The 72089-nt window shown below is 37.8% G+C and overlaps 1 protein-coding gene across 1 annotated transcript; it reads left to right on the top strand.

Moving 5' to 3' along the window:
* The first annotated feature begins 18058 nt into the window (after positions 1 to 18058).
* On the top strand, positions 18059 to 59204 carry GRXCR1 (glutaredoxin and cysteine rich domain containing 1). Its single transcript, XM_009963852.2, has 5 exons — positions 18059 to 18454; positions 24073 to 24075; positions 47946 to 48185; positions 55849 to 55914; positions 59025 to 59204. Exons 1-5 carry the CDS (start codon positions 18059 to 18061, stop codon positions 59202 to 59204), a joined length of 885 nt encoding a protein of 294 aa, XP_009962154.1.
* The last annotated feature ends 12885 nt before the right edge of the window (positions 59205 to 72089 follow it).

Here is a 72089-nt window from a genome sequence, read left to right as displayed (position 1 = left end):
CATTAATTAGATTCCTGCAATTCTTAATCAATTAAATCATGTACCAACTTCCCCTTGATTTTATCCAGGACTGATGTCACGCAAAATTATACTCTTCTTGAATCTTTTTCTTTTTTTGTTTTGCAAACATTTCTTATCAAGAAACCCATAATAGACAGTGCATTTATATAAAGCAGCTGGGCAGCTGAGAACACATTAATTAGTGTATTACAGCAGTGGCACTTATTATTTATTATGCCATCATCAAAGAACATAATTAAGTTATTGTAGAGTTGCTATGGTTTCCAAAAGGAGGTACAGTGCAGACTAATTACTTCAAGATGCCAGATGGTGCTGAATAATTCCTGAGCAAATGCCCCATCACCTCTGCTTCTCCTACATTTGTATAGTAAACAAAACATTGATAAAATGCAGGATGAGAATGTAGTGATTTCCCTTTATAGGTCTCCACAGGTTTCTGTTTGCCCTGAGCATATTTACATTCTTCAGACTTTATTGTTTAATTTTCTCCCATCTGTGCAATGATCCTAATGAACGAACTGCAAACAAGCACGCAAGAAAACTCTGCTGCTGGACATCTCTACTGCAAATGCTTCATCTGCACTATACCAGCAATTTTTGTATCATCTGTCATGGGTATCCCAAGGATATGTTGGACAGAAAGATGCCTGATCCTGTCCACAGGGCAAGTAAGCTATAAGAGACACTTTAAGCACTGTCTTACACCCAAGATTTCCCTTTAGCCTAAAAAATCACCATTTTCAGATCATGAAGACATCCTACAGTTCAACAATGTAGATGAACTTCTGTTTGGACTTTAAGCATAACCTGTAGGATGCTCCACATAGCAGTGTACATGTTGTCATTGGGATTTTTAAAAATCGTAAATTTGAGGCCACTCAGTCTTAGAAACAAGGCTTTTCTGTAGATCTGCCTGATCTCATGGCTGATTTCTCTTTCTTCTCTTTCAGTGATCAATATGTTAGTTTGGTGTCTGCAAAATCTTCCATTATACAGCCCAAGAGGCAAAGAAATAGATGAACTCCAAGTCTGCACATATAGTAAGTCCCAAACTATAACTTTATCATCAGGGGTTATGACAAAATATGAGGCCACAAAGAAAAGTCCTTGGGATAGTGTGTCACAGAGACACATGCCATAGTCCAAAATTCTGGCTGTCCTGAGTGCCAGTCCACAACCAGATAACCTGCAGCATCAGGTCAATACAAGTAGGTCAGGCTTTGGGCAAGAGCTTTTGTGATCTAATTCTGCTATCAGTATCATAGGATTGCCAACATGCTTCCCTAAGAAACAGCCTTTTAGTTTAGTATATCCCCCACTAAGAGCTTAAATTCAGATTTGCAATGTGGTTGGTCTAGGAAAACAGCCATGAAAAAACAGAACAGCAAGTGTTTCTCCTCCAAATTCAGAGCTTGCCTGTACAGAGCTTGCTAAGGCTTTTCCAGATATTGTGGGTTATCTAACTGATATCTCTTCTACATAACTTCATGGGGCTTGCTTATCTCTGAGCTGGTTCAAGCTGGTGACAGTCCAGGTTTTTTTAGCTTCTCTGTGGAGTTTCAGTAATTCCTGTTATGGGGACTCTCACGAGCACAGCTAAGAGAGGCAGGCACAGCCACAGCAGTTTGTGTGTCGCTCTCTGGGTTCTGCTTCAGGAGCTTCTGGACGTTCTGGGGACAAGGGAAACCTCTGAGAAACCTAAGGGTGCCTGCTACTGCTGGGTAAGGACAAGGTAAGGGGAGATAGAAGGGTGCAATCCCAAGGAAGCTCTAGCAGCTTCCCACAAGCAGGACCAGCTGCCTTTTGACCCAGAGTGACTGAAGCCTTTGCTCCAGCTGCCACCAGTTAGGTGCACCTTTTAGCTGCTGTTTGAAACAGGCCTATATAAGAGCTAGGTGACATGTAAGAGCAGTGACATGATAGAGCAGTTTCTTCAGGAGGTGTTTAGGCAGCTGTCCCTGCTAGGGCAGGGATTCAAATGGCAGATGGAGTCTCCCAGGCTGCAAGAAGTGCTTCAGGACTCTCTCTGAAACCAAGAGAGATGGTCTTCTCTCCTGCAGGAGCTGTGCCACCAAGTGGAAGAGTTACAGAAGGAAGAGAGCAGGCTGTGCAGCGTTGGAGAAGATGGGATCTTCTCTGAGATGCATCAGCTTGAATAGCCCTGGACCCTAAGTGCGGTAGAGAAGCAGGCAGTCTCCTCACCTAGTCTTAAGGTAAGTGCAGCCTCTGGAGAAGGGGAAGGATGGAAGCTGGTGACTTTTAACACCAAGAGGAAGGATCCTGCCCCATCTACAGGATTACAAGTACAAAATAGGTTCACTACACTCGAAGGTGAAGAGGAGCCAGATGTGCCTTCAAGCAAAGGATCTGGTCCACCTCTGGTCCATATGGAAGAGTTTGGTTAGAGGAAAAAAGGTACAAAAATTACGAGAAAGGTGACTTAGGAAATAGAGTAAATTGGAAATAAGATGTAAAGTCAGGTAAGGAACATGGGAGAGGTTGAATCTTCTGATTCTAGGAGCATATATGTCCACAAGCACAAATGAAACTGACCTGTGGGCAGGGATGATGGCCCATCTTCTTGGGTGCTGGAGGGAGCTCTCAGACAACCCACTGAACTTTCCATCAGGTCTATTTTCAAAAGACTAGGTGTGACGTACGGTAAAAACAGGTGGACTTGCAGCCAAGTACTAATTGGTGAGGGGAGGAAAGGGTGATAGAGTTGTAATTCAATAGTAGCTGTGTGTGTTTCATAATACTTGACTGTTAATAGCTTTATAACTGTATGCAATTATTATGCAAAATTATACAACTTAATCAGTAGCAGTGATATGCTTATTATTTAATTATAGTATTAGGCAATTATTTTCTTAGTAGTGTATTACTTAATCAGTAAATGCTTAATCATTGCAGTCTCCTACATCAGTAATATTTCAAGATTGCTAATTAGAGGGTGTTAGACCCATGAAGAAACAATGTCTGAAGGAAAAAATACTTAAACTAGCAAAGATGTAAATATCAACTCTTATTTTACAGTGTTGGATTTTAGGTACAAAAATGGCTGTCTACCTTGTCAATTTGTTTAAATATTTAAACAAGAGATTTGTTTATTCAATAGGAATTGCAGCCATTGCCTCAGTTCAAGCTCAATTTGAAAAGATCATTTAATTTCTTATTCTGCATAAATTTTGGTTCTTCCTTGATTTCAGCAAGAGGAAATAACATTTGAAATGCTCAAATCAAATTAAATACTACACTCTTTCCCTTAAAGTACTAGCTTCTTAGAAACACTGAAGACAGATTGCTTTCTCTGGTCAACAAGTTGGAAAAGAAAGTACTGTTAAAGCACCAGCCAGTTCACTTTAGGAATATGTATGTTTCCCAAGATAACACATTCAGTTGTACAGTGTACAGTTACTTTGAGGATAATGCGTATGATTCTGGTATAATAAAATTATTTCATTACAGGAGCCAGAGAGGTATGAAATCACTTCTTGCATGACACCATCTATTGATCATGAATCAGCAGATTGCATAGTTTGATAATTTGTTGGGAAACGACTTGGCTGTAATCTATCTTGTTCCAGTCAGAGGCATTATATATTTCTTGTATATAGCTAACAAACTGGCACTTTACTGGACACAAATACTTATAATGCTGAAAGTTTACAAGCTAGAATTTATAAATAATAATTTTATTTTACTATAAAACATAGTGTAGAGATTCAAGTCCTCCAAGGAAGGATCCAAGAAGGAGGTGAGACATAGAAAGCAGGTGAAGCAGTGAGGCTGAGTGGTGGGGGAAGCAGGTCAAGCAGGGGATCAAAGCAATGGAGAAAATCAAAACCAGGACGGTGGAGGCTTTGCTTGATATGCAAGCTTTTATGCTCTGAATACTCTATTTGCCATGAATTTTGAATTTGATTAAAAGGCTTTTATAAAATTAGTCATAACAAAATATTTGATCCTAATTAAATCATTGCATATGAAACTAAAGGAAATTATTGTACAAATTGATATCTTTCTCAATTATACAAATTAATATGTTTCTCACTCTGCTTTATTTTCTAGTTAACGGTGCCTGAAAGTCGGAGGAAAATTCAAACTGGGAGAAGTTTGGACAGAGAAAGGGAGGTACAAGGACAGCAAATATGACACTGAAACAGGAGCACTAGCATATGTACAAATAGTTTGTCAAACTGAACAACATGTGCTGAAAACGTTGTGATATACACACAAAATACATTAATTTGTGTTTTTAAAAAATAAAGATCACCAACGTTTTTAATTTCCTTGAAGGTAAAGTGAGACTCTTCTGACTCCAGCTGATGACACCAAATTCAGTTATTGTGCACCAAGGAAACCTACCAGCTCTTGCAATCTGTCATCTCATGTATGCTGGCTGGTGCAGTCTTATGAAGTGCAGGTTACAACTGTGCACCAACATGGAGGAAATAATTTTCCTTTTCTTCCAAAAGCAAATAACAAGACACAATTAGGCATTTCATTCCAGTGAGTGTGCCTGTGTGTACATATCCTCCAGCTGTAGTCACGAACAACCAAAACTTGGACTTAAACTTCGTTTGTTCCAGTCAAGTATAAAGTAATAATTTTACATCACATATGAGTTTTCAGTAATACAATCATGGTATCCTTGTAAGCTATATCATTACACTATGTGCTTACTTTTATACCACAAGGAACATTTTTTCAGGCCTATGAACCATATTACATGATAACTAATGTCCTAAATAACAGAAATATATGTAATCAAAGGTGTAAAACTTCTAAGTTTTTCAGCTACAATGTTTGCTTAAAGTATTCTCTGTGTAATTGTGGGCATCATTTACATGAAAATTGACATCTTTAGGTCTCAGAAAAACAATCAATCTGTATTACATGGACAAATAATTGTAATACAGAACTGGTGAAAACATAGAAAGACATTCTGTGAGAATGTCTTAATTTTTGCTCCAAATTTAACAAATTAATGATTTTTAAGAAGTGGTATTTTAATGTTATCTCTAATCAAATACAGAGTTAAAGCTGTAGTTGAGATTCTAAAGCCAAAAAATTCCTGCCCTTAGTGTTCCTGACATGAACTTTATCCTAAATAGGATATTTATAATATCAATGTGAATAACTCAGTTCCCTGCTGCACTCTGAGTTGCCCTTCACTGTCAAGCTGCCTGAGGGAGAGAGCAAAAAAAGCCCCCACTTCACCACTTGACCCTCTCTTGTCTCAGTGTGGCTTTAACCTTGTGGCTTACTGTGTGCTTCTGATATTTTTAAAGGAAAAAAGGACCGAAACAACAAAAATAAAATTTGACAGGTGGTCTAGAGTTCAATCTTTTCATCGGAAAAGACTGGGACAGCCATTTGAGCGCTAACAGTGGGCCAGTTCAGGTCAGTGCCATACATTACCACACTTGCTGTGTAGTCTGTCTTTAAGCTGCTCAGAAACTCCAGCTCCTATTGCAAGACTTAGGTCTGTCTCATAGGAGTGAAGTGCCTAAATATTACTGAAGGTCTGCATAATGGCACTAGATGATGTTTAAGGTCCCTTCCAACCCAAACCATTCTATGATTCTATATATGGTTATTTCGAAGATCAGAATGCTTCTGCCATGAGCTGCTGGCATCCATATTGTGTTTACACCAACCTTCACAAAGCTCATCTGCCCTTGTAGCAACATGGGCATCCCTCTGAGAAAGGTCTGTATTGACCTGGCCTGTGATGAAATAACAAAATGCTATCACTAAAATGCCGGGTAGGACAATTAAGGGCAGGTAAAACAATTAAGTCCATGTGAACTACAGGTGGTGCTGTATCCAGCTTATGTAAAGAAGTTCACCCTTGAGGTCACTCCAAATTGCAAGTCCTCCCGCAGTGAGGGGTGATGACTTGCTTCCCAGCTGTTCCTGGGTTAAGCAAGGCAGATAACTGATGAATGCTTTTGCATCTTATTGTGAAGGTATTCTACAAAAAGATTAGATGTTTACATACTGTAGTGGTAGGGAGCCTATAAGAACCACCTGTAAGCAGGTGGCTGATGGATTAGCAGATGCCAGGTTTTGAGGTATCTTCTCACTGAAGAGAATAACTTTTGATGTGTGAGCTAATGACTAAATCTTTTGCTAATCTATACCTTACATGATAGACTGTGCTGAGAATGTTCAAGAGAGATGCAAGCTGCTCTATGTACCCTGCTGCACCTCACCCTAAGAGAATAAATTCAGCAATCCTTATGATTTTGCTGTGAGTATCATGATCTTTAGCAACAGAGTGAAAAATGTGGGGGTACTTGAAACCTGACTGGACATGGTCCTGGGCAAATGCATAACTACTGAAGTAAGAGGACTGCATGAAGATCTCAGCTTCTATTAAAAATATGATTGCTCTCTATGTTGCTGCTGGGGAAGATGTGAAAAAATCAAAGGAGTGCAATGACAGGATAAAGATCAAAGTGAAAAGAAATATGAACATTTTAAAATTATACAATATTTACTTTGTCTGAATATTTTAGAGGACCTGACTCATGATTTGTGAACATTTAGGAAATATCATTGGTGACTAAGATTCATTCAGGTTACTCACTGGGACATCCTTAAATAATCTAGTATCTGTGCTAGAGCTAAACCACCAAAATGTTTCACTTATTTAAAAGGAACCTTCACCTGCCCAGATGATTTAGCTTTCACCTGGGTTTTTGTGGCTGAAAATAAACAAAGCCTGCTGCAAAAATATTAGAATCTGACCCACTAAGAGTAAGATGAAGCACAATTTGTGAGGGAAACCTCACAAATTACTTGGCCTGGAACTGAAGTGCCAGCAGAAGGGAAATTTTGAGTCCAATAAATGCAAGTCTTTGGAGACCACAGTATAATAGGATTCTAGTGACAGTGCATGTCTGTGAAAATTCACTGCAGTATCAGACATCCCAGGTGCCTATTTTATCAGGAATTGTTATGCTGCTCAGTGTTCCAGGAACAGTTCTGGACAATGAAATAGCTTTTTCATTCAAAGAGGTGACATTTAGTCACCAGGCATTTAGCTGCCAGGCATAAAGGCCACTGCTTGTGAAAGGGGTTTGTTTGAAAGAAGAGACTGCATGTATGTGTTATTAAGTGAAGACTAACGGTAAACTTTTAAATTAAATGTGCTGCAGCTCAGTCAGCATCTTGGATTCAACATCATTGATGGGGAGCGATGGGGAGGTCTGAGTTCCTGTAGAGCTTACTTAGAGTTAGGATTGCCACTGAGCCTCATCACAGATTTGGTTTGAAATCTTGCCTTTGTGAATACATATTTCAAATGTAAGAATCTAATAAAATGAGAGTGTGCATATGAATTTGCCTCTTATGAATATGCACCACAGAGGAAATAGTAATTTATATACGAGTGTTCAGCTGAAGGCTACATCCTTTGGGAACTGATGTAATTCAGCAGTCTCCTCAGCTCTGGGGAGCAAAGAAATAAGAGATAGTAAGTGGTTACAGTAAAACTAATCAAAACAAATCAATACAAAACAAAAAGCCCATCCAAAAGGTGTTCTGAACAGAAAACCTTTTTGTATATTAAGGAATCTCACATTCATGGGAAGAATCTTGTAACTAAGAGATGGAACTAGCACGTGTTCAGTAATAATGTTTTGGGGCTGGGTGCACTGAAAAGCTCTGACAGGCAGGCTCAGGACACAGCCCTCAGCCATGACTGTTGGAAACAGTATTGAATATTGTCACTGTCCCTCAGCTGTGACAAATAGAGGTAGAGCTCGAAAGATAGAGATACAGAGAGAAAAAGAAATATTTATTTTGATTTGAAACAGCTGTAGAGATGAATCAGAAAAAAAAATGTGATTTAGCATAAAAGCCTATTGACGAGGCAGTCATTATTTGTAAAGATTTGACCAGGAAGCCTATAAAGAAGCTTGCATGCAAAAAAAAATAAAAACAAAACAATTTTCCTTTCCGTGTCTTTTCCACTTTCTTTACCTGTTGGATCCTATTTTGGATCACAGCTATGGGAAAACAGACTGATGCTGCACCAGGAGCTCCTGAGGTTTTAAAATCCAGGGACTGTTCTGACATTGAGGATTCCTGTGGAGACACACTGTCTTCCCCTTTCATTTGCAGTCTGGTTAATGAGCCTGTAAATTGAATTAGTTCAGTCTAAGTGCTCAAAATCCAAGCTGAAATGAAAACAAGATTAGAATAGTGTATAGAGGCTATACTTGTTCTGGTGCCTTTGATTTCCTGAGAAATACAGTAAGATTGAAGCAACAACAACAACAACAGAATATGTGACTGAAGACATATGATTCATTATAATGTATGAACCAACCTATTAAACTGTGTTCAAATATCAGTGCTGGGTACTCGGTGAGTCAGGGTTTCCCAGTTCTAAAGAGATTAAAGTTAGCTAGAGGAGAAGGCATCATATTTTTCTTTTCTCCCCAATACCATGGTATGTGCATATTTTTTTGAACAATGTTTGGCATCTCTTTTTTTTAAATAAAACATGAATGGCCTAGGAAAGTGACTGCAAATTAGAGTGATGAATAACTGGATTTACGATAACAACAGTGCACTGAAGTGTGGGGGAAAAGCTGGACAACACTGCATCGTTTGTTCCCAATGATTTTGAAGCAATCAGTGCTAAAAGAAGAAAACATAATCTGTCCTCCCAGGCTTTTCCTTTCTCTATAGATCAAAAAGTGCGCATTTTTCTGTTAGCAAACAGAAAAGCAAGGCGTATCCTCTGTTGGCAGTGCCTCTCTAGTCCCTTCTGCTCCTGCCTGGGGCTGCTGTGTGCCAGCCTTACCCAGAGACTGGCTCCAACAGGACCTGACACCCCTGCGCCAACGGGTGAATCACCAGGCCACGCTCCTCCATTTGCACTGACTAAGCTCTGAAATTCTGTTGGTATAAGGCAACATTTTCATCCACCGACACTGTGGTTTCATCAGTCAGTCCAGACAAGCATTTGCTGACATTATTTCTCTGATCATAGTAAGGGTTTGTCTGAATCAAACTGAGTGAGGTGATCCCCAGTTCGGTGGCTAAGATCCACAGAGCCTAAATGACTTAGTGATTCATTGCTCTTGCAATTAGCTCAGCCATTAAACAGGCCAGTACCCTTATCCTCTGCCCTCCGCCTGGTCATTCTCTGTTCACCTCTAGACTCAGTTACGGGTTCCTGTCATGTAGAAAAATCAAACCAGTCTCCTCTCTTCTGTGTCCATGGTTGGCTTTTCTGCCTCCAGGTCTCATAAAGATTTATCTTTGGGAAGTCGTAGCTATTAAACTCTCCTCAGGGGCACACAAGACAAAGCTGATATGTTCCTGTTATCCTGAAGGCTGTATGAAATGCTATCTTTTCCTTTCCATCTAGGATTTAATACATTTGTACATACATAAATATTTTCTTCACCAAAACCGATAGCCATCCTATCTTAAATTAAAAATAGCACTGCAGTCCAGGGACTAGATGACTTTTCTTGTCAGCTAGTGGCCGTATGGGAAATCACAGCGTATGCAGATCATCTTCCTTATACAGGAGAGTCAATCTGCTGTTATGTACCTGAACAGCAGTTGGAAAAAACCCAACTTCACAAGAGGTTGGAGTCCTTCTTCTCTTAGCAATGATCTGAAGAAACGGAGAACAAACAACAGATATGGATTTATCACGTGTTGAATAAAAGACACCCACAGAAAGAATACTAGCAGTAACATTAGCTAGAAACATCAGAAATAAATGAAAGTCCTTTATCTTATTTTCATCACTCTTATTCCCAAATGTGAAATGAGAGCTAAGCTGCATTATTATATGTTATTATCTCTAGAGTATCTACTGTCTACAATCACAATAACAGTGTGGTTTTCTAAGGAGGAAAAAAATGGTAGGAAGAAAACACTGAATATGATTTTCTCCTGTGAAAGCCAGAGACGCAAAAAAAAAATATTCTGAATCACTAGTAGTCATATTTTTGGCTCAAAAATATGTCAAAAATACTACATAGTGGAAAGTTTGAGAGAGGCATGCAAGATCTGTGCTTCAAGTCAGATATAGGTTATCGGTAGACATTTGCATGTTCATCAGCAGAATTTCCATAGAGTCTGCAAGCGGTAACTTGTATATACTCCCACAGAAGAGTAAATCTGACCAAGAAAGGGCTGCTTACATGTTGTTAGCATTGATGCCCTCACGGTTGAAGTCCCAGAATAAATATTACTCATCCAAAACCCCAGGTTGGATATAAAACAACCTGAAAAACATTTTCATAATCTGAGAATAAAATTTCAAAAGCATAAGTCTACTCACAATACTTATAAATCCTTTTCATTTCTTTATAAGAGTCTCAGACTAAGTCCAGTAAAACTATATAATTAAATCTTTCTTGTCTCTGAGGAACATTTAAGAGATGTGTTTAAATAAGGTCACTCACTAATGAAGTGTTGACAGCTTGGCAGTAGGGCTCAACAGCTGTTTAACAGAGCATAGCAACGGAAGGGGAAGACCACCGTACCCAAAATTTAACAATGCATCATTCAATGATGCAGTTGGAATTTGTCCAAAATATTGAAAGCATGTGGGCCTAGCATACCCACCTTATAAAAAGGGTTATAAGGATTTTGTATCTCATAGAGATATGAATATATGTATTTATGAGTCAAAAGATGATGGAAGTTTGATAGAATTTGATTTAAATTTTATTTAGCTGATATTACCTGAAGATGTTATCCATGAACATGGATAGCCTGGAAAGTGTACTTGGGATACTTATCAAATGGTAATGAATCACATGAGGAAGAGCTGTACTAAATTGAATTTCACTAGAGTGTTAGCTCTTTCCACCCATTTTATTCCAGTGTAACTGAATGCCACATCCTTTTAATCCCTATACTTCTGTTATTTTCCTTTTTTCAACAACAAGCCCAACACAGAAAGATGGCCTGTGTCTCTAGTGAGAGCTAAGAGAAGTATGATGAATCTCAGGACAAGTTTCAGGTATCTCTGCTGCTGCTGGGGTTGTTTCATGTGAACCTCTAAGAATAAAAATGACTCTCTGAAGCTTTCATGTTGATTTTTTCATCTTTGTTCACAATGAAGAGGTACTGTGCAATTCCTGAAAATTAGCCTTGAGAGTTATCACGAGTCTAAGCATCTTTTTTCTTTCCAAGCAAAGAATAAATCTCTTTTAAAAGTTTGTGGTTGTTCCTTTGTCATTGAAACACTGATAAATACAGCATGGGTACAGAAGAGGATATTCTTCCTAGTGAATCATTGCTTCTTGTAGCACATTCTTCCAAATCTTCGGTACTATTTGTTTTGTGACATTTGATGGAGAAGGACTATCAGATTTAGGTCAGATTTCAAACAAAGGTGTTATAAACCACACCAAAAAAATATTGGAACATATTTTCACACTTAGGAAGATTAAGCAGAACTTACAAGAAATGTGTGTAAGTATTTTGTTCTACTATTAATGTCTTCTAATTTTTAGATTTTAATTTTTCAACACAGCTTCACCTATGATTTCCAGTATTAATGACAGTAAACTCAATCTGAGATGGGCTCAAGCAGAGCCATTGTGAAATCATCAGACAGAAAAAAACATTTTTGTCATATTTCTTTTTATTGTTGCTCCTCAGCTTAGCAACCCTTTAGTTGTCAGTGACCCTCAGATGTGTTCTATTCTAGATTCTGGCATCCAGACCTCCTTCTCTGGGACTTGCTTGTTGTGCTCAGCTGGGAGATGGCTTGGTGGAAAGGTGCACACTCTGTTCTTAATCCTACTCTGAGCAGGACATGTCTGGACTGCATATGTGGACCTATAAACTGGTAGGTTCACAATTCACTGTAGTATTACCTGGGTAGACAGGACTTAATATTTAGCTTCATATCTAGCCAGCACATTATACGAGGGAACAGTCTGGCTGAGTAATTACCTCTTATGACATGCTTTTTGTTCTCTGCTGAATTGGAGATTTTTTTTTCCTGATGCAATTTATCTATAATTTTTTTTTTTTGTAACACATTTGTTCTTTTCTCTGCAATTTGCTGCTATAACAGAAAAAATTTTCTCTCGCTATTTTATTGGTTCAACTAGAACATAGGAGAAAATATACTAAAGATCTTAATGGAGATCAGCATATAAATACAGTCCTATTCTAGACTCTAATATTTGTGGCCACCAAAAATTTTGGTGGCCAACTACCAGCTAAAGCTTCTGGAGAGACAGTTAACACTTACACACTTCCTATGATGGCTTCTTACATGACTAGAAAAAATGGAGCTACAAGGAATTTTGAGACTGGCTGTGTAAGATAAGTATTTATGCCTGCAATCTGCCATCTGACATGGATCAAGGTTTCCAGCCATTATTCTTTCTACTCTAGTTAGTAGACTAGAAGTATTTGACAGGCTCTCCTGAAGAAAAACAGGTCTGTGACTCGTATAACTCAGATATTTAACACATTTAAGAGCTGACCATTTACTTTGTTCAGAATAAACAAACAAAATAAGTTTTCAGCAGAAGTTGAATTACCGCATAAAGACAGATGCTCTTCATGAACCGCTCGCTGCTTCTGCGTTTAGCTCAGAAGCTTGGTGCCTATGGAAACCTACTGTGGAAAAAGTAGAAATGAAAGAACTATGCTGAAATGGCTGTGAATTTCAAGTTAAAGATAGTTGTTAACTACCTTTCAAGATACAATTTAGAGCATTTCTCCCTTAAGAGTCTGGAAATGGAGGATTTCTGCTACCCCTGGCAAAAAAGGCTAGCACAGCTTCCATATGTCCTCTTACTTCACTGTGCACTTGTGTGCATGGACTAGGTACCTGTGTTGATTTCCTCATTCATTTAACTCTTTCATTATATAAATTGAAAAAACAATGCATCCAATTCACTGATGTAAACAGAAAAATAGGCACAGAAACCCTGCAATTCTGTCTAACAATTGTTTAACAGAAGTTAAACAAAATCTACAAATAAAATGAAATGGCAGTGTAAAGCACTTGTCATGTGAATAATTAGACATTATAATAGCAACAGTATGCTCGGTCTGTTCTCATCTGCAGTATTTCTGCTTAGCAGCTGCTATGCCTGACAAACAACTGCCAGATGCAAGAGTTCCCTGATGGGTACCTGAACATTCTCTGTGTGTTCTCCTGAACTTTCCTACAGTTATGCTGGACCTGCAGAAAAGTAGACAGATGTTTTGCCAGCTTAGCAAATGGGAATATTCCTTCTCTGAGCAAGTGGGAAATGCACTAAATCTGTCTTGGCTAGAAACAATTTTAGCGTTTGCTGTTCAAATCATGTTTTTGTAATCTCTAAAGCATAGAGCATGTTGTTCACAAACTTCACTTACTTGTAATGGAATAAACAAACTCACATGGTGCTTTTACAAATCAAAATACCTGCTTCACAACAACAGATGGAAAATCTAAGGCTCTTGAATATCTGGGTCCCGATGATTGTTCTGCTAATTGTATTATAGAATACAGATTACAGAATATGCTTCTTATTACTACCAGTTTAATAAAGTCAAAGATGGTTGCAAACAGACTTTGTAGAGTGAAGAAAAATTAGTATCACAAGACATGTCACTGTGAATTCATGCCATCTGTCTAATGATGAATGACACCCGTGTGAATGGTATCAAGTCAGCCTACAGGTTTGCTATATATACTTATTAACCTGCAAATACATAAGGCAAAATGACCCCACTTACACTGTGCATCAAAAGAGAGAGTATAATGCTTTGTCATAGGGTAAACCTCTCTATTAAAATTATCACATGCACAGAAATGAAGAAGGCATTTATTGCTTTCAACCTAGTTCATGTCTTTTTTGGATACCTATTTTCCTCCAAAAGTCTAATTTTCATAATTCAGGATTAATTTTTGCTATTATTTTAGTACTACCAATTCTAACTGCTCTTTATACCTTTTATTCTCTGATTAATGGGAACGTCATGAGGTCTATTTTTACAGTAATTTCAGATAACACACTCTACATTTATTCAGAAAAATGCAAGCAGTCTTTGCTGCTTAATATACATGGCTAGATACTCTTTCAAGCATTTTGCTATGGTTTAATTTTATTGACTTGTGGTCCTTACCTAGCTGGTAGTACTCTAAACTTACAGAAACTGAGTACCTAGGACAGATTCTCCAATTGTATAAGCTGATGAAATTGAAGTATATATATGTGCATATATATATATACATATATGATGAACTCTGACAACCAGATCTCACCTACATATTAAAGAAATTATGTCAGGGTTATAAATGAGACTAGAGTTTCCTTGTATTCTCTTCTGGTCTTTTTTCCCCCTTCCTGATACAGCTATAAAGGTCTCACTTGGAATAATATGATTTCCACTTTAGCTTAGTTAAAACATTTAATCTTAAACATATTAAGTAATTTGGCTCACCTGACCTAATCTCTGTCATTTAAAAGGTAAATATTCAGACTAAGCATATTAGTTAGACTTTCTTTGCTTTCTCTATCATGGAAGAAAGATGTGATGAATTTCCCTGTGCAGGCACCATCTTGCATGGACTGTGGAAGATTCTCAGATGTCTATGTCAGAGCAGATGTTTTGTCTTTCAGGCTACAGTGTACAGCATCTGTCCCCTGGGCTTCACCTAGTACTGTAATCTTGACTTTGTGACAAGAAGAAAGAAGCATTAGAAGTCAGCAACTAGCAGAAACATCATCTTTGTTCCTTTCAAATTGGTGATAAATTTGAATGTGATAAAATATGAGGATTTTACTGGAAACCATATTATATTGCAAAACATCAAGGTAATGTGTTGGTCCAGTTCCTTGTGAGATGAGACAGAGGCAATGAATGCAATATCCTCTTTCCAGGTGTTTTTTTACAGACTGCTTCTCTATTAAGGAGCGATCTCTGTAGTGACAACTTTTTTCTCTGTGTGCTTTGACTTTATGCTGGCTGGACACCCTGGCCTCGAATAAATCGATGGGAGAACATTAGAACCAAACTAAGCAGCAACAAAAACTAACAGTAGCCAAATGATTCAGGAAGAGTCATAGTCACAGATAAGAAAAATTTCATTACTGCAAAAATCTGCCACATTAGTTTTTAATGGATACTGCTCATTAAATGAAGTAACACTTTGAATGAAAAGAAGTTTGTCTAGAGAATCTAGAAAATGATAAACACAAATATAACAGCTGACAGGGTGCAGCATCAGACTGGGTAAGTGGAGGTAGTCTTGACATTTACCACAGAAGTTTTTCTACAGGAGGGACAGAGGTGCTTAGTCAAGTTCCATCCTTTCTGCCTTTGTTGAGAACATGCATCCAGCAGATGGTACAAATATGTGCATTTCAAGTCTTCGAGCTCTCAAATGTCTTATGTCATGAATACAACCAGTTTAGAGTCTGTAATCTTTTTCCTGATAGCTAGGTGCACTTACCACCAAAATTTGTTCAGAGAAGGTCCACAGCTGGAACATCAAGATGAAATCTTATGCCTGTAAATGTCTTTGTCAAGGTGCACACTCCTCTTGTTATTAGTTAAGGGGTGCTTAACTATTTTTCTGCTGAGAAAACCATGCATATGCTTATTTCTCATAACCAGACATAAAAATATTTCTTAATGAATAATGACCTTGTCATGAAGCTAAATGATGAGGTAATTTCCTACGAACAGAGAACAAGATGCTAACAGTATTTGGAGATTTTTTAAAGTGGAGTACTGATTAATTCTGTATTTACTCAATGCTACGTTAACTTTTTAAACCACCCAGGTAGCATCAAATCCTTTGCATTACAGACAGTAGAGGTTTTCCCATTGCCTGCAATAGGAGTAAAATGGTTTCAGTATTAAAGAATGTATAGCATCAATTGAAGCAGATAAAAATATTATAGAAGTGTTGTACAAAATATTTCTGTTATAGAAGTTCATATTTTCTAAACTGTAGCAATTAATTGCAAATCACTTGGATTTTATTATTTATTTTTAAAAAGAATATGAACAAAGTTAATTACTTCAGGTTTCTAAGAGACAATCACTCAGGTAATCATAGAAACACGATACAGTTAACTTTGGGGTAAGTAACAAGCTAAGTGATTTCTCCAGTTATCTTGCAGCCCTGTTTGGATAATTCCATGACAGACATTTTGAAATATTCATTCTGCTATAAAGTGTTCTTAGTTCTAAGTCAGTTTTCAGTAATAACTAACTGCATTTGTTGTCAAAGCTCCCACGGGTAAGTGGCTATATCACAATCAGTGTGACTCAACCCCTTACCCAAACAAATTTCACAAGAGGCATTATAACTGTATTCAGTATTACTACAGACTTGGATACAAGCTTTTTTTCTTCTCTGGAAGAAGAGCAGCAATGCATTTTAACTCTTACAACTTATTATTTTTACCTATATTTTTTTTTCTGTGTGAATAATAGTCGTTGATAATACAGTGAATCATCACATTTTAGAAGGAAGTGTGTCAGGCACTAGCACTATGAAATGCCACTAATCATTTATGTTTCTGTTTTCTAGATGGAAAATAAATATTTGAAAGTTTAGTCACAAGGACTGTGATTTTACTTGGGCTGAAGAGCAGTATTTTCATGCCTCTTATTCAAAAGAATGTCACAGTAACCCCCACCTAGTTGCTGAAAGATTTGAGCCTGCATCTCCAAAATCTTTGTCAGAAAGCATCTTCAGATGTTTGAAGCTCTGTAGCTGCTCGTGACCATTCTGTGTTGGCTGAGCATCTAGGGAATCATTTCATGCTTACAGCTTCCAGGGGGTCACAGGGTTCAGGAAGAAATTCAGTATTCATGAGTCTAGAGAGAAAAATGAAGCTGTAGAGAGTGTGTAGAGAATGTTTTCCAGGACAGTGAGAGGGGGATGGAGTTCTTGATGCTGCTCTAATGAATGCTTTGCATTTTACTTTAAATGAAAAAATGCAGAAATAACACTCTAAATAGGGATCATCATGCAAACTCAGAAACAGCTTGGGAGTCTAGGGTGCTACTACATGATATTGAGAGGACATAGCCAGAAGCCTCAAGTGTGGGTTTGTTATTTTTGCATCTAGATCCGGGTGCCTAGCACTGCACCAACCTCTACTAGTGATTTGCTGGGATAGGGGAATTTCCTTCGGTTTTGGTTGAACCTACCTTACCCTACATTTCTTTGATCCTTTTTGCCCCAATTAACTAGGTTTCTCCTATTCCTTGTTCAGATTCCCTTGGCCCAGTCCCTTGAATAATTGAGAAAACAGATCAGAGGCTGTGGTTACTATGTGTTACTAGCTGTGGCTCAGTTTTATTTAACAACACCGTGTTACTCTGTGCAATAAAATGTGACTAATTGCTTCTCCACTGCTCTGCCAGTCCATGAAAAGGTCAGCATCACAGAACACCAAGTGAGAGCTCCCTGCTGAATCTCTGTAAACTTATATATAGAGCAAGCTTTGGTGAATGAAGTCTGACTGGTAGGGGAACGAAATGTTCTGATGAAAGAAACGTGCCCATCATTGAGTCCTCTTCAGTGCTGAAATTCATGATTTCCCCCTCAGGTGTAATGTACATAAACAGTTTTCACTCTGCAGATCTTGTGAAAAACTCTCCCTCTTTGTTTTTCTCAGCAAGCAAAAACTTCATTCATACAAACTTGTGTAATTTCTGTTATTTAGTTTATCATGTGTGGGTTTGAATTTTTACTTTAATTTTAATCAATTAATATAATTTCTGCCTTTCTTGCTTTCTTCCTTAGTGCTAAAAAGTACACAATGACTTTTTAATATTTAATTGACAAGATCGTTTTACAGGTTTTAGTTTAAAGGTAACCATAGCACAAATGCATCCATTATTAACTGCAGAACGGCAGTGTAGCTTCTTGGGAACCCTCTTTAGTTTAATATGAGAACCTCTGTCAAGAGAAAACAGCACTGATATTGTTGTTAAGTGTGACAAACTGGCAAATGCAATGGGCACCACGCTGGAACAATGCAAACTGCTTATATCAGTGGAAGAGGCGATGTTTAAAACTGAGATGAAGACGGACAGCGAGAGGCTGTCGAGGAAGGTTCGATTCCGCGTTGCGTCCTCGCACAGCGGGAGGGTGCTGAAGGAGGTGTACGCCGATGGGGAGGCTGCCGACTCTCTGGACTCCGAGTACGCCAGTAGCTCAGAGACTGACCAAACCAGCCGGCTGAGCGAAGTGGACGGGCAGCAGAATGGACACGTAGGGTCCGAGTGCGATGAAAACGAGAACGAGCAGGATGACTTGCTCATTTTAGTCAGAGCCGCTAAAGAGAAGGGGTTTGGTACAAAGCGAGTCAACATCCTCAGCAAAAATGGCACAGTCAGGGGAGTCAAGCACAAAGTCAGCGCTGGTCAAGCCCTCTTTGACAATTTGGCAAAAGTATTTCAGGTAGGTGATGCGGCTCTGTTGGCTGTAATCCCTGTGTCTGTCCCTTTTAACTCCCCACATTATTCTTCCCTTTGTCCAAACCTCATTCATTTATTATGATTCCTCAGCATTCTGCCTCATTCCCATTGCTATCCACTTGCTGTTGTTGCACAGGTGGAGCTCATTGCTCTTTCTGGTATACAACTCCACACTCCAAATTGACTGTGAACTTTTTCTTTCAGAATTGACCTAAAGTTTGCTGAGTAGAAATGTGTATGTTGTGCTTCCCATGTATGGACCATTAAAGAAATGTAACAGAGGAATCAGCTGGGGCTTTATTGGATATCTGTACAGATCCACTGTACAGGGACGTGTCATGTTTCCACTCCTATTATATTAGTTCTAATGACTTTACGATGTTATCTGCTGTCTCCTACATGTAAATATGTATACTTGCAAATTCCACTGTATTTAATCTGCAAAGTAGGTCAAATTAGGTGCAGGATGGCAGCAATGACGGTTTTCCCACATGAAAATTTCAAAGGAATGAAATCTTAGTCAGAGGTCTCTTTTATTAATGTCTGTTTTCCATTTATTTTGTAGAAGGAGCAGAATATCTGTATTTGAAACATTATATGCCACACTGATGCCTTAGGCAGAGAAACACAGGCCTCAGAAAAATCAAGATAAACATTCTAAAAAATTTAGCTCATATATATAATTTATCTATATATGTTATTCAACCCCTTAAATCATTAATATGCAAACAAAAGAGCAATAAGTATGCAACCAAACTCTCTCTAAAGGTTGTTATAATCTAGAATTATCATGGTCATGTAAATTAACCTATAATTGGCTTCAGAGCATTGTTTTAAAAGCATTTATGCACTTTTAAAGCATGGTGAATTTGATATTAGTAATGACTGTTGTGTATTGAAATGAAATCTTCTAAAGTTCTTTCTTAATTTGAAACTGTCATTTCATAATACATTTAGAAATGGCTATAGATTAACATTCCCTTGCTTCTGAGTATTATTTTAGCCTCTATGTTGTACCTAAATTATAAGTCTTTTTGCTAATACTGATATTCCCATGGAAGTTAGATATTTCAAAGATGAATTAGCTGTTCATTTTTGTTCTTTACATCACACAGCACTCAAGTACCTTGCTTTCTTTCAAGCCACTCACTGAAGAATTTGTCTTTGAGTTCCCCACTGATGAAATTTGTAGCAAACTCACTTTTTCTAATTAGATGTGAGTTAGGAAGTGTTAACTAGGGCATGTCCGCATTCTTCTCCAACCTTGATTTCAAATACTGTACAACATTTCACCTCACTAACCTCATTCCCTCCTAAAAACATGCTTCTGCTACATCAGTGACACCAAGCTAAGAAATCTGAATTAGCTAAATAGATGGACCCATTTGAAGACATATATACCTTATTTAGTGTGTCTGTCATCTTGCTTTTTCTACCTCCAGTGTTAGGTTGGAAGTTCTTCAGGGAAGGTTCATGGACTGAAATCAATGTACTTTGATTGCAATGAAGCTTCTTTTATTTCTAGCGGAGTTACAGCTATGACCAGCAGTATTTCCCTGAGGTGTTTTCCTGGAAGAAAGTAATGCTTGAGAGGAGGCATACCCATCAGATAACTTCAGAAAATGATATGTAGCCAAGTCTACCACAGAAGTCCATTGTTTAAACCTGTAAAATGATGCATGGTTTAAAAGGTGGTAAGGACCTTATATTGACAGTATTTTTCAGCAGAAGAAAGTGGAAAAATTAAATTATTAGGTGAAACCAAACTAAACAGTTTTTCATACAACACATAATTAAATTTAAAGAACTCTCTGCTACAGACATTATAAAGGTCAAAAGAATAGACAGGTTTTGGAAGCAGTTGAAGAAAATATATGGATAACTGAGCAGCTTCTGCTTAGGCAGGTCTAGATGACTGATTTCTAGAAATAATTGTATATTCTTACCTTAAGAATCTACTGAATCAAAGAAGTATATTCAATAATAGAGAGCATCATGATCTGAAGTTTCGACACAAACAAGATCCTGTTTCCCCAAAGAAAAAGTTTAAAGTCTAGTGAAAAGAATGATGGTTTGCATATTTTTTATGTCATACTGTGAGCCGATTTTCTGTGCCACATGGTCAACACAGAGATCAAAGCACAAGTGTTGGCTTTGAGACTGATTTGGAACTGCTTGATCCCAATGAGAAATACAGTTGAAATCCATCCAAATACAAATGAAATAATGACCTTTAGGATGAGATTACAGGATGATTTCAAGTCTTCTGTAAGTATGTTCCAGACAAATAATTGCACAGAAATGTCACAGAACAACAAGAGTTCTTCATTCAAAAAGAAGATAAGATAGAATCACGTCTCTATTAGAAGATACAACTCAAAATCTCTTGATCTGGTCATTTTTGTATGTTAATTTCCCCCTTGATTATGTGAGGTCATCTGCAGTGACATGTTTCACTTCTCTTAGATAAGCAACAACAGAATGTATAACAATAGTTAAGATGTACACAAAGTTCCTTATCCCTGAGGAGACCCAATCTCTTCCCCTTTGATTATTCAGCATTAGATGACCCTATTATACATTTCTCAGAGTCAGTGTCAAAACAGGTATTTGTAATTTCAGAGTTTGCCCATGAACTCATGATAGTCCTAAATCCTGAACACTGATAAATTCTTAACTGTAAGCAATTCTTATTTAGTATTTGTTATATCACTTATTAACTAAAATGTGTATGCAAAAAGCCAAATACTGAGTGTATATGAATGTCCTGTGACACAGAAACTAGAGTTTTTTGGAGACTTTTTGCAGTGTCAACATTCTGATTCTTTGGACTGTATCTGCAAAATCCTCTGCTATGCTATTATCCAAAATCCCCAGATGCTCCCTGTGATAGAGGAGCATTTTCTTTCCTTTAAAGAAAATCTCTTTGTTCAGATATTTCAGGGACATGCAGGGATTAATTAACTGGGCCTCATTAAATTGTGCAGTCAAGACCTCTGATGTTTTCAGTGCAAATACCTGTGCTAAAAGCACTCCTACGTATTTTAACATTCCATGGAATATTTGGGGTTTTGAATATATTTGCCACATTTTCTAACTGCAGCCTTTCCACAGAACTGGTTCAGACAGTTCCTTCCCACAGTAGACTCATCTGAAAAGAAATGATACCTTCAGGAATTTTTTGGAATTTTAAAAAAAGTGATGTAGTACAGGAAGTATTTCTAGAGGAAAAGATGTTTTGGGTCGTTGTTCTTATATAATACAAGCCTGGCCTGAGACCGTATATCTACTCCCAAGTAGACGTGCCTCCCCTGCTACATCTCCCCACATCCATGCACTGAGCACTTCCATCACCAGCACAACCAGCAACTTCCCATTTCCACTGTTCCTTGAGAAGATAAGCTAGGTTCCTCGCATTAGGCTGTCCCACAGCTGTCTGTGTCCCAGGACATGAGCAGCTCCAGCACTGTGACAGTAAAAGGTCTCCCATCAGGTCGGTCCTGCACGGCTGGTGAAGCTGCTGCGAGCTGGGTGGGAGCAGCTGTGTGAAGCTGGGGCTGGCACAGAGCAGGACATGGCCAGGAATCATCTCAGCTTCATGGCAGGACATTTTGAGGACAGAAAGGTGGGGATGAGACCAGCTCTACTGATGCTTCAGGGGAGCATGGTTTCCATGACAACCCTTCCAGCCTTTCCCTCCCAGGGGTGGATGCCACAAGGAGAGCGTTGACATAGCAACCACATCCTGGGGGGAGAGTGAGGGGGAGAGGGTGTTGCTGTGGCAACACCTCCCCATCCCCTGCTTGGCAGGGAAGGCGAGAGGCCAGCTGGTGGTCACTGATGGAGGCCAGGGATGGTCACACGTGTCCACCTGGCCTCCACATACACGCAGCCCGGACCGGAGGGGTGGCCCCCCACAGGGCTGGCAATACAGTGGTCAAGCAGTTGGAAACATTTTATTCATGAGAAATGAATGCTACTGAAAAGCCTGAATAACAGAAAGAATCTGGAGCTTCCAGTCTCCCTGTTTGTGCACCTCCTTGATATAAGTGAAATTATCTCCTGCTGAAACACTAACACGGATGGTGTCAGCAGCTCTGGAGCTGGGGATGTGACCTGATAATTCCATCAGAAGCAGAAGCTCCTTTTCTATATATCCAAAGTAATTGTGGTCTTATTTCAGTACATTACTAGAATTTTTGTTTTCTAATACTTAGAATACTGTTAAAATGCAAATGGGTGTGAATATTTCCTATATTTTCCCACAGAAAGTAGTAGAGAAATGGTTCTTGCTTCCTTGAAATAAATATAATTCTCTTCATGACCAATTTTTATGACTAGGCCATCCTTATGATGGCTTCCAGGTGACACAGAGCAAAACTCCTTGGGTTGTCTGGTATATTACTAAATAGCACAATGATAATTTCATGCCAGACTGGGTTTCCATCCCAAAGTGCAACGTAATGGAGCTCAGCCAAAGGTTTTACACAGGTGTCCCCTCATTTACACTGCTTCAGCATCGGTCCTTTCCTCCATTTCCACACTTACACACTCCACTGGCCTTCCAGCCTCCTCTGAAAGGTCACCTCCTGATAAATTAGATCTCATTCTCAGGCAGGGCCTGCTGACCTATATTATGAAAGAGCAGGCCTGGTTAACAAACCTGATTAATGCCTTTGTGAACATTGCATCAGAGGGGATGTGGGTGAAGGGTCAGACATAATGTACTTGGTCCTTATGATATTTTCCAGCACAGTGTCTCATGTAGAGCTAACATTTAAGGTTGCAAAGTGCAAGCCAATATTCAACCCAATAAAGAATTAACTTATCAATGTTTAGAGAGACAGGTGGGAAATAGTTAAGAATCAGGTGGAAGTTTCTTAAGAGGAGAGCTTCTGCAGTGGTTAGGTTCACTTTTGTCTTTCTTTACTTGTAGGTGACCTGTAAAAGTGAATACACAGCAGGACATGCAGAGCTTACAAACCAGTAGAGCTAGCTAATAGCAGAGAGAAAATAAAATGAAAGACAGCAGCAATACCAGCTGTCTTCCAAAGAAGGCAGATGCAACAAAGTGCTGAAGGAAAGTTTCTGGTGCAATAATACAAGAAAAGTTTTTAGGGTGGGTGACAAATCATATACCACTCCAGGCCCTCGAGCGTATATATATACATCACTACAATTCCCAAAATTCTGGGAAGAAGAGAGAGAGAGGTCCACACATTTGCTAGAGAAGTCACGATGTTGTCCTCCTCACTTCTTTGGCAAATGGTCAGTGCTGACACTCCAGCACCGTTGGACTCCCTGAACTCATAGAACTCTGCTAGGACTGGACTAAGATTGCAAAAGGCCTCCTGAACTTTCTTTTCATATTATCCATACACACTGGGCCACAACTCCTAAATTGGCATAGTTTGCAAAAGAAAAAGTTGTGCTGGATTGCTTGTACCTACTAGTAGCAATCAGTGTAGGAGAAACCTGCTGATAACTTAAAGCCATAGCATTGGCTGTAGTAATGCCCCTTATATGGGTGGAGACAAATCCTAGTGAGCTGTAGGTACCTTCTCTGAGGTATAAAGTTCCAGTGCATGTTCCTAGTGTTAGCAAGTCTGGAAAACTAATTAATGAACAGTGTTGCACTGAAATCCACTGAAGAATAGCACAAATTGTAATGACATAGAGGATCAAGTGATTATGAAAAGTAGATTTCTGTTTGTTATAGAAAATTCAGTGTTAGAAGGACAACTGGATCACCACTGGAGTGGGCATAGTGTCCCTTCAGCATTTCCTTTGTACCTTCCTAAATGCTTTGATCTATGACCACAGTGCATGGGACAGTGATTCAGCTGATTCAGCTGAATAACTCACAGTGAAAACTGGTAGGTTCCAGAGCTGGTGGCTGAAGAGCCACACTGATTTTAAAAAGGAAAGTGTTCAGGTCTGTGAACTTTTAACTGGAGCCTGGGGTTCATCAGTACTTAGGATATTGGTATTTATTGTTCTCATGTTCTCGTATAAATCAACTGTAAAGCACTGAGCTCAGACAAGTCTATTATTAGACTGTTCATGACATTTTAGGATTTGATACTATTGGACTTGAAATACATATTTGACATAGACTTGAAATGATCCGTAAATAGACTTTAAACTATCTAAAACTCTGAAAATAATATACAAGCTTTGAGTTCTGAAAGACTTCGCTGTCTCATTTTTTAAAAATGTAGGTAAGGGATGACTTAAATTTTCAATACACTCAGCGTTGGGAACCTTAGCAACAAAAACATGGTTACATTTATCACTTCTTCAAGATTGACTCAGTAATTGGAGAAAAAAAAAAATTGTTAGACTTTTATTCTGGCAGTCTAATCAGCATGTACTGGACATCTGTCCAACCTCCCAGAGCACCGTCTGGCCTCAAAATTATCCTTGCTCTAATGTGTTTTGATCCTTGTAAAGAATCCATAAATGAGGACACTGCTCTTGACACTCTGGTGCACTGTATGGGGCTAAGCAGAGGAAAGCCCCAGGACAATAAACATTTCTGTTCTGTGTTTACATATGCTTCTGCTTCAGAGGATAGAATAAGCAGGTGCTTTGCTTCTTGAATCACATCTACACCTGCAGGCGAGTGAAAGTTTTTATAACACTGAACTAATATTTCCCCACTGGCTGCAATATTTTTGTCTGTTTAGCATAGTAATGACTACATAAAATGCAAGAGAGCTGAGAACTAACTTTTATGCATTTTGTGGTAGAGGTCAGGCAGTAGTGGCATGAGCAGTGTGGTTTTGAATCTGTGCACAGCATCTCTCCCTGAGACAGTGACTGAACTGACATCCTAACAAGAGTTTGTGAAACACACTGGGGTCTCAAGTATAACCAAACTCTGGTGGATGCAGGATGGAAGTAGCAGTGAGGAAAAGATAATTTTGCACTTCATTAGCACCTTTTCTCTTCTGTTGATAGAAATCAGCTTCTAACAACTGACTGGTACTGAACAGAGTTCTCTCAGGCTCAAGATCTAAGTGCTTGTGGTTCAAGCAGACTTTGCAGCCTGTAGGAAAAAGCAGAGCTGCTGCCCTGGGCTGTGAGGGAGAACAGAATTAAGTTGTTCCCTCTGTGAATTCTATGCCAGATGGCTACTTTTCCAAACAGAGTGATTTATTAATAAGCCTCATCCCTTGGCCTCATCCTTTGTGTGACAAAGGGCATAGCAAAGAAGCTATGATAATACCTCAATGAATATGTATATACTGCATATGTAGTATTAGAGTGAATCAAGACTTTAGGTATAGGTTCAAAAAACCTATAGGCTTCTGAGGAAGCACTTAGACATCAAGCACCAAAACTGTGATCCTCCAAAACTCTCTTTGGTGCCACCTTGTCTTGAAGGCAACAAATGCCTTTTATTAATGAAAATTTGACTAATGATCTGCCTTGGCCATGTGCCTAAGCATCTCAGTATTGACAGGACATGACAGTTACCTCCTACTCTTGTCCTATGGGAACCACAAAGCAGGCGTTCCTTTGCCTGTCTCACCTGCAGGGCTTGATGCAGTAGGTGTCCTCTGAACATGCCGAGTGGATCAGATCCTACACAAACCCTACATAAGCAGATGCTGCTTTGTTACAAATCGTGTCTGCAGGAGGCACTGGTGGGAGTTGTACTTTGAATTAGGCAGTCACAAGACAGCATGAATAAGTTGCTGGAGCAGGAGTGGAACACAGGCTTGCTGATTCTTACTTGCCATACCAAATACTACCATGCTTCAGCATCATGCTTGACTTCCATTTTTTCTTTCTCCTTTTTAAGCATTATAGTAATGGCATAGTTTCCGCATGGAGGTATCGTGGAAAAGCTTGTTGCCTGTAACATTCTTGTTCGCGACAAGAGGTAAAGAGGAGGCTGAATCAAGGTAAACAAGACACGAGAGATTGCAGATAACCATGTTCTGCCACCTCATTTCATCCCCTCTCTCTAAATCTAAAAGTATATTTGCTTTCTTTTTTGAAAGAAGGAACGAGTGTACTTGTTCTCAGGCAATGAATGTGAAGGCCAAATGGAAAAAGATGCCTCCTGGTTGTACTAACTGGCATTCCTAAATTATATTGGCCTCAAGAAATTCTTTGAACTGAAAATAGTCAAAAATGAGAGAGTATTAGGAAGAAATACCATATATGCTTGCCATTTCTTTCTTTTAATTATTGGTCTGGTAGATGATCTGGAATACTAGACAAACATTGGGTTCAAGCCTGCTCTGGGACTCTTACATAATGCCGCTTTGTGGAACTTCTCAATAAGGTGCTCAACCTTTGAATTAACATGGAAAATGCTTCATCTTACTTCAAACTGATTTGAAAAAGGGTAATGCTACATAAACAGTCTATCAAAAAAAAATCTTAGGGTGCCAGTGAAGAAATTTCTTCTACTTATTCTAACAGTAGGGATTTTTTTTTTTTTTCCTGAATTGGCCTGTTACAACAGAGATGAAAAAGATGAACTGATTAGTCTTAAGCATTAATTAGTGGTAATAACTCTTCAGTTTTTCTAGCTGTGGAGCTCAACTCAGAAACTCAGCAAGACAATTAGGAGAAAATGTCTTTTGAAGTATTCTTAAAATTATCAAGAAAAGTTAGAGATATTCCCTTTTCTTTGACATGGTTCAACAGGCTGCCTGCTAGCTCATTTGTGTGTCCTCTTGCTCCAAAATATCTGCATGCCTTTGACATAACAAACACAAATTTTGTGGAACACATAAAGCTGAAATGAATTGTCTACAAATATGAACCATCCTATATACTTAATTACTAGCATCATTCTTGGTCATTGATCCCTAATTTTGTGTATAAATAAATTGCTCTGCTACCAAATATTTAAAGGTCTTCATTGCACCTGGTTGTCTTAGGTGAGGTATGTATTAGTCAAATTCACAAACATGGAAGCAGATATTTGGCTACACTGGGTGGATTTGTCACCAGATCGCACAGCTGCGCAGTTGTGCAATTGCAAAAATACAGTAATAAAGAGGATGACACACAGCACATTTATTAAAAAAAAAAATCCCCCAAACCCAAACCAGTTCAAAAGGATGATGAAATATCTTTAAGTTAGTGCTATGATTCTCCAGGCATATACTAATGCTTTTGATTTTATGCTATAGAAGTCATTAGCAAAAATGCTTTCTAACAAGCTAATTGCATTACAATTCCATTTAGTTTACTGATGTCAGAACTGTTTCAGTTCTGAACTAGGATTTGCAAATACTTAACATTAGTAAGCTTACACACACTTGACAAATATAAATGTATACATGCCATGCAGGTATTGTGTTACAATGACCCAGGAAAACTGTATTTTAGCAATTGACCAAAACCACCTTTCAGGAGTCACCTGTTGCCAATTTAATTGGCACATAGGTGCCACTGAGGACTATTTCCTTCCATAAAAGGGAAGAAATGAAGCAATGCTTTGTTTGCAGATAACACTTGTTAGACTACTCTGGTCTGTCAGCTGCCTGCTCTGACATTTGTCTACTAGTGTTGACAGTTTACTACACACTATACCAACACGTTTAACAGCTTGAAAGAAAGAAATGGGCAATGAGATACTGCTTTCTTTTTTTTTTTTTTTTTTTTTTTTTTTTTCTGACTGGAGCTTTAACCTCTGCAATGTTTGTAGCTTAAGTACAATAAAACATGCTTCAGAACAGAATTTGCAGCCAGAGAGAAAAGGGTATGACTTTCATGCATGAAAATCTTCCTCATTGCTGTAACATCCAGTACTAGGTAGTAGAAAACATGAAACTCAATTCTCACTGAAATTTTCCAAAACTTTTAAGATAAATAGCAATTAGGACAGCAACCCCACTCTGTAGATTTTGAAAAGGAGCTGGAAAATTACAGCTCCCCATCCAAACAGGCAATCTTGTGGTTTTGCTTGGCACAGTAGTTATGTTGTGGAGAGGCTGTCACAGCATAACTCTTTAAAGCCCCCATCATAGAAAGCAGCAGAGATGGTCACAGATGAGCAGCTGGAGTCAGTGAGGTAGACATTCATTTCATGCATGGCAAGAAAGAAGGCAAATACCCCATCATTCATTGCTAGTATGAATTGTGGAAAGCATTTTAACAACCTTAGTCTAGAGACACCATCCATCAATAATGTCAGAGGAGTATGTCTTCTGTACCACAAAAATACCACACGCAGACTCATTCTTTCTCCACTTCTCACAAAGAAATATGGAAAAAACCTACTGACCAATATTTGCACATGTTTATAACAACATGCAGTGTTATGTTCTGCATTGACAAATCAGTCAATGCTGATGTAAAGGCAAAGAATTTTTTCTTTGGGATTGAATCCTGGCAGCTTTTTTTGGAATACCACTGATTGTAATTACCTAACAAGTTTTAAAAATATTAAGAATAGACAGCAGTCATAGACTATTATTTAAGAAAAATCTATTTCCCCATGCAACTTCTGTAAGACAGCAGTCTGTTTCTAGACCTGTAACTGAAGTTACAGCTTTTTAAAGAAAATGTGATCTTCTGCCCAGCTGATCATGTCCTGCTCTTGTTTTATTACATCTAAATGCAAAGGACTCTCCCTCCTAGCCCCACAGGCAACTGTGAAACATTTAGTTTCTTTTCAGGTGAAGATTTTCATAAGAGACAGACTGATAGACAGTGAAAAATGAGACATTAAAACATTATTTCTGGGGTTCCTTCTGCCTATTGCAGGTCTTAATCTGCATCTTGAGAACTTCCCTTTCCAGGTCTTTGCTGATGCTTTCAGTCATATTCCCAAACATGCAGTGGATAAGTCCAGTTGTTCTTCCAAATCCCACCACGATCCAAAAGTATAATGACCTACTCAGTCCCTTCAAGTCCAAACTTAAGCTGTCATGAAGACTTAAAAGAGACAGCAGTTTCTAAATGACTTGTTCAGGAAATAGATTCCTGTAATTGAAATCTATCTGCAAAATTTTGCCATGGCAACAATTGTTTTTGTATCTGCTGGGTGGTCAGACCTTTTGCAAACCTATCTGCTCTGTGCATGATGTTCTTGTGGATCCTCATGTGAGAGACTGTGGGGTGGAAGGACACTTTTACAGGCTAATATTTTCAGCTGGATACAGGTAACTAATACTACTTTTCCTGCTGCCATTGACTGGGAACAGCCTTGAATAATGTAGTTCCTTCAACCAGGTAGTTTTATTCTCAGCTGCTCCAGCAATTCTCTTTTGAAGACACAACAGATAAGGACAAGATTTTCCAAAAAAGGAGAAATGTCTAGTAAACTTTCTGACTTGTCTTTCATACTGCCTCAACTCTCATTTTGACAGAAGGTTATGCAACTGGCAGAAATGTAATCAGTATGGAGTTTCAACAGTACTTGAAGACATGGTATGATATTAAAGTAAATATTGTTATTGATTCTTCTTGCTGCAGGGGATTAAATGATATCTATGCACAGGAGCCACTAAAATGTTGCTCCATAAGAAAAGCAGATAGTCAATTTAATAATCTCAACATCTGTGTTTGTAGTCATATTCCTTGACCAGAACACATTTAACTTGACGACATGATATAGATTCTAGCCATATTATAAGAACATTATTATATGAAAAGTACAATTATAACAATTTCTGTTTTATTTTAAAAATACACATCTCTGGGCAAAATTCTAAATCAGACTAGAACATAAAGCTGCTCACACTGACCTTGTTAAAAAATTACTCCAACCACAGATGTGATATATATGGAATAACCAGTTTGTCAGCTATTTTGACTGAGAGGTTTTGGAGCTGGTATAAAACATGCAACCTGCTACATTTTGATTTTCAGACATTTTACCTATTTGGTTAGAAAAGCCAAAAAAACCCTTGCACATTAGAATTTTTTCAACAACAAAACTACAACTCTGTTCCACAGAGTTATATTCTATTTTGCTCACACAGAAATGGTGGATGAGTCATCTGTCCCCTTTTCTACATCAAGGCTAGGAGCCACAGTATATGTAGGCTATTCTAGGGCAAAGCTGGTTTATGTATGCTGTCTAGGAGTTGTATCCTCTGTGTCTGCATAAAAATCTCAAGCTCTCTGCATTTGGTTTTGGAATGTATTGCATAAGAAAAGGAATGAAGAACTGTATGTGTGCAATGCAGGTGGATCTTTAAAGAAATGGAGATTGAGTGTATAATTAGTAATTAACTACTCAGGGTCTGAAGATGAAGGCACCAAAGTTCTAGATATTATTAAGTAATGAGATAGCAGAGACCATAGTTCCAATTAGGTTAAGTAATATAGCAGAGAAACAGGGTCCTTCATCACTCAGTGCTAATATGAAACAAAGTAGTGCTATAGCTACTAAAAGAGATTCTTTTTCATCACTTTGGTATATAGAGTGATAAGACTCTCATTGAGGAGTAAGGACTGAATCAGCACTTCATCAGCACTTTGTTGCACTAAGCATAGTTTAACTTTGCTCTTTGTCTCATTCAGAGACCTAAGCAAAATTCATTACCAGTTGCAGAGTGCTTTGTGAACCTATGTGAGAGAATGCTCTGTGTCCTTCTGAAAAATGGTTGGCCTTTTCCTTAACTGTGCAGTTCAAATGACAACTTCAACTTTTTACAGAAAAGCTCATTTTTATCTCAGCTCAGATGACTAACATTTTCAGGTAGAACTTAAACTGTATAAAGTGTCAGTGAAGAAAAAGTACATAATTTGCCAGATGTTTGGAATGAAAACTAAGCATACTGAGAGGATGATGGTTTCCCAGTTTTGTTCAACACTCCTTGGGAATTTTAGGATCTCAGTATATCTCATTACAGCTTCCATTCACAGGAATACAGTGAAAGATAAAATAACTTTTGACAGAAAGCTTGTTATCTGCCAAACATGAAAAATCCAGGGTGTATCCCAAATCAAAACCAGACTTCATTTAACTTTCTCCTCTGATTTTATTGCTTAAGAAGATAAATTGTGAAGAATGAATTGTAAATTTGAATTTCTCTGCTACTGATTGCAGCTGAGAATGACATCTTATTTCATCTATGCTTTAGTTGTTTTCTGAGTGGGCAGAAGTAGTTCTGTTGTGTAAGAAAACCCAACTCTAGGGTATAATTAATCCATGATGAAAGGCTGAAACATCTGCCAAAGAAAATGCAGTAAATTTTCAACTGAACTAAGTCTAACTGATAAGAGCTTTCCTGAATACCAGTTTTCACTTGATGATTGTCTTTAACACTAGGAAAATCACCAGTTGCAGTACTGGTCCAAATAAGAAAGAATTCATGGACTTTTGTGTTGTTTCCTGTAATATTCTGGTATATTTAAGGTAAGTTTTAGGAAAAAAGATCAATTCACCACACAAAGCATAGCCTGGCAAAGAAGGAAGAGCCGTGTAATATCACGAGCAGGATCTCACCAGCCAACTGATTTATTCTGCAGTCAGAAATGTGATGAATCACATTTGTAAGAAGCTCAACAGACTAGAATTCATTTTCATAGACCACTAGTACCTTTTAATTAACCAAACTGTGATTGACATTTGGGAACTATAAAGGGGTTCACTGCATGAGTAAACTGCACCTGGCTATGTTTAAATGTAAAATGACTGAGTCAGAGATCCATGTATGTATGTATGTAATATTATTAGTATATTATTAGCATCTATCAGTTCTCTAACAGTCTAAATAGACAAAGGGAATATTTTAGAAAGGATGAGTAAGGGACTGGTGAAAGAGAGAGGAAAAAAGAAAGAGTGAGGGGATAGCAAGCTTAGTTTTTTTTTTTTTTTTTTTAAATTTCATCTGTCTTCCAGAGAACTGTAAACAGAGTTTTCCAAAGCTGCTGCCAAGTTAAAAAGAAATGACCCAGAGTAGACACAGTAATTTTCACGACAACCATTTGCTGCTGATCAACACAAGCCTGTTTCTCTGCAGTATGAAATGTTCTATTGAGTGAAGCAACAGTGATTACAGACAGATGGGGCCAGCGTGCTCAAACCAGTACTCGCTCAGAGCCATACTGTTAGCTAACTTTTTCATGTGGTCCGAGATATTAAACACCTTCATCTTTATCTGCCCACCCTCAGCAAGTCCTGGTCTAGTTCACTTCCGGCAAAAGCCATCCTTATTTACAGAATATTCTCAAATAGGACACAAGCTGCCCAATGGTCCTCCCTGGACTGGAAACTAAAGATTCAAATGTCTTGAACAGTGTTATAAATAACAAACAAAAGCAGAAGCTGCTTATGGCAAAAGAAAATAGGATTTGGGCCTCATAAGTAAGAGTGCTGTATAAGTCAAATATATTGTGGGGATTTTGTGATAATTCAGGGTAACATTAGGGGAAATGGTACATAAGTAAATAGTGGAATTACCATCAAAGTCTGAGTAAGTAGCAGGACAAAATATTATTTCTCAAGACAATTAAACATATTTGAAAAATCCTAATCATATTATTAAAAAACAAACCCCAAAAGTAACTTAATATGTGAACTGATAATAAGGAAAATAACTACACAAGAGAAATAACTAGTCATTTATTCAATGATTTCATACATACAATTAAATATAAGCAAGTCTAGGTATGCTTAAAAGTTAGTTTTGGGCAAGTGACCAAACACTAAGTGCTAGTCAGAACACTTTCAAGTTGATCTGCATGCTCTCTTCTTTTATTTCCAGACCTTCTTGTTTTGAGTAGAACCAGAAAACAGAAAGGCCCAGAAAAAAAGAATGTAAAGATTGAATGTTTCTTCAACTAGAGAAAAAGTTCCATTTTATTGAAGTTTGATTCTGATTTTATTCAATCTATTTCTCCCTGTTGCTAGTGATAAAGAGATAGAAGTGAAATAAACACTGATCAAATGTTGAAAACAATTATTTTACATACTCCTACATGTAACTGTTATCACCAAATAGTAACTCATAACTGCTAAGCAATAGGAAATTAAATAGCGTAATCTAAGACAAATCATCTTCTGATAATAGAGATTTATACTCAGATTTCCAGGGCTTGCACATTGTTTAGAATTACGTATTTAATATTAACATTCTTTTCATGATCCATCTGTGATCCCTTGTTTCACTTCTCTGGTGTTCCACAGTACTCACAGACATAGCTTTAGGCAGGCAGATGCTATGCAGCTCAAGCCATACATTTTTAATTTACTGATGGCAGCATTTCTTTAGGTGACATGCAGTAGACATTTTTTTTCCCCTGTCTTACATTAATTAGTTTCTGTTTTCAAGGTATGTTGGAGAGGTAACAGTGACCTTCCAATTTGCCTGTTCTCTAACTTCATGTTGTCTGTTAGCAGACATAGAAAATGGGTAGGAATGATAAATTGTGAATCTACTGTTTTTATTTTCACATTTTGTTTGACTTTTCAATTTTTGAGACATTTTGAAATGCCTGTATCTTTCTCATGTCAAAGGCACATTGCATAAACTATTATGCTGCTGTTCTGTGAGCAGAGACTTCAGAAAACTGTCTCCAGGTAAATGGCTGCGAACAGCCGAAGTAGAAATTCATCTCTTCACCTTTCCTTTCTTGATGTAACACAATCATAAACCCTTACTGGGATAACTTAAAAGCTATGTCCCCATAGTTTTGCATAGATCAGACATGCTACTGAAGCCAAAATGAGTCTAATATACAATGAAAATTCAGGCTGAAATTTAGACCTAAATTAAAAGACCTCCAAATGGTCACATGATTCATGCAACAACATAATGTACATTTTTGTAGCTATCACAGCTGTATTCAAGCCTGTCACAACACAAGCCATATCTGCAGAAATAATATTCTTGCTTCTTGCAGAAGTGGGAAGTTTCCATTTGACCACTAATATGCTGACATGCTTCATAGCTACCATGTTTTTTTTTTCTGTGGACTGGGTGTGAATTTTGGTGCAAATTATTTGCACATAGTCAAATACCTCATTACTTTAGTAAATACTTTGTATCTGATGATTTTTAAAGGAGTTCAACTTACAATCAAGCAGTGCAGGAGGTGAGACAGAAAATTATGATGATTGTATCTTGGGTAAAACAGAAGAAGCTATTGGTGAGGGAAGCAAAGAACCTTCTCTTTGAGATGATAAAGGGAACTGAAGAGTCCTTGGAAAAACCTCTCTGAGTAAAGTTGATGTAGCATCCTTATCAAGGTATCCAGTAGAAGTATTTGAAAAGAGGAAGTTAACCAAGAGCCAGAACTAATTGAAACCAAGATCATGGAAAATGAGACTGGCTGGGTTGTAGATACTGAGATAATTAGCTTGCCAAAATTCTCAAGTGGTAGTTAGGCATGGTCTGTGACTGTGAATATATGGCATACACTGGAGAGGAATAAAATAGGAACACTGATATTGTAGAGGAAATTCAGGAAATAAATCAAATACTTGTGGATGAAAACTGAGTTTATTCATGGGATGGTGGAGAAAGCTTCTTACTATCTCATTCATAGAAACATCTTGGAGGGAAATGGAAGAGCTGTGATTGTCAGTGTTTGGAATGTTGTTTGGGATCCTGAAAAGCTGGATGGCTGTGGAGATGCTCTGCACTGATTTTAAGTACCCTATATTTTCAGTGTTTTTTAAGATTATTAGGTACATGTGTTCACTTGAATTCACAGTATTCCTCAACAAACCTACCAGAGAGGGAAGGGACGCTTTGAGTTCATCACATTTCAGGCATAAACTGCAACCAATACAAAACTTTGAAGGTTTTGGCTCAGTGTCTTCTTGGCTTACTTTGTGGCACTAGTTTGTGCATCAGAAAGGCAGAGTCCATCTCAAATGGTGGCATTATATGTGCTCCATGGCGATCATCTTCATATGAAAGGATAAGATATTTGTGACACTTTCAGTAAGACATGCCCAGAAACCTGGAAACTCTGTTGACCAAAAATGATCCTAGGTTTGATTTGGGGACGTCTATCTGCTTAGTGGTTTGAGTACTCTGGTGGGTGTGGCAGGTGCACCCACCCAATGAAATTGTGGCTCTCTGGCTGTTGAACCTTTCCTGCGCCCTTGTTCTCAGGGCTTTACGGTAGTTGGGGTCTTTGGCCAATAGGGGCTGATACTGACCACAGGTCAGATTCGGCTGGGGTATAAATGGAGTCCCCGGGGGGAGCCATTTGGATCTAATCTCACCTGGAGCAGTGTGCTGCAGGTAAGGACTCTCCCTTTGTGTTGGGACGCTGCCCAAGGAGACTCCTTGGGGTTCTTATGGGTTGGGACGCTGCCCTGAGATGTTCCTCGAGGTTGAAAGTCGTCACCTTTTATTAGGTGAGTGATTGAGCATTTTGGGTTGTCATTAAACTCCTTGTTGGTGTTTTGGGTTGTTAAACCCCAGAAGATTGTGTGGTAGTTTGTTCTCCTCTCACGGACATTTGGACCTGTTGTTTGTATGTTTGCGGAATGTTGATTAATTGTGTATAAAAATAAATTTTGCTTTTTTTTTTTTTTTTTTTTTATTGTTAAGTGGTTTGGGAGTTTCCTCAACAGTGGGCTTATGTCTCATTTTAACTGATTCATTATATCCTTAGCCCTACTGAAACACAATAACTAGGCACTGGCTACTTCTGAGCTGGCACCATGGAAATCTCTAGCTCCGAGTCATTCTTGCAGCTTGCCCGCAAGACAGGCTTGTGATTTTGACCTTACACAAATCTTATGAAAAGATAAGGGCTGCACTTAAATCAGTCCCTCAATAGCTTCCAGAAATGTCAAGTGTGGCAGTGAATTATTCTGTTTTGAGAGAAAAGTAGAAAGCAAGAGGAAGGAGAAGAAAGGCTTCTGCATGCTGTTAGTGTTGGAGGAAATATGAGTCCTACCCTGGAGGCCTGGGGAAAACTGGGTGTTAATGTCCTGAGAGATGACTTTGACCTGGAAGAGACATGAAGAGCAATCAGGCTTGATGGAGGTGAAGGGAAGCTTCATCTGCAATCTGAACAGTTCTCTGCATTAAAGAGAAAATACAAAGGACTAGGGAAGCATGAGTTTTCAATTATACCTTGCATTCAGAAGGTTTGGCAAAGCCAGATGAATGGGACAACGTAGGTTGCTTTTTTTAGACTGTACTGCAACCAACACCTGTTGATGACCAACATCCTTCTGTTCATTCTTTTTATTACAAATTAAAAAAATCTATATTTTACCCACATCTATAGTGAATTTTCTACCTAACTTTGTCTTAGCCAGAAGAACAACCTTTAATATATTTTTCCACCAGAACTTCAGTTCTGACAAGGGAAGCTGAAGTTTTGCAAATTTTTTGCAGTTTTAACCATTGAATTTTCCTGAGCTCCTCAACTGTATCTGACTGTCACAGTCTACTTCTAAAGAAGTGGTATTAAAATTTAATAAGCATTTATAATTAGCAGTTGTTTTATACAGTCAAAGACCCAAGAAGCAAATCAGAGAGCTTACACCTCTTGTAGCACAACTTTGCAGAAGTATAGGTTTCAATTTCCTGATCCAGTGATTACATCAAACGAATAGAAATTGCTTATATTGCCACTCAGATTGTTCAGCTGAAAGCTATTTATCAAATATGGCAGATAATAAAACATTAGTAAAACTAGCTTATAACTCTCCTGCTAACACTGCACCTGTAGAAAACAATTGTTTCCCTGCTTGGATGCCAGGTTACGGCACACTACAATCAGTTTTTCAACACAGAGTAGACACAGAGGGGAAATACGTAATAACCCATTGCCAAAGAAAATTCATTCTTAGGGTAGGTGCTGGCTGAAGTTTGCGTGATGTGTTCTGTATAGGTTAAGGTAGGCATTACAGTGTGTTCATATTAAATATACTGTAAAACAGCTATGGAAAATTGAACTACTTATCAGAAACATCAGCATTTCCCCACTAAAAAACTAAGTTTGTTTTGCTGGAAAGAAAAAGTCTTATAGATTAGTGTTCTCCATTGTCTCAAAAGAGTAATTTTGCAAATATTGTGTTTATAAGTAAAGTCATCTCAGCACTTTTCCTCTTGTATGAGAGGTCTTGTTACTCTGAAATGAATTGATGAGGGAAGAGGAGGGTAATAGGTGAACAGGCTGTTTGATGAGCAGCATCAGAGCAATTTTTAACTTTCTTTCCTCTTTCCCGATCAGTTCGTTTCAGAGCTGACATTACAGTTATCGAACTAACAGATGAAAGAACAAGACTGGATTGTGCCGTGGCCCTGACACTGAGGGTTGAGAAGCTCAATCTTCAAGCTCTCAGTGAAGATGAAGATCAATATCAGAAAAAGCAAGTGTACTTCCCATGTGGTTTGAGGCCACTTTGCTCACCTGACAAGAAAACACAGTATTTGGTAAAATGCATACACTGAGAAACTCCTGTGGAACTTTATCCAGGTGAATCGTCACTGATGTGTGCTCAAGGAGTTGTGGTCCAAGAGCTAGAAAATCACTCAGTGAAATTTACTTTCAGTCAACCTTCTTAGTGACAAATATTTTCCCCTTACATTGTGTATTCTAGGAAATATTGCGGTTTCATTCACTTTATATAGTGAATGCCTTGTGAATGGCAGACAGGGCTGAATCTTGGTTATCAGTTTGAACTGGCTAAAAAACTCCAAATATACCTGTATCATTAGACAAACTAATTGATATAAAATAATTATCCTAGAGTAATGCTTTCCATGGTTTATAACTGATACACTCAAAGAAACTGAAGCAATGGGACAACACCCAAAACCTGATTTTAAGTACTACTTAATCCAGGAAATATTTGGCTCCAGAGTCATATTTTGTGTGTGAGATCACAATAAGGTTGAAAGACAGTATATCAGGTTTCAATTGTCTATTTTGGTGTAAGGTCCCACAGCACATTTTCCAAATGAAGGGGGAAGTTATCATATGTTTTGCTGAAACTTGGTTTAGATGTTTCCTGTCTTCTGCCTTAAAATTGCACTGGGAGTTTCCTGCTGTAAATGGCAAAGAACTGAATCTGTCTGTCCTAAAAAATAATTACATATTATTTTTGCATGGTGATTGTGCTGATTGATGAAAATTTTCTGAAAGCTGTTTCTGTGGCTGGTGATATTAAGAAAATTGTACTGTCCTGACTTATGTGTCAGATTTTTCTTGTATGAATGGAGTCATAAATATTTCCTTTGTATTGGTAGTGGAAATTTCAAAGTTACTGGCAGTCCAAAGTTTATACTCGCCAACTGTAAAAAGATTACCTATGGGACCATTTTCTGGCCCTAATATTTTATTGTTATTTGCTTTGTGCTTCCTAACTTTGTCTTTTTATTGGTGTCTTTATAGGGCTGATGAGAGGGGAGGAGGATTCTAGTAAATTGAATGACAGAGATGTCTGCAACAATGAAGGGTTTTTAAATAATGAAAAAAAAATTAATAATCTCTATCCATGATTTTTTTTTTTCTTACTATCATCACTGGATTATCTGAGAAACATTTTTCAACTGCATTTTAAGGACAGTGTAACAGCATTTTGTCAATTAACGCTGTAATTATATTTCACTTATATGCAACATTTTGGGCAGTTACATTAACAGATACATAAAGAGTATTTGATGAGGAGTGTATCATTTGAAGGTTTTTCACAACGCACCAGGATTATGTTTGAAGGCTTTACATGGGAATTGAAAAAGAGAAAGCACATTTTGGCAATTTTGTGCTATCTGTTTCCAGGATGATATTTTGGCCGTTATTACTCCTTGATGTAATAATTTATTCTATTATTGTCCCTGTATAGATGCAATTGGCTGCTTCAGAAAAAGGGATGTAAGAGATAATACTTTGCTGAGATGTGGTCTGATCCTCTAAATGCTTACATTTTATCAGCTATAAAATACATTAATGTGCTGACTATGCAACATAAGATACTTCAGGGATCAAAAATATCCTACCATTTCTTTCAAGTCATTGTATTTCCTTTGGAAAGAAAAAGAGAGATGAGATCTACTAATTTTTTGAGGACTGTAAGGTATAGAAGACAGAAACACCCAACTAGTGTAAACAGCTCAGCTATTACCTGTTTCAACCTACGCCCTATATGCCAGATTACAACAAGTAACTTAATCAATGTTACAGGACAGTCCAGTCTTCAGGACTCTTCTGCTGAATACAGGAATAGTTCAAAGAACTGCACGATGTGAAAGAAGATTATTGGACACCCCTTTTTCAAACAGCTTCTAGCGCCTCAAGTAAACTGCTGAGGACAAAACTATTTTCAGTAGCTTTTTGTTCTTCCCCTTCAGTCTTTGTGGACAGTGTCCTTGCATGGCAAAGAAATGCTTCTCCTTTCTTACAAACCTATGTAACATTTCCAAGGGTCTTTCCAGAGACTCCTCTCTTTTGGAGAGAATTTCTTGGAGATGTCAAATTGGTAAATATGAAGAGAGAAATAAGGAGCAAGCAAGCTAAAGAGAGAAACAAGTATATCAGTGTTTCTTCCTGCAAGAATTGCAGACTAGGTTAGAATTACTCATAGGATTATCGTTTGCTTCTGATTTTCAAAGGTTTCATTTATTTCTATCATATGTAGAATGGCATATGTAAACAAATAAGAAAATGCTGATAGACCTTCGAATGCTTGATAAATAAAATCCAATTAGGCATGGACAGATATGGATCTTCTTTTGACTAATTTGAACACTGTAATAAATTTTGCCCTGGTTGACTTCCACAGCATCACTGTGCCCTGATGAATAGGAGTTGCATTTTTCCCCAGAGTCAGTGCCACACCTGTAGTAGGCAGTTTGACTTTAGAAAATCAACACAACCAGAGGCATCAGTGTCTAGCAGAGACCATGAACCCTAGGGAGATAACCTGTTCTCTTATCTGAGCTCGGGTCACCTGAGAGCAGGCTTTATCCTGGTTGTGTGGGTGTGTGCTGGATGAACGGTAATATGGATATTGGGAGGAGAGCTCTGTTGTAGTCTTTGTAGCTTCTGAATCCGCCAATAGCGGAATCATTACAAAGAGCAGGCAGAGGCAGGGTCATGCCCAGTACTCCTTTGCTGTGGTACTGTAAGTGTTTTTTCTGCTTTGAAATGAAAACACTCTGACATCCCCTGAACAGCGGTCTGTGTCAGAAGCTACATGGGAAAGCTTTGCAGTGGCAGAAAAAAAGGTATGATGTTGTATTGTATTATTTGAGAAACAGAAAGAGTAATACACATATACATGGCATCCTCCTTTTGTTTTTTTTTTTTTTTTTAGTATTCAATCAAGTGATTTTAGAACGAAAGGAACAGTATAAATGTCATATGAAATATTATTATTACTTTTGTTATTTTCATCTGATATCCCCAAAATTGATATATGTCCTGAAAAGTACAAATGAATTACAGATATATATAAAAATACACTATACCAAATGCCATCCTATATCTACTTTATGTTGCAGTTGATGAACAATTTTGAGGATGGCAACCTTAAGGAGGTAAAATTGTGCTATTTTACAATCAACAGTGTGTGGCGGTTGTGTAGATACGAGAGACAACAGTTCCCCATATGTTAGAGATCAAAGAATTCAGGTTCTTGCTGGATCATGGCCTGTCTCTGTAACTGTGACCTCAGAATTATCTAGCCCTATGAAACTGAAACAAGAAAAATTAGATGATTCATGCCCTGTGTTGGGACACTCAATCAGACAGACGTGGATGTGTTCCTATACAGCTTTTGGAAATTGATACATTCCTAGGGTTGCTGCTTGTGGGGGGCAGACAAAAGGAAAACAAGTATTTGTGTTATTTTAAAAGCTGAGAAAAACAGTGACCTGACCACTTTCTTGGGGAAAGCAAGACTAGGATCTATATTTAAGATTGTCCCATACACCCTGCCTACCTTGTTTAGGACTGCAGCTCATGATACCCTCTTTAAATTGGTATTGATAGGCCTTCCCAGCTTGATGATGGTTATGAGGATGATAACTGGTGATATCATTCCACTGTCCCAGGGAGTCACAGACTCCAAGTCCTACAGTATAGTCCCTGTAATTGCCAAAACTAGATAAGAAAAAACGCAATGGTTTTAAAGCAATGTATTTATGAGAAGGTCAGTATATCATTTGACTTGAGTATATGACTTGCATTGTTGCAGAAATTTAGGCTTTATTCTACTGAGCTTTACTAAAATGGACAGTTTTCTGAACTGAATAAAGTTCAGGTTCTGAATTTTCCTGAATATTGGTGTAGTGCCAGGTCCATGAAGACAATGCAAACAGGGCTACAGTCTTAATGTAATAAAACACTTAAGAGAGTGCTTAAATTTCAATTAAGAGAGCACAGTGCTTAGCTGTGTGAGAGTCCATTGAGGGTTGGAACTGCAAACAGTGAAGTGGAAGGGAATGTGATTTCTTATCAAGAGTGCACAAAGTGGCTGGGGACTGCTTGCAATTCCTCCTGTATGCATAAATAAATCTTACCTGCCAAAGAAAAACATTTTCATTTGGTTGATGACATCTGTTTGTTGGAAAACGTCTTCTGTCCAATGAGTCAATTCTTCCTGAAAAATGCCATTAAAAACTTTCATTTGAACCAGGCAACCAGCAATGACAGACAGAAGGGAGTGGTTTGTAACTCCATTCGCATTGTACTGTGTTGTTGTGATGGCAAATATTGTAGCTTTCACTAGAACACAGACCTTCAGTATCTAGACATCTCATTCAAAGAATGTTGCACATTTTCATCTAAGCAGTGATATGATGAAAAGTATGCTTTTAATTGAATGCTATACATTTTGGAAAACATGTATGTTCTGATGAAGTGTCATATAGGAAAAAATTGGGTGAGAGCGTTTTATTTTAAAATAGTCTTTCAGAAAGCATTCATTACTTTTAGTATACATTTCGAAAGCCTTTTAAAACTCAAAAGCTAGTAAAAGCTTTAAATCTTGCAGAAATTAAGTTGTTTTGTTTTTGTTTTTGTTTTTGTTTTTGTTTTTGTTTTTGTTTTTGTTTTTGTTTTTGTTTTTTTTTTCTGCAGAACCTCTTCAGCAAGAAAGTCATAGCCATTTTCCTCCCTTCTGTTCCTGAGTGGAAAATAAAAACAAGAAGTCTAAAACAGATTGTAGTCAGAAAATTAGTGTTAGACCACAATTCTTCTTGCCACTCAGTTATTGATACTAATTCAAGCTATAAACTGTGCAATGCCAATTATGAAGTGAGCAGTTTAATTCAAAGCTTCTAGATATGCAAGCATTCATAAAAATATATATGTATGCATATATACATACATACATACACACACACACACACACACTTATTTTCTCTTGCTCAGTATTTTCCTTAGATGATGAATGCTGCATTTATTCACTGAAACATCTCTGGTGCAGGGTTTGTAATGTGCTCTAGATTCCTGCCTCAGACAACTTAGTGGACAGCAGATACTTCTGCCAGTTTGATAGTATCTAATTACAGAGTCAAGGGGTGCATATTTCAGTAGAACACTCTGAGGTGTTGAAAGATGATATTCTGAGACAGAGAAGGGCATATCAGCCATTGATTTAGGTCACAGAAGCAATTCACTACCGCATGAATAACATTAGCTGAATGTTATATCTGAACATAGTAAAAACCTTTTAAAATCTCATATGTGATAAAGGTTGGCATTAACATTTCAGCTTTTGCCAAAGTATTATACTAGCCCATAAATCTTAACAGAAAAATATTCTGCTTTTCCTAGAATACAGTTGCTCATATAATGCATATAATGAAAGTATAGAGTGGGTTTGGTGTGGGGTTTTTCTGTGTTTTTTTTTTTGTTTGTTTGTTTCTTTGGTTGTTGTTTTTTTTTTTTTTTTTTTTTTTTTTGCATTTGCATTTGCATTTGCATTTGCATTTGTTACTTTATACTTTAAAAGAACCAAGTGCAAATTTGTGATGCCACCACTGAATTAAACTATATATAGATATGAATGTAAATAGCTATTCTTTTCACACCAATGGGTTAAAACACATGTTTATGCCTTCTATCCAGAGAGAAGATTAAAAAAAATAAATCCCATGACTACTTTTGTAGTGGTGCTGTCACAGTTTTCATTTGCAATCAAATAAAAATGAGGTTAACGTCATGAGTATTCTTCTTACTACTGGGTTTTTCTGTTAACTTGCTTGTAGACATCGTTATATACAAAGGTTTAAAAAAAAAAAACCTCTTACCACTGTTTTATGAATAATCCCTTTATGCCCCAAGGTCCAGCAGTGGGTCTTGCACAAAAAGTAGAAAAGCATTGGTTTGGAACAGTTCCTCAGTTCTGAAATTTGGTCAGCTCTTAGCTGTGCTGAAAAATATCCACATTATGAGTTTTGGTCTAAAGATAGACACTCAAAGGCAGCAAGACAGACATAAAAATGTCATAAAAGATATTAAAGAAAAACTATAGCCTTGGGAAAGCAATTAATGACAAATATGCTGAAGAAATATTCTAGTATTATTATTCAGTAACTCATTTTATAAATTCACCTCACAAATAGGACTGTGAGTGATATGTGTTCAGACTGGAGGGACTGGTCAGGGCCATGGTAGCTATGGGACCAGTAGAGAAATGTGGACTCTTTTTGCTTCTACTTCAGTTGCAGTTGAATCCAGAAACCAGGGAATAGATGCAGTGGGGAAGGTCTGAACCCAGAGACATCTGTGGGAGTTTTATGGCACACAAATTTAACTGTCTTTCAGAAGCACCATGGAAACACCTGACTTATATTATATTTTCAGAGCTACTGAGAAGTCTGTTATTATTGTCATGACAGCTGTCATACAGAAAACATAAATTCTCAAACACATATTTTAGGAATATGATTCCAAAATTTTTCATATTTCTGCAGCTTCAGTAATACATAAAGTTTTTTTAAAAAATACCCCAAAATATTGAAACAACTTGGAGATTCACATGTTCTGTAATATATTTCTTGTTGTACACTTACAGTGCCTTTCATGATTTCTTTTAAAAAAGGTTCAGGATGTCGTATTTCAGTGACCTTCTCTCTGTTTTATCAATTACTTTGTTTTGTTTCTCTGTCTGTCTCCTTTTTGGTCATTTTTTTTCATGATTCTATTTCTATGTTTAGTTTCTACTACTCCTCCTTTGTCAGTATCCTGACATTTTGGTTTATTATCTATGTTTTGTTATTTCTGTCTTTTCAGTCAGTCCCTTTTTAGTCCCCTGCATCCCTCCATTTTGTTGTTCATCTGCTAGCTCTATTAAGCCTCCTCTTTTTCATCAGCAATTTATTCCTCCGTTCTGTGGTCTCCCTTGATGCTAAGCTCACATATTTAGCCTCATGGGATGACATCTCTCACACCGTTTTCAGAAGACTCGCTCAGTTAATGACTACATTTAGTTGCAACCGTGTCAGTTGGATGCCAGTGGGGTGTCAGAGTGACAGGTTTCCCTCAGTCGTACACCAAAGTGTAACTAACTCCTCATTTGCAAAAGCCCTGTTCTGCCTGGTAGAGAAGTCTGGGAAAAGACTGAGTCAGATACAAAATAAGAAAGATCTTTTGGGTTTCTCATGTTCAAACGTGAACAAGATTGAACTGGTGCAACAGTTGCTTTTTCTCTCTAGACTGAGAGAAAAAAGGCAGCTGTTCCTGAGTCGCTGGGAGTGGTGTCTGTGCCATGAAGTGATGCAGGTCATGCTACTGCCGTTGCTGCCTACTCGATGCTCCTAAGAAAAATGCAAGCTCTTGAGGTTGATGCAGTAAAACAGATACTGCCTTTGGACCCTTGGGGAGATAGTAGTACTGTGCTGTTAAACTAAGAGCTGTAAATGATGTAGAGAATTGTTACTAAAGCAACTTTATTTCCCTCTGAAGCCTTAAATCCCTTCCTTAGCAATCTTTCTACATGGACACTTTCTCTGAAGCACACTCTTGGCCCACGTGCTTGAGGTTTTCTGAATCTGACACAAAAGTTGCCACCTCAGGCCATGTGATTTCCATAAGCTTCAGGTTTCAGTAAGAATCCCACTTACAGGAAATGTGAGAAAGTGGTCAATGTAACTTGCTCAAGATCTTTTGATTTGTTCATCTGTCCAACTTCCACAGCCCAAGCCTCTGTCATGCCCATTAACCAGAGTGTTACCTTCTGTTTAACTTCAGGAAAGCACAGTGTTCAAACATTATTCTGCTGATTTACTTCAAGAACTTATTCTAGTCATTAAGTATTACAGACTGTAGCCATTGAATTGGGTACCAAAATAAGAATTAGCATAGATTCTCATTAAGGAAAACTGTAAATCTCTCTAATTGTCTTGACTCCTATTTTTAATTACCAGTGTAGTTCCAGGCAGGTGACAGGAAGGATTTTCCAGGTATGAGAAAGTCCTGCCAAGGACAAGTTCTGTGCATCTGTAGCATAGAAAACAAGGTGTTTACTAAAATTTACCTAAAGAATTATTTAGTTAATGCCATTGATATTTTTTTGCAGGGCAAACAAGGGTATTTCTTCACTGCCACATTAGGAAAAAATAAAGGAATAAACATAAAAGTGACTCTGTGTACACACCTTCCACTTGATATCTTTCCAGATCACTTTACAACTTTCCATTTTTCCGTCTCTTCAGCTGCTTATTTGTATGCTGTAGGGACACCACAGTCCTGATGCTTCGCTAGATAATGACTGTCTGTATCTATGCTGCCAGCCTCTGGCATCTGGGAACAAACAGCATTGGAGATTAGAGCTATGAAAGAATGAGAATTTCAATCCTGTTGAATAGTTTTGCACTTCAAAATGTATTTTCACTCCAAAGAGGAGGAAATAATGAGTATGTGAAATTATCTTTTTTAAGGACTATTTTAAGAACTCCTTTTGGTTACTTCTGAAAAGGATGAACTCCTCTTCCTTCCAGCAACCCATGTGTGGTTACTAAAATATTTGGCAATGTTTATGTAGAGTACTTGTCTTTTAAGTAGAGGATGAGTTAGGCTTCTCACTTGGAATGTGTGAACAATATGCTGGAGAAGAGTCACTGCTGCAGTAGCAGTATAAGAGATTTTCAACCTAGAAAAGAGGCTGGAGAAAAGTAGCCTACTTTTTGTAACATTCATTCCTAAAATTGAACTTCTGACATCCATTCAAAGAGAAGTAAATACTGACCTGTCACAACATGCTTCCTTCCCAGAATGGGAGGTGGAAAACCGTTACATTACATATGCTTGCAATTACACTTCCAGTGATCTACAAGTGATCTGTGAAATGCAAATGTTTTTCCCAAGAACTCTTCACTGTACATTGAACCTAGCAAACACCTTTCTAAGCAGAATATGATTTTTAAAGTGACTTTTTTTCTACGTTTATGTAGTAAGGTAAATTATGACTTCATTATGTGGCAAAATCTGCAAAGGCATCTGCCCAATTTTACAACTGTGTCTTTACAGTTACTGCATGACATAGTTCAAAAATTATCTATTCACCCATCCAGGTTAATTTTCCATAGATTGCTACACTGTGTTACAGGTATCCTTACTTTTTATTTTTGAACTTGTGTTTTTACTCCTGGAATACTGCTGAAATGATTAAATATAATTTGTTGAATATAATGGACAGTTCAAATAGCTTGGAAATATCTTACCACCTTTTTAAAAAGCTAGGGTTTTAGATATTTACCTGAACATAATATCTTTGTTTAGAGCAATGATTCTCAGGCTTTTGGAAAATATACTACTCTCTCTTGGGCAAACCAATCCCTGTAATATTTACACTCTCTAATTGTTTTAGTCCCAGAATGGAAAGATGCAGCATAAGCTTTTAGATATGAAGAAGCGGGGTAAGAAGTCAAATCTGAATTGTAATATGAAAATTTTGCTGCCTCCCCCAGTTGTAGTGGGCTTTGAATTGGACACCGAATACATACAAAATGTACTTTTTAATTGTTGGTTGGATGTTTGGGTAATTTGATGTGGATCCACACTAAAAATTAAGGATATGTCTTCCCCTCTGCTGTCATAACCTAGTTCAGCGTGGAAAGACCTGAAGTATTATAAGTTAATGTTGGCTCATGGATGTGATGAAGGTTAGCTTAGGCTCCCATCCTTGTTTAAAAGAGGCTATCAGCAACACCTGAGATAGCAAGTTTAGACTTAGTCTGGGTACCAAACTGTGAGTGTGCAAACATGAGTCACTGTTATAACAGAGTCAGACATCAACAAAACGGTGATGATTTATTCATATTTGGAAGTCCACCAGGACCTAAAATATATGTTTCTTGAAAATTTTTAACTTGATTCACCATCTCTAAAACTTTCTGAAAAAAGTAAAGTTGCACCTTAGATAAACAGTTTAAATAGCCTTAAGATGGTGACTGCAAGAACTTAATTCCTCCTCTTCTATCTTTACATTTGGATAAAGAATGTTGCATTGTGTTTTCAGGATGCAATTCTTTTTCTTAAAAAATATTTTTAATTAAATTACTCAATACTTGGAAGCCATTAACACCTTACTGAATGTAATGGGACCTTTTTTATTTTTTTTCCAGGTATCAACAGTGCCAGAGTTTGGCCGCATAATAATTTATACTACCAGCCTTCGTGTGGTGAGAAACACTTTTGAAAGATGTGAACTGGTTAGAAAGATCTTTCAAAACCATAGAGTTAAATTTGAAGAAAAAAACATTGCTCTGAACAGTGATTATGGAAAAGAACTAGATGAAAGATGCAGGAAGGTCTGTGAAGTTCCCTCACTCCCTGTTGTGTTTATCGATGGCCATTATCTTGGGGTAAGTAAAGCATGAGCCTATATGTTATTCTGCAGTCTGGAAGAACAGATGAAAATCTTGATGAATGAGAAGCGGGGTTTTTGGAAATTGCTTACAATACTGGAATGATGGGAACAATCAAAGACAGATATCCCTTTGTGGTATATGCGGCACAGATCTACACTTATAGGTTTGATCTGAAGATGCAAAAGATAACAGGGGAGAGGCTATCAGGAGGGAAATAAGAGGCACTAATACAGTTTAAGCTATCCCCTGTTTCTTAAAAAAGTAGCTTATCTTTGTAGCTGAAACCATGAAAATCTAGAGAAATGGATTTTTTTTCCTCATGGGAACCTGTATGTATGATTGACCCAGGAAGATGAACACACATAGCATAAACCTGTGATTTAGTAATAACTGTGTTGAATATGAAACTAACAGCTTGGAGTGTCAGACTTTAAACATGCACTGAATTTATGTGATGCAGTCTGTATCAGGATCTGTAGTCAGCTGAACATGGTTTTAAATACAGAATCGGTTAACACATAATTTTAGAAAAGTCTAGGAGTTAAAGAGAGAGAAAAACAGTCAGACTCTACCCTGTTCCAAGACATAAACTCCAGATGGAAAAATGTAATCCAAATTTGTACTCTGGGTCTAAATGCCTGTTGATATTTGAAATCAGTTTTTCATTAAGGCTAGCCTGTACTTTCTAAACGTTTTTCTCAGAAACTGAAAAAAACAGAGTTTAAGAAAAAAAGATTCTGGAAAGTGGCACAAAGAAAACAGCTTAAGAGATCAGCAAAGGTATTTGTCTCGAATGGTAAAGAACTAGCAATTAGCACCAACAGCGAGACTGTGATTTGTGAAGGCAAACTATATTTAAACACAGTGGGGTTATTGTGCTTGTATAGCTTAACACTTTAATTTTCACAAAGGATTTAAATAACGAAATTAAATGTTATCAACAATCAGGCATAATTGATATTGGGCTTGTATAAACACTCAAGTACCCTTTCTCCCCTTTCTCCCTGTCCCAGCTCTCCATGTGCTCTGCACAAGGCAGGCTTCCCTGAGCACTATAACAAATACATTTGCTGGCACAGGGCTCACTAGACCACTACAGCAACTGCAAAATTGTCTGTGTGCACAATATTGGCAGACAGTGATTTTTACTTCATAGTCGGAGATGCTTTTATCAAAAACCTGAGTTGGAGAGGTGTCCAGCCAGCCAGGAGCAGAAGTGCTACATTCAGAAGCAGCTTAAAATTCATCAGGATTCAGACTAGGATTTGCTCACCTAATTATCATGTTAAAAATAAAAGTAGTGAGTTATGACCAATTCCAAGAAAATCTCAATCGGTGTGTGATCAATTTGTCAAAAGAATTCAGTTAAAATACTGAAATGAATTGAATAAATTATTTGCTCAGCTGTAGGTGAAGCCTGGTTACAGTCAATTTGGTATGATGGATGGCCCATTAATTCACTGCTGGTTTTTTTGCTTTTTTTTTTTTTTTTAAGATCATGTGAAACTTGTCTTTTAACAGAGGAGCAACAACATAGCAAGCAATACAATCTCATTAAAACTATTCAAGTATTGTATGAGGTATTTTGGAGAGGTGTAGGAAAGAAGGCAAGTGAATTGGGAAGCTAGCTGTCTGTGGGAGAGACGAATCTAGCTGTCCAACTACTTGTTGACAGGTAGTCAGCAGGTTTTACCTCCTGCATGCAAAAAAAATGAAGAAAGAATTTTGTGTTCGGGTCTACAGACATTTATTACAGCATGGCAATGGCATTCACATTGTTTAACACAAGAAAACAAGTGTTGATCTGGTAAGAAATAGGAAAAACTCTGACTTGGGGTATGTTTTCTTTGTTTTCTTTCTTTTTTTTTTTTGATTAAATTGATGAGGTACACTGTGGTTAAATGGAGCAGACTTTAGCTCCAGGAGAGGATTAAAGTTATTCCAAGTAAAAGCTATTTTATTTGTGGAGAATCTGCTCTGAGGGCAGGAGACAGTTCAGGAGAGGCCTGCTCTGCTCCTGGGGAACACGGCGGCCAGCCGGGACGGCGGCAGCCATTTGCTCTGCCAGTGGGGATGCCCCTCGCCTGTGCTCACGGATGAGGTTTCTGCCCTCCCCTGCTCCCCACGAATTGTCGTCGTACTGGGGGGCACTGCTGCTTGTTGCAGCATCGTGCTCTGATGTGCTGTAGTTGAGATGAAGCAGGATGGGAAAGCCAAGTCCAGTGTGAGCAGAGCTAACTCAGGCAGCCCACTGTGGCTACCGGTGGGAGCACCGTGGCCAGCAGGGTGGTGGGAAAGGAGGGAACCATGGTGAACCTGTCACTCACGCTGGCAAGGGACCTGCGTCCACACACTCTGTTTGGTAAATGTGGCAAACCCCATTATTTTATGGCAGTTTGTATTCCTCTGTCTTACTACAGCTTCATGAGAGGGGTTGGCATTCATTCATTTAGGAAAAGAAATAAGGAGGGGGGCACTTTGCCTATTGAGAAGGTCTGCCAACCAATTATTCACCCCCTGGCCGTGTCAATGCCTGGTGGACGTGGCACCTTAAGAAGACATTGCATCAGTGACCCCAAAGGCAGTAAGTTGGCTGGAACCTGTGCTGGGCTTGTGTTTCATTAAAATGCGACAGACAGAACTAATTACAGAATTTGGTCTCGTTGGTAACAGTGGGCATTTCTATAATGCCTTTTATGTTAATTATCTTCTGATATGCAAATGAAACATAGAAATCCAGAATCCCAGTGTGTCAGTAAATTGATCATGCAGTATTTTTTTTCCTCTCTCTTTTAAAAATTTTGAATATTTATTTCCTGGCAAATCCCTCCCTGAAGGAGATTGCATGTAGCAATACAAAAGAGAATCTGTATTGAGCCATGCACCTTTCAGTGAGTCATAAAGAGAGAAAAAAAACCCCAACCCCTAATTAATATATGAACAGTTTTGAAAGGGGACAAGATTATTTTTAATGAGATAAATGTAAGAAAAGCACCAGAACACAACATATATGCATCTGATAGAGTATATGGTTTTCAAGACATTCAGAAGCACAGACAAGGTTGTTTGAGCACTGCAGACTGTGTGGATAAATCTTCACAGCGTTGTGGAATTTATCACTGCCTGCACAGGGGAAATTAAAAAAACCCTCAACTTGGTCAGAAGCAATAGAAAAATCATATTTAACCCCTGTCAAACAAAGTCCTGTGTGCTGCAGTACAACAGGGTTTTTAATCTTCTAATTTTTTTCACGATTGAATGATTGTATTTCTTGACACACACTGCCTAAATATCCGTCTGTCAGGAAATTGCAGGTTCTTTCTGCAGCATGCTCTTTACCAGCCGAGCTAATCTTCCCTTTTCACCTGAGGCTGCCACCATCTGAAATGGAACTATGCCATCTGCTGGGACACCAAAGTAGAGTAAAAAATGACTTCCAAAAAACAGGAAGCCACACAGAAAAAACCCTGGAAAATTCATGTACTCTTTTATAGAGGCACTCAGGATTGTTAGAGGTTTATGTTATGCAAAGACCCACTCTTCTGGAAAAGGGATGCACATAAAAAAAATGCAGTCATCTTTAGTAAATATATTAGCTCACTGCATAGTAGTATGAAAAACATTTATTTTATTTTTTATTTTAAATATATAATTGAATTCCAGTATTCACTTGCCGTGCAAACCTACTTTAATCTTTTTTAAATAAGTAAATTTAATAATTTCTTCCTGAAGATACTGTTTCCTATTGGGCTTTCCCAGCTGTAATGAACGCACAATAGTATGAAATTTACAGTAAAATTATTTTGTTTGACTCACTGGTTATGATTATTTCCCAAGACTTAAGAGGCTATTTTTGTAACTGATTTTTAAAAAATACCTCTGTAACATATTTTTTGTTACACAAGAATTAACAGTTTTCTTTATGATGCTTTCTAGTGGCATATATGATTAGTGGATCTCAATTGTATCCATGTTTTCTTAGAGTAAACACATTGTCCTGACGTTCACTTGATGTGGTGGATATGACTGGCTCTGTGGCAGTAAAACTATGATACAATTATTATGTCAAGTTGCCTACCATTTTCCCATGTGTTTCCTCCATTTTTGCAGTTTAACATTTCAGGAACAGCAGGGTTCAATTAATGTGATATCTCTACACATCAATCTTTCAGTTCTTTGTATATAAAATCCATCATTTCTGGTGCTGGCACTATACTGCAGTGTCAATTTTCTCAGTTTATGGGCAGATTTCCAGTCATTTCTTCACACCCCATGCATGTCTGCTGCCAAGGGGCACCTTGTTGTGAGAGGTGTAACATTTTAGGCTGAAGAGCATGTGAATTCTGGGCAGGGACAGAGGCATACACAGACTGTCTCCTCGGTGAGACACAGTGAAAAAACATGGCAGGTCCGGTAATGGTAAGGCAAGTGATTGCATTCTGCTGCCTTAGCAAGAGGCCTCACCCATATACTTAGCAAAAGTTTGGTTTTAAGGGAATAAAGGACGTGCAATTTATCTGCATGTCAAATGTGTCCACAAAGAGATGCTGTAAGTGCCGGTGCTAATTTTATTCTGTATATAAGGAAGGATATGGAAGAGAGGCTGCTTCCCAAAATCATCAGGTATTCTAGTACTGTCAAATGCAGAGCCATATACCTATGTGTAGTCCTTGATGAAGGATTACATCATGAAAATGGTAATGGATTACAGCCAAGACAGATGAGCAGCAGACTTGTTTAGTGACAGAACAGAGCTGGGGCAGCAGGAAACTTAGGGGACCTTGGATGTGCCCTAGTTCTGCAATTAGTGGGACAATACCTGAAATACAATGTTAATTTCTGGATGTTCTCAAGAGAAAATTGGGAAAATGTTTTGAAGAATGAAAATGGTCTAGAAAACCTGTCAAATGATTTAGCCGTGTCTGTGGTATTTCCTGGCAAAAACCTGACTGCAGCCCCTGGGCTCCTTCACCATGGTAGAGAGCTATTGACATTAGTAGATAAAGGATTCACAGGCTGGTGTTTTGAAATTTAAATGGTCAACAAAACTGAAAACTCACTTCTCCCTGCTGCTTCTCTAAATGTCATGGCCACTGTCCCTCATGCTCCTTATGTGAGTCTTAGGAGGGATAGACTTTTTAATGTTTCACATCCCTTTGTGGATAATTGTGGACTGAACACAATCTAGGAAGAAAAAGAAAAGCATCACCTTCTGGTCAGAAAGCAGCTACTGGTCTTATTTAACAGCTGCTTTAATTACTCTATTTATTACAGACTCTGTGTGTTAAGATTAAGAGATCCAAAGGGAAGGTTAACCTCTGCAAAGTATATTTTATTCAAATTTCACTTGAGGCAGCCATTAATCAGAAAAGACACACTGAAACACTTAAAAACTTTGATAGCCATTTGGACATTTGGTTTTTAATTTTAAAACCGTAGTAATGAGGCTTTCCACTTTGAAAGTAACACAGCTGGCTGACTGGATGTCATCTGAAGTATAAATCCTTTAAAATGTGAATCTATAATGGGAAGCCTGTCAGACTTTTAATTATACTGCTGTAAAAGCCAGTCAGCATTATCATGCAGCATCACTGTAACATGGAGCAGAAGTCACAGGAATGCTTTTGCCAACTCTTACTGCACAGAAGAGATTCTTTCCTAAACGGGGTCAAATTGGGGCTTCCCCTAGCTTAGGGAATTTGTGGTGCTGCAATTACATCAATAAAGCTGCAAATCCTTAATGTGTTTGCATCAGATGGGCAGTGCAAGCTTTGTCTTAAGCCACTGCAGTGCATTCAGGCCCAGAGCTAATACTCCATAGGCTGCCTTGGCAAACCCTTGCTTTGTTGTGCCAATCACTCCTGTTGCCTGTTCTGTGTGAAAGCAGAGAAAGATTAGAGGGTGAGCATGAAAGGGGCTGACAGACTGCAAAAAGCTGATCTGCTATGGATAGAGAGAGCCTAATGCCTATGTCGAAGCTGGTACTTTCTGTGCCCATGATCTATAACAGATTTCAATAGAAGAGTCAGCACAGGTAAGGGTAGCTGATCTGAGACTCCTGTCATCTTCTGTGACTAATTAACCACAACTAATTACCTTGTAGATACTTATTTTTTTAAAAAGATCTCTTTGAAGGTATAGCACTCTAAGAGTAGCGTTCACTGAAAAAGTGGCACTCCCATCCACCAAAATTTTAATATTCTGCTTTTTAAATGAAATTAAAATCATAAAGCACAAAGTGCTGCTTTTTTTTTTTTTTTTTTTTTTTTTTTTTTTTTTTTTTTTTTTTGTACAAAGCCAGAGCAAAAAGACTTTCTACAGGAAAACTAACCTTAGTAAGGTGTCATACAAAATCCTTTGCAATGTTCTGGTGGCCCTTAGTTGGCTTTTGGGCTGCACTTAGCCTCTGCAGTCCCCAGCAAGGCACTGTGAATGGTTGGACACTAACACGTACATTAGTGACCCATATGTGTTCCCTGTGCTCCTCAGCAGCCTTTCCTGTACCTCTCAGTAACAGGGAGAGGGGAGCTGGTGGGGACCTGGGGCTGAGAGCCCCTTTGGCTGACTGTGGGCAGCTCAAAGTGATGGCACATGCGAGCCGTGTGCCAGCATCCCACTGCACCTCAACCCTGTGCCGGCTTCTCACTACACCTTAACCCTGTGCCAGTATCCCAGCCCACCTCCCAGTTCATGCCAGAAGCAAACCCAAAGATGAAAGTTAACAGTCTGGGCATGCAGGGACTAGCGAACTGTAGCAGCACGATGGCATGAATGCACCAGCCAATCTAGATGTGTCCAGTTGTCCTTAACAGTGGGTAAGGGCTGTGCAGTTTCTTCCATCTGTGCCTCAGTTTCATACCTTTCGTTGGATTCTTGTGATCTACTGATTAAAAGTATCTGTGTTTGGTAATATTTAGTATTCAGTTAATTTGGTTACATAAGTGGAAACATTCAAATATGCTCCTCTAGTTAGAAGAAAAAGGGAAAAACAGTTTTATATCATCTTTGACACTTTAATTTTGTCTGCAATAATCTCTTAGCATTTACTTTCAGGAGGAAAAAAGAAAAAACACTTCAGTACTGCCTTGGTTCAGATCACAGAACCCCTCAGAGATTTAATGTACTCAGACTAAATTATTATTATTCATTATTGTGTCTGACTTTAATGTTGTTACAGTATTTTCATTATCCTTTTTCTCCTTCTGTTATACATTAGGCCTATTACCTCTTAATTCAATGCTCAACTGCCAGAATATATGAAATACAATTTCCTCCTCTCATTTTACTGCATTCTCTGATGTGTTGTATATTTATATGTTTGTAATTTTTGATACAGAAACTAGACATACTTTTTATTCTGTCAGGAAACATACCCTATAAAATAAAAGGAACACAATCAGAATTTCCAAGTTGTGTCACCTTTTACAAAAAGGCAATGTGATATGACACCTGGTACCGAACTTGAGGCACTACTATCAGAACTGCGATTAGATTCTTCTCTCCTTCTAGCTTTCCTAAGGTTGACCTAATTACAAAATGCTTAATGTGAGTCAAATTTGTCCTCAGCCTGTTTAAATTTTCAAGACCAAATCTTCTAATCATCTCTGTTTTTTCATGCTGAACTGGCTGACCTTTTTCTTCCTCTTTTTACTAATAGGGTGCTGAGAAAATTTTACTAATGAATGAATCTGGGGAACTGCAGGATCTCTTAACCAAAATTGAGGTAATTGTATTTCTGCAAATAAATATAAGGAATGTACATTGAGTATTTGCAGTTGAGTAGATTATCTTTTTTTACCAGTTCCTTTTCTTCTGTTATATACTGGTGATGCCAAATGTTTTTTTCATTTTTCTCTTTGAACGGATGATATCATAGTATCGTAATCCATTACATCTGAGAAAAAGTGAATGGTAATAACACCTCACCAAAATGCCCATCTCTAGTCTCTCTTGATTTTGCCACAGCAGGAAAGGCAAGTCCCTCTCCCATAACTTTTGATATCATCTTAGGTATTTAACCTTCACATACCCTGGGGGAGTCAGGCTTCCTGTGTGAATGCCACAGCACTTCCCTGCGTACTACCCTGAATGCACGGGGAACATGCACGTCTACATTCTGCCTAGACCTTAAACTGGGTATCTACAGAATCTGGACAAATGCTGGAAGTTTTCAATCACATCAATTTGTACAAATTTCAAATTACAGGTTATCACACCTTTTTCCACCTTTTAGTTTGCCTTGTCCATTGAAGTTCTCTGGGGCAAGTTTGTCTTTTATTGTGAACAGCTGATGCATGCTCCCTGGGGACACTTGAAGTGTGGGACTGCTCCCACAGCTTTGCGGCAAACTAGGATGTCTACTGGTGCTATTGGCTGCTCAAAGCATTTTCTGTTTTCCTTTGGAGAGCCTGCAACAAAGAACACTTTGGAGAGACGAGTGTCATCATGTCTAGGTTATAAGGATAGCTGTGTCCTTAGAAAACTAATATATTGTTATTAATTATCTTATTATTTTGAAATCACCCCTAACCAAATTAAGATAATGTATCAACATTAAAAATAGATAATGAGGATATGATATTTTTAAAAGATACCAATGAAAGAGCAAAAGAAAGCTACATTTAGTTGATTTAACCCCAAGGATTTCTTTCCTTGAATTTAGCCAGACTACAGCTTATGCTTTCCTAACATGCTCTTAGTAACGCTTTGTATACCATACACCTTTGAGTTTATCACAAAATGAGTATCTCTTTTTGTGAAGCATGTCAGTTTCTTATAGCCAGTCTCACTCTTAAACTCCTCCAAAAGTTCCAGTCAGGCTGAGCACTACCCGGTAAATCACAAACTGCCTTGGCCCTTTGCAGTGCAGGTGGTACCTTCTGCATTTGTCTGGTCTGTTCCTTAACTCATCAAAACTTTCCTTTTTGACTCAGTAAAACTTTAATTGCCTCATGGCTCAGTGTATGAATTTCTGTATAAAATTCAGAAAAATCTGTTGGCCATATTGAACCATGATGAATAGCTAACCAGAAACTAGTAAACAAAAGTATACATATGATTAAAACATGCAGCATTCTTGTCTGACTAGAAAGCTTGGCTAATACACTTCCTTAACATTTTTCATTACTTTGAAATGAAATGTCCCCAGATCCTACTCTGGGGGGTCCTATAATGTGATTAGCTAGTCCAATGTGTGTCCCAATCTTGGGACAGAAAGTACATCTATAAGACAAACAATACCAGACTACAGCAGACAAATAACTACTTACAGAATGTAATCTCTGCTTCATTGTTTTGTTTTTGTTTTTTTTTTTTTTTTTCAAAAATGGATTTCTTAAAATTGCAAGGGGCAGTCAAATTTCTTCATTACTGACGATGCAGAAAGTATTTACACAGTCATCTGTTCAAGAAGGAAATGGCCACTGTTCAAGGAACTGTGCTAAAGCAATTTTGCATTTTTTTTTTTGTTAGTTCTCTTAACTACATGGAAAGATAGTTTTTTACAAGTCTTAAAATTTTGAGATTATTTGCAACAATGTCCAAGGAAGTAAACTGCCAACATAAATTGTGAAAGATATGGGCATTCCTGAGATAGAAAGAATGCTAATTTTACATTCAATACTTCCAAGCACTATCCCTGGAGAAGTTAATAGTAATAGGAGTTGTTTGCCTGGTGAAGAAGAATGGCAAGTTTATGAGCTACAGGACAAAAAGTGCCTTTTTTGAATGTTCATCTGAATTGTCTGTAGGTGAATGTTATTATTAATGGTTTTGCAGAAATCTCTTCAGTTTTCTCTATGAAGCTACAAGAAGGACTATGTTATCTGTACATATTTAGTACACTCTGGTAATAATTTATAATTAATTTTTTAGTGGTCCATAATTTTGTCAGACTAATACTAGAAGGAATTGTATGGATATTTTTTCTTCCTTTGCAAATAAATCTGTAAAGTCTTTACTCAACAGTGCATTGTTAAAGCCACATATCTGTGCTGTGGTAAGTGTCCAGCGTGGTGTAGCTTTCATTTCTCTGATAAAGAACTTTAGGGAAATCATTAAATAAACTAGCAACATATTAGCAAGTGAAACTTAAAAATGTCATTAAAATCTCTTCTTGTGTTCTCCATTGTCTTTAATCCAATACAAAATAGAGTAAAATTATTGTTTTACTCAGGAATTAGGACAACTGAGGTAGCCCAAGCCTTTCTTGCAGCAATTTTCTCCAGGTATAACTATTGAATATTGATAATCTTTCTTTACACTTAAAGCTTCAGCATTCTACACCCATAAATTAGAATACACCACTTACTTCCTCGAGCATTACTTGTCAGAAGCTATGAATTGCATTTTGATATGATCAGCTCTAACTGTAATAGGAGCAATATGTTCAGCATGAACATGAAAAAGCTAAAAGTCATAATATCTTAACAGACAGCATAGAAAATATAACATCAAGACAAACTGCCTGTAGTTGAAATTCAAACAATTGCAATACCTCCTAGAACTGATCTAGACCTAAACTACATCAGGGTAATGTGTGCAAGCTATCTTTTAGCTACTTATTTTGGAAAATACAAACACAGGCTACTAAAGAGTAATGTGACTGATGAACCCGCAGTGACCCTCTTTGACCATTGCATGTGGATCTGACCAAAGGAAAAGGCAGATGTACTGGTATTCTGTGGTGATATACCTTGGGATGGGGTGATAGGTATTGCTCTGGATGGGAACCAGAATGTATATTCTCAGCTGTCTTGGAGTCCTCATTGTCCTAGAGCTTATGGTGGTTGATCAAGTAACATTTTTTTCTTTCTCACATTCTTCTTTGAGCAGAGAGTCCAGCATCCTCACGAGTGCCTCTCTTGTGGGGGCTTTGGTTTCCTGCCGTGCTCAGCGTGCCATGGGAGCAAGATGTCTGTGTTTCGGAACTGCTTTACGGACTCATTCAAAGCCCTCAAGTGTACCGCTTGCAATGAGAACGGGCTACAACGCTGCAGGAGCTGTGCAGGCTAAGAATGGCATCTTCATGTGTACAAACATTTTATGGTACTGCACCAGTTTGTAATATGATTTTTTTAAATTAATCTGTTTATCTAATTCAGTCAATAAAAATCCATTTGTAGTATACTTCTGCTGGTTTGATCATTTGAGCTGTTTAAATTTAGGTCACTGACCGTATCATGAACTCTGAAATATATTTTTCTTCCTTCTTTATAGAAAGATTTGTAGTCTGCAGAATTTACTGCATTATCAGCCCTGTGGATGTGAAGTCTTCCCTTTTTCTATAGGGGATCATCTGCAATGATATGTGTTTCTGAGTCATGCCCTCAAGATTACAGCGAAATATAACTTAACCTTCAGATTATTGAGTAGCTGCTGCTTTCAAGATCAGAGAGAACAAAGATTTTGTGATGTGGACTAGCCTAAGACCATTCCATTTAACACTTCCCTGAAAAGTCACTATGGTGGAATTCTGGCCCGAATTCTAAGTGGCAACATAAGAACAGAAACATTTCTTAAAAGTCCCATCAATCAACTTTCTCCTTTAGTACTGCTTTGAGTTTGGTACTAAATTAATGTTGTTAGACAAAGTTACATAAACATTTAACATAATAGATGTTGATAACTGTTGTTGTACTATCTCAGAGCTTTATGATCCTACATATCACAGTAGATCTTATAGTGATCAAGTGAGAACGCCAGATAGCTTTATAAATTGCATATAAAGAACTTAAGGATGAGATTTCCGCTTTTGCAGCTTAGTAACTGTTGTGGTTTGATGGCCAGTCTGGCACAAGTGTTGTAGGGCATCTGTTCTCCCCAGGAGGGCCACTGGTCTGTACCCAGACATCTCCAACACCATATATACCTTTGTCATTTTTGGTGGGTTTTGCCAACACAGGCAAAAGAGAATTAGACAGTGATTAGTCTGAAGGGACTGTGAGATCTCCACACTGAATATATTGCAGTTTGGAAGTACTTTAACATTCAGGCCACAGAGTACTTTTTAACAGGGTACTTTAGGGATCACCACCTTCTGCTGACGTTGACACTGCACATCATCTTCCCGTTCCTGCTGTCAGTCTGTAGTGACATAAACAATACAGAGGTTTAACAGCTTGTTGAAATGAGTGTTATCTAGAAAAGACTTCTATGGTAGGCATTTCAGCCTGCCCAAACTGGTTTAGCAAATGTTAAGCCATGTTACTTTTTGCTCTCGGCCTCATTCCTTGTAAAGCTGTGCTAAGCGACATTTAGGTAAGTGCTGTTGGCTTTACTAAATGCTGCTTACTCTGGTGGGGTACCCCATTTCCCTTCCCTCTTTCCCATACAACCTTCCTTAATTTGTCTGTGATGGGAAACTGAACTTTCCTTTCAGTGCTTTGGGCACAGCACAGCTGTGGTATAATGCAGGATAGCTACAGCTGCACAAAGCATAGCTTGCAAAGAAGTCCCTTCTGATAACATTTGTGTTTCCTGATGCCTTAATTCCATCACCTGAATCAACAGACGACAGCCTTTCTTCCACCTCCATTCCACTTGCTATGTCTAGAGGTGGTAGCTGGTGCTGAAGAGTTGGACAAGTTGGGCTAACATCTTTTTGAACATTTGAATCTAAGTGACTAATTCATATTCTATGAGGTATTGCATATGCAGGCTTGAATGTGCTTGTAAGATCCTTCTGCTCCTACAGCTTCTACTGTGAGGCTTAGAGGGAGTGTCTGGATCTTCTGCATAACATGAGAGAGATTAAATTTTCTACAGAGGCCATCGACAATGCTTACCAGCACCCCAGCTCTGAATTGCAGGTGGGTTTAAATTATTACTGCAGGGGTTATTTAACACTTTAATGTAACCTCCGTTTCTGGCTAATATTGCAGTCCAGACTGGTATGAGAGAGAATGAAATATTACAGAAAGCAGAAGACTGATGCTTAGAATGTCATAATTTCTGATACATGAAAACTTTTTTTAGTTGTTAACATGCTATGACTCTGGGGGGTGAGCACATTCACAGTAGTGAATATCACACTTAAGATGGCATAAGAAAATTCATCATTAAGGGAAATCACTATTGAAGAAAATGCCAGTGTATTTGTGATACTGAAATTCCACAGTCTTCACTCCTGAAAAGACATTTTGCTTGATGAGATAGTCCATATCATCATTCTTCCACTGAAGCACCAGGTGCCCAAATCACTATAATTTGTCAAAGTATTTTCAGTTTCACTGAAAATGTTCTTCTTTGGTCTGGAATAAGGGTCTGAAGATGGTTTTCCCACCTCTCAGGCAATCAGAAAATTATTTCCCTTCAGAGTGAGACAAATACACTAAATTCAGTTTCTTTCCTGATTTATCTTCAGGGGCCATGCAGGAAACCTAGAGATACTGTCCTAGTCAAGGCACTACCCTTCTAAAAGAGGTACTTAACTCCTGCAAGCAAAAATGAGTCAAAACCTCCCTAGTTTTCTTTTTAGAAGGAGAAATGATGAAAGTAAAAGGTCACATTTTATAGATTTTTTTTTTCAGATGGTTTTTAAGGAACATTAGAAGATAATGAAATAAAACACAGGACACATAATGTTCACAAATAGAACATTCTTCAGGCACTATATATTTTTCAAGAAACCTATGACTAATTTCCAGTACTAGAAAAGTTCCTTTCTCCTCTGTCATCAACTGAATTACCAACTTTATCTCTCAAGCTATATTTTCCTTGTAACAGCCCGCATAAAAACAAAAAGAAAACAAATTTTTTTTTCAAGATGATGTTTTTACTGCATGGTTTATGATCTTTGCTAGGGTTTTGGGTCTGGCTTCTCAGCTCAGTCCAACCATCTAATAAGTACTGAAGGTGACAGAATGACAACAGTACTAAGGCACACCCAGGAGCCAATTCAGTAATGTGATGCTTTCTGGTGTAAGAGATGTATCAGGCAGCTGGCAACACAACTTTTAAGCCAGTCTGAGAACAGACAATTAATGCATCTCTGTTCTGATTTACACCAGTATTGAATCTTTACTTTCAAGTAGTTAGCAAGATCTCCTCTGATATGACAAATAAGACTCACCCAGCTGTATCTTTGTATAGGAAATTTTCTATTTCTAAATGCATCAAGCTCTGCTCCTCTTCTTTCTGGCCCTCATTGTTACACTGTGGTAAGGATCCAAGTATGTGTTCTCTGGCTGACAGCTCAGCATATTAACATATATGAGAGAAATTATGAATGAGCAAGGTAGTACTTAGTCTGTCTGCTTTGCAAAATAATCTTTTTGATCCTGAGAAAGGGAATGGTGTGGAGTTATCACTCCTGTAGCTCACATCATGCTTTCCAGTGAGCTATGTATTCCCTATACTTATATGCTGCAGCCATCAAATGGCTTGGCTTTACCAGAATTCACGTCCTAGGACATGACATGATGCAACTCATTCTCTAATTTTTCTAGAAATTTCATTTTTCATTTACTGTTTTCATAGGCTCTAGCTACTTGTTACTTTCATGAAAAAGAACTGAAAAGTAGAAACTGGAATGTTGCAGGGAACTGGCATCCACATCAGGGCTGTTTGAGGTCTCATGTACTTGAAACCTCATGGATAAACACAGGCTCTACTGCAGCAAAGGCTACTACTCACTGACAAATAAAGAAATTGTTTCAGGTATAAGCAACATAGACTCTGTGAATATTGCTCTGGGGGTTGAATATATTACTCTAACTGGCTAGACAAATATGATGTTTCAGTATATAATGACCTGTGGAATACACATGCATTGGTTTCTTCATGACAGTTTTGAAAGAAGAAAATTTTTGAAGTAAGTTTGCCTAACTAGAGAAACTTAAAAAGAAATAAAGACTGTCTAGAACAGAGTGGAAAATGAAGCAAAGACGGAAAACACTAGACTGCTATGGATAACTTTTTCTGATTAATTTTTGGAAAGGGAATGTTGTGATTTGAGTTCAGAGGTCAACTGAGCACCATGCAGCTGCTCACTCTCCCCTACCCCACCAGTGCTGGTAAGGAGAAAATAAGAAAAGGTTTGGGATTTGCGATAAGGACAGGGAGGGATGAATCACCCATTCTGAAGACAGACTCATTAGGGGAAGAAAAAAAGAACTTAAATTTAATACGGATACTTAACAGGCAGGGTAAGACAGTGAGAAACATTACTACATCTTGAAAACACCTTTCCCCACCCCTCCTTTCTCCCCAGGTTCAGCTTTGCTCCCGATACCTCTACCTCCTCCTCCCAGTGGCACAGGGGGCAGGGAATGGGTGTGCAGTCAATATTGCCACTTCTTCCATCTCAGGCAGGGGGGGAAATTCTGGCTTTCTTCTCCTGCTCCAGTGTGATCCCCCTCTCACAGGAGACAGTCCGCCACAAAATTTCTCTGACATGAGTCCCTCTCATGAGCTGTAGCCCTTCCCAAGCTGCTCCAGCGTGGGACACCCCCGCAATCCTCCCAGTGCCAAACTCAACAGCAGGGGGCTGCATCTTCCCACAGGATCCCGACCTCCTTCAGGTGCAGCCACCTGGGATGATGTGGGGCTCCCCACAGACCATATGTCAGTATCTGCTCCACCATAGGCCTCCATGGGCGGTGGTGGGGACGGCACTGCTGTCTCACCACAGAATACAGGGTGGTCTCTGCTCCTGCACATCTCATGCCCAACTTTCCTCCTCTGTTCTTCCACTGACCTCAGTGTTCACGGAGATGTCACAACTCCTCACAACTCTAACTCCTCCTCCAAGGTCTCTTCTTAAATACGTTATTGCAGAGACACATCTTATTGGCTAGGCCGTGGTGCAGAGGTGGGTCTGACTTGGAACCAGGGGAGCTTCGAGAAGCTTCTCACAGAGGGCCACTGTTGTAGCCCTGTCCCCTGCTACCCGAAAACCCTACCACTCACTCAAACCCAGGACAGGGAACAGCTGCCCATTATGTAGGAGGAGAAGATGTATAGGAGTACATTCTAAAACAAAGTCAAATGCCAATGTGGTAGGGACTGGCAACCAAATTCACACCTGGCTTGAGATCTCTGCAGAAGTCATCTGCACACTTTCACTCATGTCAGTTCAGACCCATCTGAGCTGAACAAGTACTTTGGGAAGTTGTGCATGCGAATTTTCTGTGACCAGATGGTGATTAGGAGCTTCTTTTGAGATTTCTTTCTGCCTACTTGCCTGTAGTCTCAGGTTGTCATCTGAGCGTATGACTAGTCTTTTACTCCGTAGAGGATTTTACTGCTTATAAGAGTAGAATGTAAACAAATTTGTTACTTTAAATAGGGAGGACCACTTAAGCAGAGTGTTCATCCTCCTCACTTTGTTTTCTTTGTAATAACTTTGGGGTGTTTCAGAGTAATGTGTTTCTCACTTGCACTGTATAAGAGCCTAGGGATTATGAATTTTATTTAATATTACACTATTTAATAAACATATTTAGTTTTGCTCTGTTAGGGAGTAGCTTACCCTTTTAACACACCAGTGGCCATTCATTTGCTGTTGGGAAAATCCAGCCATTTTCAATAAGAAATAGTGCATCTCAGAATTGATTTCCATACAATCTCTGGTTGCTTCCTTGGTGCAAAGATACATAAAACAGATAGACTGTCTTACCTGTCAGCAGCCTACTGTAATAAAATATTTTATATTAATTTGGAATGATGAGAGTTTCTGCAGGCAGTGCTTCATAAACAAGTCTGGCCTTTTAATTCATATATAAAAGCAGTATCAGACGTAAGAGCTTACTGACCTCTGAATGGACTTCTAAAGTTTGCTGAGCTCAAACACAGTCCTCTCATTCCAGTGATCTAAATTCTTGGTTGATTTGGTCTAGCCTATATTCCCTTTACAAGTGAAGCACTGTGAAAAACAGCATTACGTATTTAACACTACATAGCATATAGTATAAATACCTTTTTTGAAATAAGAACATGGTGTGTCTTGAAGCCCTCCAAGATGTTTACTCACCCTGTGAGTTAATTTGCCACACATGGAGACTCATAATTATGAATGAAAAGAACCTGATAGGTCTTGAAAGAAGAGAAGTTAATTCTGTTGTAAGTAAATATACATTGGAAGAAAACTTACTACTTTTGACTACAGTGTTGTGAAAAAAGTAACAAAAAATTAATGATATTTTTTGGTTTTTATTAATGAAAATAAGAAATTAATTTTATTGAGATGAGTTTTACAATTTTCATGAGTAAATACATAATGGAACACAATTCAGGTACTTTTCCTGGCTATTGCCTTTGTATTATTGCATTAAAATTAATTTTATTCACTTAGCCTGAGATACATTATTTAACCACAAAAGCAATCAACAGGAAACATTTATACCCTAAATAATTTAGTAAGAATAAGAATTTAAATTGCTAGTAAAGGACATTGTAATCCAACAATAATTTGAAAAGTAAAAATTATTAGAGATAAATCTTTATATTTAATCCTACTTTTGCTTTAATTTGCTTAGGGGTGATGAATCAGGAAATAATTGCATTAGAAGGAAATGGTTATGAAAAAAACTTGCAGTTTAAGCTTCTTCTAGCTTATCAGCTCTACTTTGAAAAATTGCTTTCAAATGAGTTAAAAGATTTATGAAATCCAATAAGTTTTCCACTCAAGAAAAGCCACATTGCAATAAGACATATACTGCCTGTCTCTCTTTGAGGCCTCATATTTTCTCCACTAATGGAAGGATCATTTTACTGGAAAAAAAGGTTTAATTAAAAGACACCCTTCCACCACCACCACCACCAGATATTAAGTTCAACAAAAATCATTATCCTTTAGTGACCTGAAATTTGAAAGTACATAACAGAAATATGTTGCAGGGTAATGCCCTCTGATAGCTGACAGAGAGTTATGTTTTGATTCTGAGAAAAAACCCTCTTGTGACTACACAAAACAAGCAAGAGTTATATGACCAGTCAGAATGGTTGACTACGAGTTGTTATTTTTGTTATTGGTCATGATCTGTTCAAAGTAGGCAAATAATGATCAATAGAAAATCATCAAATTCCATAATTTAAATGTGAACACTCATCAAATTACCACTCCTAAGTGCCTTTTTTTACTTTATAAGTATAAATCTGATGGATGCATTTTTGTCTGTCAGATACAGGAGAAATTCCTCTCTGATTTCAAGTCAGGTAAATTGTAAATGAGTGAGGATGACAAGTCTACAAAACATCATCTAAATTGGTGTGCTCTGAGATAACTTCCAGTATCAACTTTATACTATTTCTGTTTGGGGCTCTGCCCCTGATTTGAGCCAACGTCTGAGAATTTAAAGAGCATCTAGACTCTGTCTTACACCCAAAGTTCATTTGCACATTAATTTTCCCCATCATATGACATGTGGGAATATCACACAGTAGGACAGAGATGTTGTACTCCACTAAAAATCCTCCAAAATTGTGAGATGATATATTTATGTATGCATCAATAGAACTGCACTGACAACGAGTGCAATTACTGCCTCAGGGATCTAATCAGACAGACAGGAGATAAGATCAATACCTCAGTCCGCAAAAATAAAGGACTCTGTAAAAACTTGTCAGTTTCTTGTTAAATATAAGCACAAAAATAATAAACAGTCATCATCATTACTCATATTTGAGAAATTGCAATAATTGTTTTGGTATTATAGGAAAATCATGCTGCCTCTCATTACAGGTTGATGGTAATAGCTGATGATGGTAAGTTTTCATTTTCATCATAATCACAGAATAAAATTTATTAGAATACAATCAAACAACAGAAGTGTACTTTTGAACATAAGTAAAATATTATTATCATTATTATTCCTTCCATCAGTCAGGATCTCAAGAGAAGCAAGAATAACTAAAGCAAGATTAACAGACAAATAGATTAGAAAGTTTAGTCTGTAATTCTTTTCCTCAGTATTTTAGAGAGACCTATTAAAATGCTTTCTGTGGGATGCAGAGTTTCACAACAGGGTTCCTCGGTATTCGATGTCATATTCTTGCACTGTCCCTGGCAATGCACACAGCGCACTAAGACAATTGGTGCTGTGCTGCCTTTTTTCATGTCCCACGTTCTTTTACCAGCTTGGGACATAATGATTCTAAATTTGTCAGTCTTTCTCACATTATCAACCAAATGTTCACATCCTGTATCAAAGAAAAGTTAACAATAAAATCCCCTCCTCTTTTTATAGCCACCATATCTGATCTTCCAGGATATACTTCATGAGAAATATGGTTCTAAAAACCCTACAGTATTTTTCTGCATTTATTCTTCATTCCTTTATCAGGCCTATGATGGCAATAAGTCTTTCCTATTGCAGCCTATACTTCTTGCAGAGCATCTAATGCTCAATAATGCCAAATATGTCGTGCTGCACTTTACACTTACCTTCAGCCAACTTGGTATATCTATTTATTGTAGGATTTACAGCCCCAGGGCCTAGCCACAACTCCTATTGTCTTGTCTTGGAGATTTCCTACCATCTGTCTTTGCTGTACTATAACTTATGGTCCATGATACCTTGCTATACCATAACTTGGCTTTAGAGTTTGATCCCAGATTCACTCATTTCATCTTCTCTTCCTCAAACAGTTTATCCACCCTGCTTAATAGAGGTAGTTTATTCCACCCTGGCCTCATAAATCCTCAGCTGGTGTCAGCCTTTGTCCTCCATTCCTTCTGACAGTCACCTTGAGTGGGGCTATTAACCTCCTGTAACCAACTGTCCTCATCCAATGTACATCTGCAGAGAAACAGCATAAAGCCAAAGTAGTCAATACATACATATCTATGTATATTTTTTTTGCTTAACTTCATAGTAAGTTTTATTTTAAAGACTTTTACTAAATTCCCAAAGCACTTTTTTTCTGAATGTGGCATTTCATATTGAAAATAACAGTAATAATTACAAACTGATAAAAGACTTCTTGGTTGTGAATGTGAAAGTATTTCATAAACAGCAAAGATCAGTACAGATCTGAATGGTAAGTCAGATTTAACATCCTTATTTTAACATCTCTGCTTGCCTCTGAGGCACTGAGGGAGAAAATTAAACTGAATCTCCAGACAAAAACAATCTTTGTTGATGCCCAGTTCACGTTGATGTTATCAGGCAGAAATTATAAACCAGGCAGAAAATTCTTCTCCTCCTAAAAAAAATTCTTTGAAGTATTTCTCTCTTTTTAAAAAAAAAAAATATAAAGTTTTTCCAAAAGCTTTATATCTGAAAGATTAACAATTCCTGACTTTCCTTCTTTCCTTCCTCAGTAGATGTTATGAGATACCTAGAAATAATTAAATTGTTAAACATAGCTATAACATGTCTGTTTTAACTTTAAAAATCTGATTGTGTCTAAAAATCAAATATTTTGTAAAGTAAATTAAAAATTTGAGGTTTCTGTTGTAAATCTGCTACCTATCACTGAGCAGCAGATTCACCATGTCATCACTGTTCATTAGAGATAGATGTCAATAGAGACATGTTGGTAACAAGTTTGGTAACATTTTTTTATCTTTAGCAGTATCTGATTCTCTTACATAAAAATACTATTAATATCTTCAGCAGTCATTACATTCTGAGTGTTTTTTACATTATAACTCAAAAAAATCATATCTTGTCTGCAGAAGCAAGGGTTTATGTTTCATACTAAGAGAAGTCATCACAAATTTTTGGAAAACATTTTCAGTTTTGACCATTTGTGCTTAGTGATACTTTTTTTCTCCTGTAAGCTGCAATTGAATCTGGCTTCAAATATTATGTCATTTCACACAGAGGTATAAGAATTTCTAAGTGCTGCTTCTGTTGACCAAATGCTGGAAGATGTCTTATCCTTGAAGGACCACTATTACTGTAATTGCAAGAGTAAGGATTTAATGATGACACATACATTAGCCAGATACTTTGTCTAACTGAAGGAAAAATAACAACCACCCTTCATGGATGAAATAGTTTATATGTTTTGTTATTAAATGAAATCTACTAAATTAAGATTATTAGCTAACTACATTTTACTTTCCTACTCTCATGAACTTCTAGAGTTTGATATGTGTGCAACCTGTTTAGAAAGTTTTCTTTCATTTGAAGGGAGGCTGAGAAACAGAAGTATTATTTACCACAAGAGGCATCAGTTATTGGCTAAAACTGCACATAGCTAAAAACAAAATTCAGAATAATAAACCCCCATTTTCCTTCCTTTGTTTCTGAAGAAACTAATGCAAACCTTTGTCCCATTGTCCTCAGCAATTTGCTTTGCTAGTCTCATGGTGCCATGTGGCATTTTTATTTTTACTGCAAAATTCTCAGAGGTGGGTCCAAAGCCATGTTTGGAACAACCCTTTCCTGGCACAGTACCTATGACTTGCTCTAGACTTTACTGGACCAGACCAGTTCACATTCTTTGTTAGCACCTTCAGTCCTGCACGAGACATGGTGAAAAACCACAGTACTTTAGCAGAGGCTTTGGTTATCACATTATGCCCCATGTACAACTGTGCCTTCTCCAGCCCACTTGTGGCATGACACAGTGAGTGTTTTGAATGCTGTAGCACCTATTGCCACCACCTCTAATGTACCTCAAATCTGTGCCATAGCTAGGGAAACATGTCATCTCAGATAATGCTTCTGTGCTTCACAAAATAAAACCAATTACCTGTCATGTTACTCAACCCAAACAGGATTATGATGATTTTTTGTTACAGTTTTGAAATAACTTCTCCCTTTAGAATTTTACTTTATATGATCTGTTTTAAGCTTAAAAATTCTTACTGGTACATGAGTATAAACCTACAGCTAATACAAAGTGTTTCAAATAAGATACAAACATTTCTGTTCATACGTAAAAATATACAAAGGAAATTTAAAAGCTATCTTAAGTATTCAGGTTAGAATGAGAGATTGGATGTCTTCAGTTACATTTTCTCAGCAACAACTATTTAATTTCTGAAAAAAATATGCAGAACTACATTGTTGTCTGTACAAAATATACATTTAATCAGTAGCAGTGTTTATATTTAGTAATGACATCATGTGCTGGAGAGAGAAGTCTACTCTGTCAGTATGGTTCAGTGTGAAATAAAAAAAGCTAGCGTGAACTTGTTTAAGACATTCTAATACCTAAATGATCAATAGCATAATGAGTACAGATAAATTAATTCTATTAACTGAGGCCATATAGTACTGAATATAATCTAGTATTCATACCTCTATAGAAGTGTGTGTATATACCTCTCTCTCTTTAATTTTATTCAAATAACAGTTACATTCTTCTCTGACTCCAGCTCCAACAATTTTAGATACTATAACCCAGAAATAACATGAATTTGAAAACTCCTATAGCTTCTGGGAAAATTCCACTGCTTTAGACTCCAGATCCCAGTGGAGCAGCTGGATAAAACTCAGATTTTCTTATTCTTTTGTTCTCCTATGCTATGAGCTGTTCAGAGACTGCTGATTTTTAATGACCGATCAACTTATTGAAAGATGCTGAGCGCTTCCACAACATCTCTTCAGCAAATATGCAAGTTTCAGAACATTATGAGCATGTCCAGACTGACTTTTGGGGATCTCTCCAAAACTACCTTCAACATCAGACACAAGTTATGTCCTGACAGTGGTCTGAAAGTATGACACCATGGAGGGGTGGAGACTGTCCTCTAAGACATGGTTTGTCATATGTCTGACACATGTTTGCTGTGAGTATAACCTGTTCTGCTGTACCGTCTAAAGATATAAACAACAGAAGCCTGGAGGGAGAGTTTGCATTTTTTGTATAACTTGTATCTCAAAAAGAGGCAGGTTTTCAACACACAGGTCCTTCTTTAGGTGTGAAAAACAAGTAACTTATTTCAGAGCTAAATATGAGTTGAAACCAATTGGTTCAAGTTTATTTAGATATGTATCAGTTAGACCAGAGGTATTTGGTTTCTGAGGAGCGGAGTCAGTATCAGGAGGTGAAGGAATGGGAATAGGAAAAGGTGAGATGATAAAGGTAGTTATCCCTCAGGGGTGAGAGGGACACAAGTAACACATAGCCTGCTATGGACACTGATAGGAACAAGGGATAATATAATGTGCCATAAAAACAGTATCATTTTTGACTTGATAGTTTTGGTGTCCAGTAGAATTATGAATTTTAAATTACAAACTTGTTTTCATAAGGTATTTTACATATTTTTCTTGAGTATCAGGACAACCCATCCTTCACTGCAATTGAATTTATTAGCTTCTATTTTTGTCTCAAAAGCGATGAGGTAAACTGGAAAACTTGTACTCTTGCAGTGTTTGAACACAGCAAGCACAGTCAGGGTGATTTATCCTGGACCATATGCATTCACTGAGGTTGTAGGATCCTTCTTACAAGGTCCCATGTTTAGCCACTTACTCATCTCTAGTGCTCTCCAATAACACTGCACCTAGTAAATGTCTTAATGCCAATTCTTACACATGAGAAAGATTGTACCAATTCAGTGCTTAAATTAGTGAAATTTAGCATGTTAAGTAAAATTTTAACAGAAAGCAGTGCTTGCCCATAACAAGCAGAAGCTGTATATTCAGTTATCATTCATATATCTTTAAAATCACTACAAATAGAAATCCCTCCACAAATGCCTCTGTTCGCATCATCACTTAATTTTAGTTTTTTGCTACATCCAAAGCAGGTTTGAAAGAACCATTAAATTATTGTCCTAAACCCATGCTGTTTCAAACATTTCCCATATATTTAGCTGGATGCTTTATAGCCTTTCAGTTGCTGCACAAAGAACAGACTCTTCACTGCCTTTCTTCCTATTTGCCCATATTTATTTCATCTCAAGGACAATGGGAGTTTGCAAACTGTTTTCTCTTCCAGTGTGATCTCAGAGGCACAACCTGAGTGTTCTACATAGACCTCACATCCTCCTGT

This window comes from Tyto alba, unplaced genomic scaffold (assembly GCF_018691265.1).
Source record: "Tyto alba isolate M040663 unplaced genomic scaffold, T.alba_DEE_v4.0 Super-Scaffold_6, whole genome shotgun sequence".
Taxonomy (NCBI): Eukaryota; Metazoa; Chordata; class Aves; order Strigiformes; family Tytonidae; genus Tyto; species Tyto alba.
This window is presented reverse-complemented; position numbering and strand designations above follow the sequence as displayed.

Excerpts from the sequence above, each read along its gene's own strand:
- GRXCR1 (XM_009963852.2), top strand. The coding sequence starts at position 18,059 with ATGTTTAAAACTGAGATGAAGACGGACAGCGAGAGGCTGTCGAGGAAG. Across the intron at positions 48,186-55,848 it reads TCGATGGCCATTATCTTGGG|GGTGCTGAGAAAATTTTACT; the intron begins GTAAGTAAAGCA and ends TTTTACTAATAG. Across the intron at positions 55,915-59,024 it reads ATCTCTTAACCAAAATTGAG|AGAGTCCAGCATCCTCACGA; the intron begins GTAATTGTATTT and ends TTCTTTGAGCAG.